The sequence below is a fragment of the Nicotiana attenuata genome, unplaced genomic scaffold (genome assembly GCF_001879085.1).
Source record: "Nicotiana attenuata strain UT unplaced genomic scaffold, NIATTr2, whole genome shotgun sequence".
Classification (NCBI taxonomy): Eukaryota; Viridiplantae; Streptophyta; class Magnoliopsida; order Solanales; family Solanaceae; genus Nicotiana; species Nicotiana attenuata.
The window spans coordinates 172,611-244,699 of NW_017671219.1; positions in this window are offsets into that span (position 1 = coordinate 172,611).

The window sequence follows — 72,089 nt, forward strand, 5'->3', positions numbered from 1 at the left end:
CGGACGATTGTTGTATTATATTATTTATTAGAAATTGCTCATGCACTCGTGACACCGGCTTCTGGGAGGATTTTTGGATTATTAGATGTTATGTTTTGTGAAAGACTTCGCGGTTATTTCTGTAAATTTTATTATTCGTTATTTAATTTATAAAGAAAAATGATTTTTGACAATACAAAAATTGGAAGTTAATTAAGTATTTTGGTTGGCTTGCCTGACAGCGGTGTCTGGTGCCACCGCGACCCTCGGTGGATTTTGGGTCGTGACAACATGGTATCAGAGCACTAGGTTCCTAGGGTCTCATGAGTCATGAGCAAGTCTAGTAGAGTCTCGCGGATCGGTACGGAGACGTCTGTACTTATCCTCGGGAGGCTGCAGGATTGTTAGGAGTACTTCCCTTCTTGATTCCTCATCGTGCGATTTGATTCTTTTGAGGCGTATGCCTTTGTTTCTTTCCTACTCAATCTTATGCGACGCAAAACGCTTGCTATTCATCGAGGATTGAAGAATTGCAATGATATTACGAATATGGTGCGGGATAGTTCTCCCCGTATAGTCGTCTGAGCTCTTATCATCACCTTGTGGAAGGATATTTTATTGTTTCAGCTCAGTAACGGTACTTCTGAGGGCTCTGAGGCTAGGCATAAGTTGCCATGATGCTTATGAACGATTGTTCCGCTGTAGTGATATGATGGTAGGATGTTGCCCACGTATCGGGGCAGTGAATGACTTGAAGGGAGGTTTACTCAGTGCATAATCTAGAGATTCAGTATTTTATTTCTGGCAGGGAAAGGCAATCGGGCTAAGAATGTGCAAATTTAGGATGCTAGAGTGATGAGACTTGGTACATGCGAAAGTGGTGGAGCTTTCTTCAATGAGGGGATGTCGTTGTCCTAATTGAATGCACTAAGTTTGCCGGTGTTGCAATCTTCTACAATTCGCCTTTGGAGCAAACTATTATGTAATAGTATCAGCAATGCGGCTGTCACAAATCACAGGGCGCGGTAGTTCAGGGTCGAATCAGCGTTTCTAATATCGAAGGTATGAGAAGGATGATTTTCCGAAAGGTGTAAAGTTAGCAGCAATTGTGGGTTCAAGTGCCACGAAGATAGATTTTAATTAAGGCAACAACTGAGTAGCAAAGGATGAGGAAAGATGTGTGGAAAGTGTCAGACGGTGGCTAAAATTCCTAAAAAGCCAAGTGTATGAAGCAAAGGTCAAGTAGTTGATTAAAGAAGTGAGTTTGCCCAAAGTGGGAGAGTGGTGGATGTTGCATATGGGCTTGGTGGTAGGATGATTACGCACCTTAAGGAGAGTTTGGAATGATTTGGGATTTTAGTAGCTGGCGATTGAAGTCTACATGTTTAATTGGAATTATGGGCTAATATGCAGCAAAGAGATCGGTCGTGCGAATGTGGTTGATGATTCAGAGTATAAATAAAAAAGGGGTTTTACAGAAAGAATCCGAGAATTTAGGCGGTTGATAGCGCAAGGTTATGTCAATAAGATATAAGGAATCCCGGTGAGTTCCAGAGTTGTGTAATAGTGGCTTCAAGCTAAGTGGGAGAGTCCCACCGCCTATGATTGGGTTGCATGGTTAACCACTTGCGAGGTTTTCTGGTTGTTAGCATATTTCTGGGTTATTTCGGCTCTGGGAAAAGAACATAAGTGGTTTGAGCAAAGGAATTGTTAAAGCGTGCTATGGTTGGACTTATTGGCTCATGTTCAGACTTGGGGAAGGATTCAGGATTGTGCTTTGTAAAGATGCGGGCTCCAAGGGAAGTGATTCTGCCAGGTGCTTCACCAATAGGGTATTCATGTGATAGAAGATTCATGGAGTTTATTATATTTGGGGCCAAGTCAGAGCGGGTGGCTCTCAACAACGGTCCTAGTGAATTCAAAGGATAAGGTGTGATGCCTAACGATTTCGAGCCTATATGTACGATTAAGAATCAAGCTTGATGGCAGCCTATGAGAAGGGGCACAAAATGTCTATGATGTTTTGACTTGCGATGTAGCAATTGGGAGGTACGAAATAGTTCTTGGGATTTGAGATAGCATGGTCTCGTGATTCAGGGTCACTCGGGATGAGTGCGGATGGAGTGTGTTAAGTGTTGAATGGAGTTATCATTGTTTCTATGGCAATTAAGGATAAATTGGAAAAGACGGATTGGTTAGACATAGTCGATATGGCATGTTGCTGGTAGTGAGTAGTTCTTTCAGCGTGATCGAGTTATACAAGTGAATTGTGGCGGTGCGTGAGATGGCTTGTCGCCCGCCGTAGTTGGTGGTATTTAGAAAGTATTCTACTGTTGTGACCTGATACGTGGAGGAGGGCCCCAGAAGGTCTATGGTGTCTTAGACCACTACTTAGAGATTTTCATGTTCTACGGTTACGAGAATTCACATGTGTGTTGCTATGGTTCTCCTGAAGTGAGTTAAGTGAAAAGCTTTTATATGATGAAGTGTTAGCCCGATAGTGGTTCCGAAGCTATGATGAAAAGCATGTTCTATCGCATATTAGTATGTTAGGTGCAGTGTGTGGTATAGAATTTGAAGTAAAGATCAAGGTAACAGCTCGGTGTGGACAAGGATGTCACAATCTCAGATGAGCAGGAAAGGAGTTTCGGTGTTTAAGGTAAGTTGGTATTGTCTTCAGCGTCACCTAAGATCGGTGTTTTGTGAAAAAGGCTTTGCATCCTGGTTAATGATTCTTGATCGCTTTTCAGTGTTAGTGCGGCCAGCGGTTTGGATGTGCGGACCCGTTATTCATTTCGGAAAGTTGTGGGAGCGTGTCCCACAGGAAGATTGTATAAGTGTGACATGTAGTCACTTGATTGATTAATGATTTAAACCAAGTATGAGGATTAGGTAATATCATTAATTTGAGAATTTATGCCTGGAGGGCACTCTGTTTATTGGGTTATCGACTATGGAGGTTCGCTCCGATTATGAGGGTTGTTCTTATGTGTTATGAGAAAAGGGGAGTTATTATGGACCTTTGAAAGGTTATTAGCCTAATTGGTGCAATTAGAACTCGGCTTGAGATCAGTGGATTGATTTAAATGCGAACAGGGGCTTATATCAGGCCAGATGTGTTCATCTCAGCAATACGCTCCTTATGGAAGGGAGTCGGGGTGTTATTTCATTGTCAGCTATTTCATGTAATGATGTATTGCGTCGTGCGAGTTGTAAGACGGCTCGGTGAATTTCTTATGTGTTGAGGTTTCGCATAGAGATGAGGTTATATGAGCAGGATGGCTCTTGAGATTCAGATCATACATCGCACTTCAATTGTGCTCGAGTTTGTGGATTATAGCGTTATATGTCTCCCCAGGGAATGGTATTATACACTTAGCGTGTTTATGATTGATATTCACTATTTTGTTGTAATGAGCAATTTAGCTCTATGTACATCTCCTTATGTGAGTTCCATGTGTGGATCGGGTGGCACGCCGCCATGGGTATGTTATTTGGATCGGGTGGCACGCCGCCATGGTTATGTTGTGTGGATCGGGTGGCACACCGCCATGGTTATGATTGCTTGGATCGGGTTGTGCGCCGCAACAGTGTGATGTTCAGTACAGTTCCCCATATCTATTTGTTGTGTTCTGTTTCCTATTTTCTGAAGGAAGCTCATCTTAGCTGTGCGCCCGCGTCGCATATATGATTCACGAGCGGGGTAATTGAAATTCCTTTTCAGAGTTCATTTTCCTTTTGTATCGCATTCTAATTGGTAGCCTATTGGCACATTGTGGCATCATATGAGACTTTTGGTCATGTCAGGATGGCTTATTGCCTGTGGAGTTCTTACTAGGTGAGACGAGATTGTTAGATTTAGGATCAGTGCAATCTGATTACGTGAAATATATTAAGGAGAAAAGATCATTATTTGGTTCAGAATGAGGTAATGTTTCTTGTCAGAAGTATAGACTAAATGATTGGTTGACTCGACAGTTGATTATGAATTTTTGCACATCTCTTCTATTGTGGTGGCATTGTAAGAGTTAGAGTAAGACCTGTGTATGTCATGGGGGTGCAATGGGAGCATCAAATTCGTGGAATTTTGACTAAGTTGATCAGAAAATGTTATTGTGGTCCGGTGAGTAAAGTGATGCTAGGTGTGAATACAGCAAAGTTATGCAGCCATGTTTGGGTACAGTGTGTAGTGATTGATATGGTGATCTTATGTTGGAAACAGGTCGGGCATAGAATTTCGGATGTTAGAATTGGACTCTAAGGCTTATTTGTCTGAATAAAAGGGAATATCTTCAGAATTGATCGAGCTGATGTGCTCAACTGAGTTGTGGTAGCACGGGAAGGTGCATGAGAAGTTAAACAGTGATTTAGACCACTTCAGTGTAGTTCTCAGGACGAACGTATGTTTAAGTGGGAGAGAATGTAATGACCCGACCGGTCGTTTTGAGCTCTAGCGCATTGTTCAGCAGTCAGAGGCCATGAACAACTTCATTTCAAGTATTATGACTTATACGCGTGGTCGAAATTAAGTTTCGGGAAGTTCAGAGTTGATTTGCAAAGAGAATTCTCATTTCGGAAGAATTAACTAGGATTAGAATTTTGAGTAAACGACCTCGAAATAGGGATCTGAAGGTTCCAGCATGTTCGTATGATGATTTCGAACTTGGGCGTATGCCGGATCGGGTTTTCGATGACCCGGGAGCGTTTTGGCACCTATTGTGGAAAGTAGCATTTTGAAAGAAATTTCATATGTTTGGGTTGAAGTGCATTTCAGTGATATCGATGTCCGTTTGGGATTCCGAGTCTGGGAGCAGCTCCGTATAGTGATTCTGAAGTTGGGAGCGCGATCGGAAGTGAATTCGGAGGTCCGTAGGTAATTTTGGAGCCATTTGGCTAAAGATAGAAATTTGAAGGTTTTTGAGAAGTTTGACCGGAAGTGGACTTTATGATATCGGGGTCGGAATCCGATTCCAAAAGTTGGAGTAGGTCTGTAATGTCGAATATGACTTGTGTGCAAAATTTGAGGTCAATCAGACGTGATTTGATAGGTTTAAGCATTGAAAGTAGAAGTTGGAAGTTCTAAAGTTCATAAAGCTTGGATTGGGGGTTGATTTTAGCGTTGTTTGGTGTGATTTGAGGCCTCGAGCAAGTCCGTATAGTGTGTTGGGACTGGTTGGTGTGATTGGTCGGGGTCCCGGGGGCCTCGGGTGTATTTTGGGTTGTATCGCGCTCTTATTTGATGTTTCAACGTCTTTTCTTTGGACATAAAGGGGTGCCATATCAAGCAAATGAGCTCCAAATTAAGTTTTTATTGAGCCATTAGATCTGTATCGTAATTTCGGAGCCATAGCAAAAAGAATCGTCGAATTTGGACATTGTATGAGGGAGTTATGCTCATTTCCGTGTCGAGAAAAGTGCTGGTTGCTGCCATAACCGCAGATGCGGATATTTTTCGCAGACGCGGGACCGTAGATGTGTAAACTGCTGGAGGCAGAGAGGTTTCTTTAAAAATCGAAGTTTGGCTCATTTTCACTTCATTCCTTCCATGGGAGCCGATTTTGGAGCAACTTTGGAGTGCCATTTTCATCATCAAGCATGAGGTAAGTGATTTCTACTATTTTTGAGTATATACAAGGTTTATATAGGGATTTAGACTTGGAAAATTGTAGAAAACTTGAGGTTTGAGGGAAAACCTAGAAAACTAGTATTCTTGGATTTTGACCACGATTTTTGGTATGGAATTTAGAGAAAATCATATATTTGAGTTCATGAGGCTATGGGTAAACTTTATTTTGGAAAAATTATAGACTCCGGGCACGTGGGCCGGAGGGAATTTTTGTCAACTTTTTGATCGGGGTTGGGAATTGCTATAAATTGGATTGTAATGAGTAATTGAGCATATATTAATGGATTTGTACAATCATTGGCTAGTTTTGGAGCGTTATGTGTCGATTTAAGTCTTCGGAGGAGCGTGGAATGCCGGTTATGGATCTTCGAAGCGAGGTGAGTCTCCTTTCTAACCTTGTAATAGGGAATTGTCCCCATAGGTGAATTAATTGGTTATGTGCTCCTATTTGTGGAGGGGCTACGTACGCACGAGGTGACGAGAGTCCGTGCGTAGTTACTATTATGCTACTGTGTGGGTAGTATAGGACCCAAAAACATGCTATACTTGGATTAATTATAAGCCTATTGACAGCTCGAATTGCTTAAATCACATCAAATTAATAAATAAAGTTCAAAAATGATTAATCTTCTTTTCTTAAATTGTTAAAAGAGAAAGTGTCTTTTACTTGAATAAATATTCCCTGATAAATTCTTAATTTGCTATCTGAGCATGTATTTCTATGTGTACCTGCGTCGCATGCATGATTCACAAGCAGGGTGATTGTTTAATCTATGTTGACCGCGTCGCATGGATAGTTCGCGAGTGGGGTAATAGATGCATCTATGGTCGCGCCATTCGACCTCGGCAGTGCACAGTTTATTTTCTGTTGGAGCGGGCCGTACGCCTCGGCATGATTTGCGCATGCTTGTATTACTTTCCTTGAAACCCATTAAAGTTGTTATAGCCTCCTTCCGGATTGAGAATAATTGTATAAATGATAAAAAGAAATTTGGAAATTCACTAGAAAGGAAAAATTGTTCATTTGCTTCAACCTACCGAATTATATCATGTTTATAAAAATCCGCAATTTAAGATATTACTGATATATCATTATTGGACCACTAGTAATGTAACGAACCGACCGATCGTTTTGAGACTTTGCGCCTTGATCGCTAGTTCTTGGGCATGACTTGCCCCGTGTTATGTATTATGGCTGGTATAGATCGTTGGTTTGGGTTTTTAGGAAAATCTGGAATGAATTTGAAAGAAACAATCTCAGTTGAAAGCTTGAATTTGAAGGTTTGACCAAGAGTTGACTTATTCGTATATGATCTCGGGTTGGAGTTTTTATGATTCAGTTAGCTTCGGGGGATGATTTGCGACTTAGGAGTGCGATCAGAATTGATTTTGGAGGTCCGGTGTAGAATTAGGCTTGAATTGGGGAAGTTAGTATTTTGGCGAATTCCGGTTGATAGGTGAGATTTTGATCCAAGGGTCAGAATGGGATTCCGAGAGTTGTTGTAGCTTCGATATGTGATTTGCGATGTATGTGCAAAATTTCAGGTCATTCGGAGGTGTTTTGGTCGGGTTTTTGATCAAATGCGTAATTCGGAAGTATTAGAAGAACTTAGGCTTGAATTTGATGAGAATCTATGATTTTAGTGTTGTTGGGTGTGTTTTTATGATTGGAACAAGTTTGAGTAACATTTTAGGATGTATTGGTGTTTTTGGTTGAGGTCTTGGGGGCCTCGGGGTGAGTTCGGGTGGCTAAACGGGAAGATTTGGACTTGTATTGTGTATTCACTGCTGCTTCTGGTATGTTTTCGCTTCTGTGGAATTCGGACCGCAGAAGCGGTTTGGACTTGAGTTTGGTTTCCGCAGAACCAGAAGTTTGGACCGCAGAAGCAGTTTCGCTAGTGCGAGATCTGGGCCGCAGAAGCAGTCGGGGCCTTTAAGTGGAAAACCGCAGGAGCGGTGTAATGTCCACATAAGCGGTCCCGCATAAGCGGAAACGGGACCGCAGAAGCGAGATGGCTGGGCAGATTAATTAATTGGTCTTCTTCTCGAATTTTCGAATGAGTAACATATTTCACTTCGGACTTGGAGAGTTTTTGGGCGATTTTGAAAGGGTTTCAAGGGCTTTGATCAGGTATGAACTCTTGGACTTAAAAACATGATTCTATGATGTAAATACATGGATTAGAGCCGAAAACTTAAGAAATTAAAGGTCAAAAATGGTGGTTTAGGTCTTGAACCTAAGAGAGCTTAAACTAGGGATTTGAGGGGTCAAATGGACTCCGATTCTTGTGATTTTAATATGTATAGACTCGTGGCGAGATAAGAAATCCGGTGATGTCAATTTTCTAATTTTTCGAGAAGTGGGCCCGGGCTCGAGTTTTGCCAATGTCGTGATTTTCGATATTTTTCGAGTCTTTTTGATTGGGTTTTGTTCCCTTGAAATATTGTGACGGATTCGTTGTGGTTTTGGATAGATTCGACGCGCATGGAGACCGAATTGAGGGGCAAAGGCGTCGCCAGCTAGAGATTTCGCCGGTTCGAGGTGAGTAGTGCTAGTAAATGATATCCTGAGGGTTTGAAACCCCGGATTGCACATCGTAGTGCTAGATATTGAGGTGACTTGCACGCCGGATAGCGAGCGTGGGGTAGAGCACCGTTGGGGATTGTGACTTGGTCCCTTCCGTTGATAATTTACCGCATATTTGACTGAACTGTTTTGTTTATCATCATAATTTGGGCTTATTGCCATGTTTTGGGCTTAATGCCGATTATTTGAATCCTTCGGGGATTGTTTTCACTGTTACCTCACTATTTTGATACATTATTTGAACTCAATCCTGATAATTATACTGTTTTGCAAACTTAGCCGTTTCAAAACAATTTTTTGAGATTTAAATGATACTTTTCACTGTTGTTCGGGTTGAGCACTATTACTTTATTGATGCCTGAGGGGCTTATGATGTTTCTAGATTGAGTGAGGCTTTCAGGCAATGAGCGTGAGGTGAGGAGGCTTTCAGGACTCGAGTGTATTGTGAGGAGGCTTTCAGGCCTCGAGTGTATTGTGAGGAGGCTTTCAGGCCTTGAGTGTATTGTGAGGAGGCTTTCAGGCCTCGAGTGTATTGTGAGGAGGCTTTCAGGCCTCGAGTGTGATGTGAGAAGGCTTTCAGGCCTTATGTTATGTGCCACGAGGTGGCTTGATATTCTGCTTGGGCTGTATGGGGCCCTTCCAGAGTCTGCACCCCCACAGTGAGCGCGGGTACCCATATGGATCGGACTGCACGCCGCAGCGAGATATGGATCGGGCTGCATGCCGCAGCGAGATATGGATCATGCTGCACGTCGCAGCAGTTACTATATGATACTGTTCTGAGAGTGATCTGAGAGAGGGAGCCCGAGGGGCTGAGTGTGTTTTGAGAGTGAGCCCGAGGGGCTGGTACAATTTTGAGATATGGCCCGAGGGGCGAACTTATATGTGCTCATCTTGCATCTTTACTTGCCTTTTTCCTGTCATACTGTGATATTATGCACGAGGGGCGGATTTTTCTGTGCTTATCGGCACTAACTGTTTTGAAATCGTTTTTGTAAATTCTTGGAAAGATTGTTTTCAAAAGGGATTTAAACTGAGCCTAAATATTCCTAAGGATTTCATAGTTTCACTGCTTTTGTTTCAAAAGATTGTACCCTGCTTCCATATAGGGTGATGATTTGCCTTAGGTGATTTCTTACTGCTCAATTGTCATTTGCTTTTATTGCTCACTAAGTTGGAGTACTCACTTTACTCCCTGCACCTCGCGTACAGTTGCAGGTATTTATTCACCCGGTAGCGGGTATTGGCTGCGGGAAGGCAGAGTTGTAGAGGTTTAGCGAGGTGACTGCGAACGTTCGCAGCACCACTGTCTTTCTATGTTATTCCTTATTCCTGTTCAGTGTATTCTAGACTTGTAAAGTGGAATTACATTCTTATGAATGCTCGTGACTTGTGACACCCCGATTAGGGTTGTGTTGGGTTGTAATTTCGTTAATTAATATTATTAAGTCATAGTGTTTATCTGTTTTTGAAAAGACGAGTTGGGTTATTGGGAGGCCTCGTCTTCACGAGAGGCGCTATCACGACCAGTGCGGGGTTTGGGTCGTGACAAGTTGGTATCAGAGCCTAGGTTACTAGGTCTCATGAGTCATGAGCAGGTTTAGTAGAGTCTCGCGGAGCGGTACTGGGATGCCTGTATTTCTCCTTCAGAGGATGCAGAACCTTTAGGAAAACTTCACATTCTTGAATTCTTATCGTGCGTCTTGATTCAGCTTGAAAAGAAACTCTTGAAATTCCTTCCACATGTTTGTATGCGCATGTGAGCGCTCAGTATCAGATGTGCCTCGATGGCTTGTGATTCCCCGATCAAGGGGTAAGATGTGATCTCTATGAGTAAATATTGGGCCAGTCTGGAGGACTTGACGTCGGATCTTTGCCTATGGCTTGAGCACCGAGGTGCTGATTGTGTGAGTAAGTGTTTTGAACTTATGTGTTCGGTATGGTCCCTATTAGCGGGAATGGTTGTCGGATAGCTTTGTGATGAGTATGTTAGTGCTGCAAGATGTATCTATATGACATGGAAGCGACGAGGAAGGTCTACTGGATGATAGAAGGACTATAAAGTGTATGATTTCCATTATGATTGGACGTGTAGCTCCGAGTTATGGGTGCGTAAAGAATCTTTTCATGTTCCAGCGGAGAGTGGAGTAGATTCCATGTTGTGGTATAAGTTCAGGCTCAGGAAGACCAATTAGCTGTGTAATGTGTATGACGATGGAAGGTAAACGGAAATGTTGTATAGAGGCGAAACAGGTGGGTTATTCCTGCGGAGCGTTCTGGAGTGGTGTGATCCTTATGCGTATGTTAGAAGATCTCATGTGTAATGGAAAGGTACATGTTGAAATTTGAAATTTCGGATTTGCTGGCATTAATAGAGTAAAAGTGTTATGAGTTATTGAGTGTTTCTTGATTTATGGCTTCGATCCAAGTGGGGGAGTCTGCTGTGAGCAATTGAATGCATGGTTAACTGTTATGTTAGTTCCAGATTGGAGAGTGCGAGTGAATTAGCTATGCCTAGAGTAAAGAAAAAGTTTGACAATGGTTATAGTATGCTTCATAGAGTATGAGAATCACGGAATGTCTAGAGTGTGGTTGGTAAAGGATGCTCAGCGCATAGAGTAGGAGGTTGCTTGGTTGTGTTGGGATGAGGATTTCATTTTGCGGTATCGGAGTGCCAATGAGGCATGGGTGGTTCTGTTCGTTAGGTCAGTAAGTTGCAGTTTGAATAAGAGTGAATGACTTGCGAGGATGGCTCTAATATGTTCAAGATCCTTCAGGGAACAATCGGGTATTTTAAAGTTGCATTTGTGGTTAGAAACCGTGTTTTCATCGGAACAGGTTCGTATTTGTGGTATTTCTATGTTAATAATTATGGGATTCTATGTATCAGTATCAGGAAAGTAAAGGTAACGGATTCGGATTCGCTAAAGTTCTTCAGATTAAAGTATTCGAGAGCGTGATGTTTTTAGGAATATTTAAGCGAGTATTCAGCGGCTTATGGGTCTTAGACAGCGTGGAGTATGCTTGGGTCTCGTGAGGTAAATCTGGGTTGAGGAATTGTGGTACTTCAGCAAGAGGGAATATTAAGTTAAGGAGGAAACAGAAGGAAATTCAGATAGATGGAGTAGCTTGATAGTAGACCGAATCGGTATGGTAAGGGTATGATCAATTCTGTGTATGTGTTCGAGGTAATGGGTTCTTACAGGTATTTTGCAGCAATGCTCACGGGTTTGATGGCTTGCTTAGCTTGGTCTAGTTAGAAGGATTCAGTCCTGACAGTTTAATTTATGCAAACGAAATTGAGAGAGTTCTGGTTGATTTCTACCGTGGTTGAAGAGGGGCATTTTCTACGAATATGAGCGGCACGGGAAGCGTAATGATTTTTCTTCTAGATGAGGTCAATGGAAGTTCTGGACTAGCTGAATGCGTAGATGTCTGTGGCTCGGAAGGGAGATAAAAGTTTGCCTGTTATCCTTGCATGGTATGGTATATGCGGTGTGTTGTGGAGGATCGAGATTTGCATGTATGAGGTTTCAGTTCTGGAAGGAAGTTCATAAACTCTTAGGCAACGGGTAACCTCGGATAATCAGGGAAATGGTACCTCTAATTGGAAGTGAATTGACGTGAGTATATGTCTTAGAAAAAGGGGTAATATGATTAGACTGATGATATTTGATAGTATTGCGGCACTTTCTTGTTCGACCAACTGTTGATATTCGAGTTTGCTCGATGGCATAGAAGAATTTTAGAATATCTTTCGTGGAATGAATGGATACCTGAGGTGTGATGTGTATTCGGACGGCGGAATTTGGGATCAGGAAGGATGACCTATGTGCTACACGGAATTGGAGACCGGAAGTTCTCATATTTAGACTATGTTGCGATTCTAGATCGTGTGTATCAGCATTCTTTAGTGACTGTCGAGATTTGGAGGCCCGAGTGGATCTTTCTTTGCTGGGTATGTTAGATTTTAGATATGATATTGGGGTGTTTCCGCGTTGTGTTATTCTGGGCTCTTATGATGAGCGTTCTATCTTGAGTCGGCTTGATTGGCTCCGAATGGCATTGTTGAGGGAGGTATTGATTCGATCGTTGTTGAGATTATCAGTGATCTAGGGAGATCTATGGGTACCTTTCTGTGTTGTGAGTTGTAATGATTTGTTGGTTATAGGCACATATGGTGTGGTTCAATTTGGGCCTCTTAGTGGAATTTGAGCGGGAGGAGTAAGTGAGCGATGCTTAGTGAACGGCGTATCGGTTATGTCCTACCGGGTTGCGTGGCGTATGTTATCTGTGTCACCATGGGTGTAATGATTTGCTTTGGTTCCAGACATCAAATTGTGCGTGGCTGTTGATTTTGAGCATAGTGACTTGAGGTGTTTCATGTGTAACAGTGTTTGGGTTGGATCGCGCATTGTAGTGAGGCTGCGTGGGATATGACCTTTTGGAGTAGACTCATGTGTTTTATTCCTATGATGCGATAGGGGGTCTCAGCTTTGTGTTGTGATGGTACTGATGAGCTTGAGGTGCAGCTCTTTCGTTAGAGTCATTTTTCATGATTTGAGTATGTTCAGACCGTTTCTTGTTGGTGCGCGTATTATGCAAGTTGTGGATTAGGCATGTATTGAGGTGTGATATCACCAGAGTGGTGTTTTGGATTTGAGGTGATCGTTGGGGTCACTAATGAATACGAACGGATTTGATTTCAGCTTGTTGGAAGGATAATATCGAGGTTCGGCTCGGAAATCTGCTGTGGTATTAGCCAAAAGGGAAGTGACTTCATGAATGGTTGACCTGAGAGATGGTTACAGATCAGTGCGTGTTTCATCTATCATTAGCAGTATATAGAAGTGTGGAATAAGACCTTAGTTGATAAGAGGTTTTCTAACGGTATTCGGGTGTTGTGTGCAGCTGCTGTGAATAGAAGTTATCGTTTTGAGTGTTTGAGTTATGTGGTATATCATATGATTGCAGCCGAGGTTGCAAATTGGGTTATTACAGCTGGTTCGGGCTTATTCTGAATTAGGATGTGAGGTTCTGATCTTGTGTATGATTTCGGAAAGTGCAATGTGGTTCTATGGTTTATGGACTAGATGGGTTGTGAAATTTCACCTATGTTGTGTTATTGGACCTATGCGAGATAGGGTGATGTGATATCACCCCCGGATATATGCTTGGTAAGGTTATTCGGCTATTGAATGGCTTCTAGAACAACTCTGGGTACGTTCGAGGACGAACGTGTGTTTAAGTGGGGAAGGATGTGACGACCCGACCGGTCGTTTTGAGCCTTTGCGCCTTGATCATCAATTCTCGGGCATGACTTGCCCCGTGTTATGTATTGTGACTGATATAGATCGTTGGTTTTGATTTTTAGGAAAATTTGGAATGAATTTGAAAGAAACAGTCTCAGTTGAAAGCTTGAATTTGAAGGTTTGACTAAGAGTTAACTTATTCGTATATGATCTCGGACTGGAGTTTATATGATTCGGTTAGCTTCGGGGGATGATTTGCGACTTAGGAGAGCGATCGGAATTGATTTTGGAGGTCCGATGTAGAATTAGGCTTGAATTGGCGAAGTTAGTCTTTTGGCGAATTCCGATTGATAGGTGAGATTTTGATCCGAGGGTCAGAATGGGATTCCGAGAGTTGTTGTAGCTTCGATAGGTGATTTGGATGGTCGGGTTTTTGATCAAATGCGTAATTCGGATGTTTTAGAAGAACTTAGGCTTGAATTCGATGAGAATCGATGATTTTAGTGTTGTTGGGTGTGTTTTTATGATTGGAACAAGTTTGAGTAACATTTTAGGATGTATTGGTGTTTTTGGTTGAGGTCCCGGGAGCCTCGGGGTGAGTTCGGGTGGCTAAACGGGAAGATTTGGACTTGTATTGTGTATTCACTGCTCCTTTTGGTATGTTTTCGCTTCTGCGGAATTTGGACCTCAGAAGCGGTTTGGACTTGAGTTGGGTTTTCCGCAGAAGCGGGAGTTTGGACGGCAAAAGCGGTTTCGCTGGTGCGAGATCTGGGCCGCAGAAGCAGCCGTGGCCTTTAAGTGGAAAACCGCAGGAGCGGTGTAATGTCCCCAGAAGCGGTCCCGCATAAGCGGAAACGGGACCGCAGAAGCGAGATGGCTTGGCAGATTAATTAATTGGTCTTCTTCGCGAATTTTTGAAAGAGTAACATATTTCACTTCGGACTTGGAGAGTTTTTGGGCGATTTTGAAGAGGGTTTCAAGGGCTTGTATCAGGTATGAACTCTTGGACTTAAAAACATGATTCTATGGTGTAAATACATGGATTAGAGCCGAAAACTTAAGAAATTAAAGGTCAAAAATGGTGGTTTAGGGCTTGAACCTAAGAGAGCTTAAACTAGGGATTTGAGGGGTCAAATGGACTCCGATTCTTGTGATTTTAATATGTATAGACTCGTGGCGAGATAAGGAATCCGGTGATGTCAATTTTTTGATTTTTCGAGAAGTGGGCTCGGGCTCGAGTTTTGCCAATTTCATGATTTTCGATATTATTCGAGTCTTTTTGATTGGGTTTTGTTCCCTTGGCATATTGTGACGGATTCGTTGTGGTTTTGGATAGATTTGACGCTTGTGGAGCCCGAATTGAGGGGCAAAGGCGTCGCCAGCTAGAGATTTCGCCGGTTCGAGGTGAGTAATGATAGTAAATGATATCCCGAGGGTTTGAAACCCCGGATTGCACATCATAGTGCTAGATATTGAGGTGACTTGCACGCCGGATAGCGAGCGTGGGGTAGAGCACCGTTGAGGATTGTGACTTGGTCTCTCCCGTTGATATTTTACCGCGTATTTGACTGAACTGTTTTATTTATCATCATGATTTGGGCTTATTGCCATGTTTTGGGCTTAATGCCGATTATTTGAATCCTTCGGGGATTTTTTTCACTGTTACCTCACTATTTTGATACATCATTTGAACTCAATCCTGATAATTATACTGTTTTGCAAACTCAGCCGTTTCAAAACAATTTTTTGAGATTTAAATGATACTTTTCACTGTTGTTCGGGCTGAGCACTATTACTTTATTGATGCCTGAGGGGCTTATGATGTTTCTGGATTGAGTGAGGCTTTGAGGCCTTGAGCGTGAGGTGAGGAGGCTTTCAGGCCTAGAGTGTATTGTGAGGAGGCTTTCAGGCCTCGAGTGTATTGCGAGGAGGCTTTCAGGGCTCGAGTGTATTGTGAGGAGGCTTTCAGGACTCGAGTGTATTGTGAGGAGGCTTTCAGGCCTCGAGTGTGATGTGAGAAGGCTTTCAGGCCTTATGTTATGTGCCATGAGGTGGCTTGATATTGTGCTTGGGTCGTATGGGCCCCCTCCGGAGTCTGCAGCCCCACAGTGAGCGCGGGTACCCATAAGGATCGGGCTACACGCCGTAGCGAGATATGGATCGGGCTGCACGCCGCAGTGAGATATGGATCGGGCTGCACGCCGCAGCGAGATATGGATCGGGCTACACGCCGTAGCGAGATATGGATCGGGCTGCACGCCGCAGCGAGATGTGGATCGGGCTGCACGCCGCAGCAGTTACTCTGTGATACTGTTCTGAGAGTGATCTGAGAGAGGGAGCCCGAGGGGCTAAGAGTGTTCTGGGAGTGAGCCCGAGGGGCTGGTACAGTTTTGAGATATGGCCCGAGGGGCGAACTTATATGTGCTCATCTTGCATCTTTAGTTGCCTTTTTTATGTCATACTATGATATTATGCCCGAGGGGCGGATTTTTCTGTGCTTATAGGCACTAACTGTTTTGAAATCGTTTTCGCAAATTCTTGGAAAGATTTTTTTCAAAAGGGATTTAAACTGAGCCAAAATATTCCTAAGGATTTCACAGTTTCACTGCTTTTTTTTTTCAAAAGATTGTACCCTGCTTCCATATAGTGTGATGATTTGCCTTACGTGATTTCTTACTGCTCAGTTGTTATTTACTTTTATTGCTCACTGAGTTGGAGTACTCACTTTACTCCCTGCACCTCGCGTGCAGTTGCAGGTATTTATTCACCTGGTAGCGGGTATTGGCTGCGTGGAGGCAGAGTTATAGAGGTTTAGCGAGGTGACTGCCAGCGTTCGCAGCACCACTGTCTTTCTATGTTATTCCTTATTCCTGTTCAGTGTATTCTAGACTTGTAAAGTGGAATTACATTCTTATAGATGCTCGTGAACTTGTGACACCCCAATTAGGGCTATGTTGGGTTGTGATTTCGTTAATTAATATTATTAAGTCATAGTTAAGCTGTTCATTTATGTTTATCTATTTTTGAAAAGACGAGTTGGGTTAGTTGGCTGGCCTCATCTTCACGAGAGGCGCCATCACGACCAGTGCGGGGTTTGGGTCGTGACAAGTAAGTGTCGAAGTTGACCATCTCATCTCTACTTCTTCGAGATTAGACGGGATACTCATTGAGTACACGTTGTTTTCCTACTCATACTACACTTCTATGCATTTTTTTTGCACAGGTATATGCATCTCTAGTGGCCTACTGGGCGTAGCAACACGGATGATACGGAGACTTAGGTGAGCTACACTTCTCGAGGCGATCCACAACCAGCAGAGTCTCTTTCAGTTTTCTGTATTTATTTTTGTCCAATATTTTATTCCGGACGACTGTTGTATTACATTATTTCTTAGACATTGCTCATGCACTCGTGACACCGGCTTCTGGGAAGATTTTTGGATTATTAAATGTTATGTTTTCTTAAAGACATCGCGGTTATTTCTGTAGATTTTATTATTCGTTATTTAATGTATAAAGAAAAATGATTTTAGACAATACAAAAATTGGGAGTTAATTTAGTATTTTGGTTGGCTTGCCTGACAGCGGTGTCTTGCGCCACCACGACCCTCGGTGGATTTTGGGTCGTGACAATTGGACTTTCCTTAATACTGGTGTTTCCTTATTAGATTTTACCTTTCTTACCTTATGTGTAATTATTAATTAGTGATGCTAGCCTGATTTTATGCTTTGATTTTCAGAACCAACTTCTAATTGATTTCGGAGTTAGTTCTTGCCTTTTTTAACCTTAGCCCTTAATTACTGATTCATTCCTTGTACAATTTTCCTTAAATTAAGTAATACTAGTCTGATTTTGTGGCTAATTTGTTCATGATTGGCTTCACTTGATTGATTGACTGATCATTTTTTACCTATTAAACATTGCTCTGATTTACTAAGGGATTCCGTGTGAGACTTCCTTAAATTAAGTACCATTTATGTTATTCTGGCACCTAACTGAGTCATGACTGATTGTTAATTGATTTCCATACCTTATGTGCATATGATTGGCCCATCACATTATGTGTCCTACTCTATTGCATACTATAACCCCCCCCCCCCCCCCCCCCCGCCCCATTGTTCTAGTTCTCGACAGACATCAGTTCACAATAGACACACACACACTCAAACTATTCTCCTTCTTTGCTACTTGTGTTACTTATGCTATTGTGGGTCTGGCTAAGGATAGATAGTGAGGCTACTTGCTCTATATTCTGCACTCTTTTCCCTCAACTAGTATGTCTCTAGTTACATTTGACACCCAAACTCTACATGTTTCATCCCTGCATTAGTTCATTGGTTATGAATTTGACCTACTCTCTTATTCACTTCTTTGGTCAATTCCTAAAATTCTGCATGCTCAATGTGCAACTAATATGTTTACACTTCACATGTTTTGCCTGAACAACCTGTTTGACTTATGCTTAGCTGTGTGATCATGTTGGTTACTTACGCCTATGGTTAATCCTGCTTGTGTGCCTGATTCTATCCTCTACATCTTTGCTCCATGTTTAGTGCGTGCTATCCTGGTTGATTTGTTAAGGCTATAAGTGTTCTATGTATATTACTACCTACCTGTCTCCCTGCACCCCATTCATGCACCCTCAATAATATCTCCATGTGTTCTCAATCCCTTTTCACCCATGTGTGCAAACATGTTTGCTAAAGTGTAAGTGGAATCGAACCTTCTGTGATCTATTGACTGTCTACTGAATTTGCTCTCTCTGAACTGTTTTCAAAATGTGTTTTTTCTAAAAACTTGTTTCATCCCTAGCATTTTCTTAAAACTGATCTATTCTAGAAAATCTTTTACTCCTAAGAAGGTATCTCCACATTGTTTTCACTAAGTCTTTTCAAGCACTCTCACTTACTCTTAGGTTATTAAGTTCTGCCCCTCTAGTATGTGTACTGCCTAGGGATCCTTGAGATCTCTTTGAACTCTGGCATATCAGGGATGGCTCTTCCACATTGCACATAATCAGTCTTTACTTGAGAAAGGTCTTGGTATGAGCACTACCTGGGATCCTTGAGGTCCTTAGGGAACTCTGACACACCTAGACACTTGTTGGTCAAGGAACTTCTGAGCATTTGAGACTACATTGAAGGCCTGACCTATCCAGGTGTATTTGGGCCTGCTGTAGGCTTCCTATAGTCCATATACACTGTAATTCATTAATTCGATTGTGGGCTATAATAATTATTTGTAATAACAATCGGGGTACTGATAAATGGGGAAATGGGCTTATTTTTGATATTTTGCATGAAACGCGTACATAACATGCCTATAGGTGTTTACTTTACACTTTTGTATGTTAGATAACTTGTCTATGGATTTACTTCATTCAAAAGCACTCTACTATTGCATGTTTGAAACTTGCCTAGATATTTACTCTAACCACTATTGCATGCTAGATAACATGCCTATAGGGTTTACTTTAGCTCAAATGTGCTTTGCTAGATAACCTGCTTATAGGGTTTGCCTTGGTTGAAATAAGTTTTAGCTATTTTGCTTTACATGATTAGACGTCATGCCTATAGGGAATAAAATAAATAAGGTTCAACTTCCATTACGACATATATTCAAATCCGTCTCTTTAGAAATCATGCATGTAGGTTTAATTGGTTTTCACACTTGCTCAGTCAGTATGCGTGTCTAATAAGAACTAATAGCAGTTTCACTTATCAGAAATAGAACTCATGTCCATAGGGTAATTACCATATGCATTAAGTGCTAAAATTGGAACTTCATGCAGTGTCTTGTTAAATGTCACTAGAAAGCATGCCTATAGGATAAAAGAATTTCAAACTGTTTCCCAGAATCGTGACAGCATATACACACTTAGGCAAGCCTTATTACGTTAAATAGTTGGAAACTAGTTATGTTTATGTGTGAAATTATCCAGGCTTAACAGGCTATAAAAAACCCGTAGGCAAACTGGTTAGGATCCAGTCACTTCCTTTAAAACAAACGCTGCATGTTCTGTTTTGTGATGTTCATCTAGATATCATGTTCCTAGGCTTTCTGAACTTATTTAAAATCAGTTGTTTGAGACGTGCTACCTATTCGCTTATGTATATATGGAGGTAAACATGGGCCTCAACTGCTTTTCCCTATTTGACTTTCCTATATGTTCTTTGCTTGTCGCCTAGATTTTCCCTTTTAAACACCTTAGGCTATCTAGAACTGCCTATATTTAGCGGTCCTAAAGTCCTCCAAGACCACAAGGAAGGGACGGGTAGCAGCATTCTTAGAGGTTGTTAATTAAACTCTCTTATATAACCACTAAGGGGAGGGTAATAGGTAGTAAAAGGATATGATGACATGTGCGCTAATGCAACGTGTAGCCCCTCTCATTGAGGAGTGATTACCGGATATTGCATGGGTATGATCCTGTAGGCTAATCAACTTAGGACTTCCCTTCCCATATGTATTTAAGTTCTCTAAACTTCCTTTTCTTTACATATACATGTGTAAGTTGTCCAAACCTTTCTTACTTTCATTATCTGAATTTCCTGGATCATATATGTATTTAGACTATGAAACTACCTTTATTTGCAAATGTGTATTAAAATAATTTACTTGTTAAAATGTCTAATTCACATAGTTTAAGTTCCGCGGGAACCCACCGTAGTGGACCGCGAGGAGTGCCTAACCCTTTCCCTCAAGGTTACTTCGAACCCTTACCCTAATCTCTGTGATGCAAACTAGTTACATGAGTTAATGGCTCTACCCTAACGCACCATAATCCGTTAGGTGGCGACTCTTCAAATATTCAATTCCAAAAAGGAAACGAGTTGTTCCCCCATGAATGTCAAAACTCGAACTCCGCGAAGGAAAAAGGGGGCGCGACACAACACATAACCATGACATCCACTCATCAATAGCGGATTCCCCCACTTGGCTCAAAGCCATAGGTAAAAACACACAGAACTCACAATGCCCATAATACCGTGGTGAGATTAAACTAAATCCTTCATAAGCTCATACAACACAAACCCTCTAGTGCTTCAAATCATCTTCAAATCTAGTATTCATCCTCGTAACAGACAAGCCCACTCTCAAGCGATCCAAATTCAAATTGCAACACATATATTTCACTAGTAATAGAGATCCCGCCACAAAACAACATAAGGATCACACAACTTCAGAACACTCCACAATAGATACCCCACCTGCTTCGCCTCAAGCTAACATCTCTTTATACCCTTCCACAATCACTTAATCTTCCTGAGTCTGAACTCATATCACGACATGAAATCTACTTCATTTCCCAACTAGACAACATAAAAAAAATCCTTCAACATACCCACATCTCAGGGCTATACATCAAAAACGATGGACATCAAGCACCAGATAGTTCTTTCTACCTTCAAGCGGCCCTTTCTCTTCATATTCAAATCATTTGAACACATCTTGCAATTGCATCATACTCATCACGTAGCTATCCAATCATCACTTTCCCTAATAGGGATACTATCAAGCATATAAACCCAAAAGCATGTGCTCACACAATCAACACCTCAGTGCTCAAGCTATAAGCAGAGCCCAGCTTCAAGTACTCTAGACTGGCCCAACATCAACACACAGAAATCACATCATGCCCCTCGATCACGGAATCACAAGATGTCGATACACAGTTGATACCGAGCACTCATGCGCCCATACGAACGCGTGGAAGGAATTTCAAGATTTACATTTCAAGCTGAATCAATGTCGCACATAAGAATTCAAGAATGTGAAGTTTTTCCTAAAGGTTATGCAGCCTCCCGAGGATAAGTACAGACGTCTCCGTACCAATCCGCAAGACTCTACTAAACCTGCTCATGACTCGTGAGACCTATGTAACCTAGGCTCTGATACCAACTTGTCACGGCCCCAAATACCCCGGTCATGATGGCGCCTATCACAGTACTAGGCAAGCCAACCCAACATTTAACCACAATGAATTATTTTTATAAAACCATTTTCTAAAATTGATTAAGTCTCAAATTCTCATATGAAATATACAAATCAACAAAAATATGCAGAAATCAGTACAATATATACCAACACAGCCCAACAATCCGGTGTCACTAGTCATAAGCCTCTAAATACAACCAATACATTGTTCGAATAATACAAAATAAGTCTAAAACAACAAAATACTAAAATAAGAAGGAGGGAGGTAGGGTTGCGAACGCCGTGTAGCTACCTTGCAATCTCCGGTAAAGCTCTGAGAGTGCTGGGAGCTCTCACTCTGATACTCGGGCACCTACATCTGCACACAAGGTGCAGGGAGTAACGTGAGTATGCCAACTCAGTAAGTAACTAAAGTAAATAAGGTTTGAGTGCAGTGACGAGCAGTTAAAATCGTATAACAAGTCTTAACAGAAATATCAAGTTAAATTCTGCAATTCAGAAGCCAGTCATTTAGTAAAAACTTCAGCTTCGACTAAAAATCCTTTGGACGAATTTATCCAACATTTTTCAACAGTGGCTTAGTATAAGAGAAGAGTGAAAGCAACAAAAGTCATAAAAAAGCCCCTCAAGCAAGGTATCACTCATAAATATAGCCTCTCGGGCAAGCCTCTCAGTCACTCGTGGCTCAGCTCTCGCCAAACAATACTCACACTCAGCAATCCGGCTCGATAATACCTCATAATAGTAATAATCATAATAACCATTACGGTGTGCAGCCCAGTCCATAGTTTATAATCGACTACGCTCACTGGGGGTATGCAGACTCCGGGTGGACTCCTACAGCCCAAGCATCCTATCGTTGTGGCGTGCAGCCCGATCCAATATATATCGTTGCAGCGTGCAGCCCGACCCATATGTATATCGCTGCGACGTGCAGCCTGATCCATATGTATATCGCTGCGGCATACAGCCCGATCCATAATAAAAGTATAATCCTCACCATTAGGTCCTAAACCTGTCTCAGTCATTAACCTCACGGCCACTCGGCATATCAGAGAAAAATCAGGGAATTCAGCCCAAACAGTTTTCATATATTAAGAAATAGAGTGATTAAGCCAATTTTAAACAAATTACAAGTAAAACATGACTGAGGATATGCTTTCAAATCAAACAGAATGAGGAGAGTAGTAAAAATACCCCTAAGGGTCTAAACAGGTCAGCACAAGGCCTCAAACACGGCGTACAACCCAACATAGAGTATCAATCTCAACAATACGGGATATAATAAGGTTTAAAATCAGATATGCGGCTTAATAGTCGCTACGGGACGGATCAAGTCACAAATCCCTATCGGTGCACGCCCACACGCTCGTCATCTAGCATGTGCGCCACCTCATTTATCAAAACAATGTGAAATACTCAAACCGGATGAAATACTACTTTGCGACGCCCTTACCTCTCGACTCGGCCTCAACTAGTGGCGAATCTATCAAAAATTAGAATTACAACATCAATATATGCTAAGGGAACGAAGCCCATGCAAAAATAATCAATTTACATCAAGAATCCCGAAATTGGCCAAACCCGACCCCCGAGACCACGTCTCGGAATCCGATAAATATCACGCCAATAAAATTCTTATCCATTAACGAGTTCATACATAACAAGAATACCAAAATCCGACCACAAATGACCCCTCAAATCCCAAAATTAAGGTCTCAAATTTCCAAGCCCTAAATCCCCATTTTGCTACTAATTTCCATATATTTCAAGTTTAAACAGTCAAAACCCATCATAGAAACAAGTTTAGGGTCCAAAAATCTTACCTCCACGATACCCTCTTGAATTCCCTCTTCAATCTCCCAAGCTCAAACCCGTATATGAAAATGGTGGAATAACCCAAAAATTTCCAAAGGACTTAATTTATATGTTCTGCCCCAACTAAACTGCTTCTGCGGTCAAAAATCTCATGCCTGCAGATCCGCACATGCGGTCCTAGGTGCGCATCAGCGGAATCCACTTAACCACTCAAGAATCGCACTTGCGATCAAAATCCCGCACCTGCACTGTCGCAGGTGCGCTTGAACCACCGCATCTGCGGTTCCAATCTTCTTCAACCTTGGTCGCATCTGCGACCCTCCTTGCGCTTCTGCGGGCCCCAAGCTGCAGGTGCGGTTATGACAGGAACATCAGCAGCTTCAGCTGCAAATTTCCAACTCCAAACTTCTCGTCAACCACCCAAAATCTTCACGAGGGCCCCGGGACCTCAACCAAAAGTACGGACAAGTCATTTACCACTATCCAAACTTATACCAATCTTCGAAACACCTAAAACAATGTCAAATCAACAAAATAACATTGGATTCGAGCCTAAGGTTTCCCAAAACTTCTGAATACCGCTTTTGATCAAAAAGTCAATCAAACCTCATCTAAATGACCTGAAATTTTGCACACACATCACATATGACACAACGGACCTACTCCAATTGTCGAAATTCCATTTCGACCCCTATATCAAAATCTCCGTTACCAACTGGAAAATGCCAAAATTTCCAATTTCGCTAATTCAAGACTAAATCTACTCGGGACCTCCAAATTACATTCCGAGATCATTTACTCACAAGCTAACTTCCGGTTGATTTTTTTTACAACTTATAATAACTTAAGAGACTATGTGTCTCATTTCTCTCTACAATCATTCCGAACCCGAGCCAATCAACTCAACACAACATAAAAGAGCTGAACCACACAAAATGAAGCAGAAATGGGGTAAACAGGGCTAAAACTCTCGGAACTACCGATAGGGTCGTTACAGTTTAGGGTTTTAAAAGTTGTAAAAATGAAGAAGAATCCTGTCAGAAATTCCACTTATCAGGTGCAGATGTCGCAATTACGACCAGGGGTTCGCAATTGCGAACCTTGTGAATTTCTGCTACCTTCACATTTGCGAAGGAATTGTCGCATTTGCGACAACTAGGGATTTACTGCAGACTTCACATTTGCGAAGAAGTGCTCGCAAATGCGAGCAAACTGGCCAGGGCATATTTTTGCAATTGTGATCATCCCCTTACAATTACCACGCTGACGGTCTTCGCAATTATGATCCCTGATCTCGCAATTGCTAGATCAGAGGCCAGTACCAGATCTACAACCTGCAACAATTTTTCCTAAGTCAAAATTCACTCCGTAGCCTATCCAAAACTCACCCGAGCCCTCGGGGCTCCAAACCAAACATGTAAACAAGTATAATAACATCATACAGACTTGCTCGTGTGATCAAATCATCAAAATAACATCAACAACTACGAATTTAACCTCAAATTCATGCTTAAGAACATCAAAATTTCCATTTTCTCAACTATAGGTCCGATTTATACCAATTCAACTCTGATTCTTACCAAATTTCACAGATTCAACTTAATTATTATTTTAACTTGTACCGGGCTCCGGAAACAAGATACGGGCTCGATACTATCAAGAAAATGCATCATTTCACTTCTAAAAGCCTTTATATTTTTTAGCAAATAATTTTCCTTAAAAATTTTTTTCTCGGGCTTGGGACCTCAAAATTCGATTCCAGGCATATGCCCAAGTCCCATATTTTACTACGGACCCTAAGGGACCATTCTTTCACGGGTCCGCATCTGTTTACCAACAATATTGACCAAAGTCAACCTTAACCAATTTTAAAGACCAAATTCATTGTTTTTTCTAAAATTTCACATAAAAGCTTCCCGAAAACACGCCCAGACGACGCACGTAAATTGAGGTGAGACAAAAAGAGGTTTTTAAGTCCTTGGAATATAGTTTTGACTTCTAAGACAAGAGATGATCTTTCGGGGTTATAACACAAGATGTATAGCAAGTGTAGTATGAGTACAAAAATAATGCGTATCCAGTAAGTATCCCGCCTAACCCCAAAGAGGTAGTGACGAGGGGTTGACTTGACACTTGCTAGGGTCAAATTAATATAATTAAATGTGACACTAGGCATGAATGTCATGATTAAATAACAGATAACAACAGGAAGTGACAGCTTCTTTAATAATTAAAATTTCAGTTTCCATCATTTCAGTTAACAACCTATATCTCAAGAGATTTAAGCAGTTCAAATCAAGAGAAAAACTACGACTAGTCAGGAATTGCGTAAGAGAAGAGACGTCGTAAGTAACAATAGCATAAAAGCAGGCGGCGGAGATCCGCAAAGGCAACTGGATGTGACCAAGCAAATAGCATGCGCAAATAATATCTAGGTCGTACGGCCCGATACAATAAAATAATAAAATTTGCATTGCCGAAGGGTCGAATGGCGCAAACCATAGATGCATCTATTAACCTGCCGAGGTGAACGATACACTCCCATGAGAGTAGTAGAAGGAAATACCCCGCTCGTGAATCATACACGCGACGCGGTTTCACATAGATTTCTCATGTTATTAGAGTATTCTTCCATTTCTTTTTATAATATGAAATTTCAATGAAAACTTTCAAGATTCCCATTTTTATAACAATTTTCGACTCCTTTCAAAAATATTTAATAAGCATTCTCAATCCAGCTCCTTCTCAAAGAAAACAATAAACACAAATCAAATATAGTATCAACAACGTATGATGTAAGCCTAAAACTACCCGGTCATAGGCATAACTAGTAGCTACGTACAGACTGTCGTCACCTCGTGCATACGTAGCTCCCACAAATAGAAGCACCTAATAATTTAGTTCACCTATGGGGTTAATTTCCCTCTTACAAGGTTAGAAAGGAGATTTGCCTCGCTCCGAAGTTCCATAACCGGCTTCCAAGCCCTTCAAACAACTCAAATCAATGCTCGACGCTCCAAAACTAGTGAAATATTGAGAAATCCATAAATATATACTCTAATATTCATCATAATCATATATACAACAATTTTTCAAATCTGTTCGAAAAGTCGATAAAATCACCCTCAGGCCCACGTGCTCGGATTCCAAAAAATTTCAAAGATAAACTTTACCCATAACCTCATGAACTCAAATATATAATTTATTCCAAATCCCATGTCCTATTTCGTGGCAGGATGATATGACTGAGACGCAGTATGAGATGACATTTTCTGATTTAGCCCGTCATGATGTTTGGTTGGTTCCTACAGACAGGGAGAGGATCAAGAGGTTCGTGGATGGCCTCACATATTAGCTACGGNTATATATATATATATATATATATATATAATCCAAGTATTTATTGCAATATGTGGGAATCACTTACCTTGACATGGATGATGAAGATGGAGCTCCAAAATCGCTCCTAGGTCGGCTCTCATGGAGGAAATGAGATGAAATAAGCCAAACCCATTTTTGCAAGCTTATGCACTACCCAAGTGATCCTTCATCGCGTTAGCCAGCCCCAACCGCGTTCGCGATGAACAAATTTCTCAAAAGTCATTTCCAAACTCTTCTCAGACAGCCTCTAGTATAATTATCATAACTTTTTTTACAAAACTCCAAGAGACAAATGATTCGATGTTATGAAAACTAGACTCTAATATCTACAACTTTCATGTTTTGGTCCTCTCCCAATTCCCTATAGATTTCAAAATATAAGCTGCCAATGTCAGCCCCGTGCAACATAAATTTCTTCTTGATCTTCCCGAACATCCTGTAGTGTACCAGTCATAACTCTTTGTACACAAACCCAAATGCTAAATCGTTTACCTTTCTGGAAACTAGACACAAAGGGCTACAATGTTTGTTTTTACATCATCTCCAAATTCCTTATAAATTGTGAGATATGAGCCTCCGAAGTCATACCTGCGCAAAAGAGATTTCCTTCTTCGAGAACACGAGAGCCTCCTCGCGAACCCGAAGAAGAAAGTCCCAGAAGTCAATTCGTTCTTCGCGAACGAGAGACGACTATCGCGAACGCGAAGAACAACACCAGATATAAGTAAATTAGCACCCAGAGTAGCCTAAAATGATCCGAAACACACCCGAAATACATCTGAGGCCCCTGGGACCCCGTCCAATCACACCAACCTGTTCCAAAACATGACACGAACTTGCTGGAGACCTCAAATCACATCAAACAATATCGAAATCACAAATCGCACCCCAATTCAAGCTTAATGAACTTTAGAACTTTAAACTTCTACATTCGATGATGAAGCCTATCAAATCACATTCGATTGACCTCAAATTTTGCACACAAGTCGTATTTGACATTACGGACCTACTCCAACTTCCGGAATCGGAATCCGACCCCGATATCGAAAAGTCCACTTCCGGTCAAACTTCTTAAAAACCTTCAAATTTCTAACTTTATCCAAATGACTCCAAAATGACCTACGGACCTCCGAATCCACTTTCGGACGCGCTCCCAATACCATAATTTCCATCAGAGCTATTCCCAGACTCGGAATCCCAAAGGACATTGATAACATTGAAATGCACTGCAAACCCCTATTTATGAAATTCTTCCCAAAATGCTAACTTCCACAATAGGCGCTGAAATGCTCCCGGGCCATCCAAAACCCAATCCGAACATACGCCCAAGTCCAAAATCATCATACGAACCTGTTAGAACCTTCAAATCCCGATTCCGAGGTCGTTTACTCAAAAATCACCACCTAACCAATTCTTCCAAGTTAAAGCTTCCAAATGAGAATTCTCTTTCCAAATCGATTCTGAACATCCCGAAATTCAATTCCGACCACGCGTGCTAGTCATGATACCTAAAGTGAAGCTACTCATGGCCTCAAACCGTTGAACGAAGCGCTAGAGTTCAAAATGACCGGTCGGATCGTTACAGTACCGCTGTGGTGTACTCATGCCCTTTCCTGCACATGTTTTCCGTGTGCAGATCCAGGTGCATCTTACCCGCCTCATCATCAGTGCAGTCGTTGCATCTTATCGGAGACTTCAAGGTGCATCTGTTCGCTCCCGCAGATCCTCGGAGTCCCCCTTTATCCCTTATGATGTTTCCTCCTTTATCTCTTTTAGACATTATGTATAAAAGATAGTTAGAAAATTTCTTAGAGCTTGTGTCGTGATTACCGAGTTTTGGGAATACTGTGCATATTCGAGTGTTGGGTTACTTGTACATGTCGAGCGGCATTTTTATCAATAAGTAAATATCTATTGAAGTTTAGTTGTTATTTATTGCTTTATTTTTGCTAATTCGAAATTATTAGGCTTACCTAATCGTAGCGACTAGTTGTCATCACGACGTCTTACGTAGGAGAAATGGGTCGTGACAAATAATATCAATTTTCTTAAAATATAACTTTGAATTAGTCTAAAACTAATACATATTTTCCTTTATAATTTTTCAAATCTATTGAATTTTCTTACAATTATTTTTTATATTTTGTGCGTTTAAATTTTCTTTCTCTTTTAGTATCAAGATACACATTTAGATTTTAATTTTCATTAGTAAAATTACTAATGAGATATTTATTTAGTATATTTAAATATATAATTCTGTATCAAATTTTTAATTTTTTTATCTAGCAAAACTTCAGTTTTGTGGTCATATCCATATTTTATGTGTTCTCATCATAACTTTAAAAAAAATTTAATCTCAAATTCGATTAGTCTTTTCCTTTTATTTGTATTTTTTAATTTAGTTATTTTTCTTACTTTTTCTATAATGTTATTTAATATGTAATATTATCACGTTTTTATGCAATTATTTTATTAACTTTATACTTTATTTAATACTTTTATCCACTACTAATTTTAAATATAATATAGACCGTAATTTGTTGATATTAAATAAAATATATACTTAAATTATTGCTTGAAAATATTAAATTATTTTAATTTATTAATAATATTTTTAAGTTTGTCTACTTACTTTATTTTATTTTTAAAAGTAATTCTTAGTATAAATATCCTCATATTTTCTCAAATTTATTTATATTATTTAATATTTTTAATATTTTTTTATCTATTAGACATTAGTTATATCACCCTATCCACATGTATGATATTTCTTATTATACTTACATAATACTTTATCATCTCAAATTTAACTAAGCTTTATACTTCTTCTTTTGTATGATGAAATTTTTTAAATTTTTTTCTCTTTTTGTTCCTCAGTTTTGCTATAATATTACTCAATACTTAATATTTTTATATTGTCATGTAGCTTTTCAATAGCTTGTCTGAATTAATATTTATTTTATACTATACTTATTCTAATACAATACAAATAACTACAAAAGTATTTCAATAGTAACTTCGAGATTACTTCTCATATTCTAAAGTGTGATTTTTCTTATTATTTTTTTATAAAACAAAATCTTATCTTATTTTCTCAAAACAATGGTTCTACTATCATTTTATAGATAACGTATAAATAATCATTTGCCCGATTTGTCAATATTAATGTGAATTTATTATTTTTGTTATTAAAATAATTTTACTCATTGTATAATTATTTCTTACCTTATGAATAATTTATATATTTTTTATAAGATCTTATTTTGCTGCTTGAATTTTTTTAATTTTTAAAGTCAATAAATCTTTAATATCTAAAATAAATTTTAATTTTATTTTATATTGTAACTTACTCCAATGTATAAATAGTCATAGGTTATCATAATTTATGTCTTTCTATATTTTTTATTTTCAATATTGCAATTTAATTGATTTTTTACCTCCATATTTCTAGCTAATATAGAAGAAAATATATGAGTGGATCAATGTATATATTTAAATATAAATATAGATATAAATACACGTATAAATATAAATATTGACATATAGATTAAATTTGTCTAAGATCTATTTAGATTATGTATAAGATTCATTCAACTACTTCCATTAATTATATTTCAATTTATAATTGAAATTATTAATGTTGTCTTAAAACTGTCAAGTGACTTCATTTTAGCTTACCACTTGGCGTAAGCACATGCTTCACTATCCAACTTTTAATATAATATAGATGTACAAATTAGTTTTAAAAGAGTATCCTTTACATTAAGAATTCAATAAGGAAATTAATTATTTTCCCATCCCTTCATGCATATCCTACCCCCTATCTCCCCCCCCCCCTCTCCGTCTCTTTATCCCTCCTTCTCTATTCTTTCCCCAATTTTTTTGTACGACCTGGCCGGTCGTTTTGAGAGTTATAGTGTGATGACCCAAACAGTTTGGGTCATCACTTGTTTATAATTAAATTCTATGACTCCGAGGCCTTGAAAATCTCAATTTGCGTATGCAGTCCGGGCGCATAGCCGGAAAGCTTAAATATGAAAATCTGTGAAAAATGGTAAAATTTGGTTATAATATGATTTAATTTGACTTCGGTCAACGTTTTGGGTAAAGGGACCCGGACCCTGATTTAACAGTCCTGGAGGGTCCCTAGGAAAATATGGGACTTGGGCGTATGCCCGGAACCAAATTCCGAGGTCCCAAGCCCGAGAAATGAATTTTTGAAAGAAATTGTTTTCTGAAATTGTTTAAGGAAATTGGAAATGAAATTTGATTAGAACATGTTAGTATCGGGCCTGTATTTTGGTTCCGGCACCAGGTAAAGGTCTTATATATGATTTAAGATGTTTCTGTGAAATTTGATGAAAAACAGATATCATTTGACGTGATTCGGACCTAAATTGGAAAATTTGATGTTCTAAGAAGTTTGAAAGAAGTCATGGATTTTGAGGTTTAATCTGATGTTTATGGTGTTATTTTGGCGATTTGATAACACGAATAAGTCCTTAGGATGTTTTTGAGGTTGTGTGTATATATTGTTTGGAGCCCCGAGGGCTCGGGTGAGTTTTGGATAGGCCACGGGTGCATTTTTGGACTTTGAAAAATTTCTGCTATTTCTGATCTGCAGGCTTCGCATTTGCGAAGCTAATCTCGCAAATGCGAGCCTTGCATCGCAAATGCGAGAAGGGGATTGTGCAGGCCTGATCGCAATTGCGACCAAGAGGTTCGCAAATGCGAAGAAGGGCCAGTCGCAAATGCGACCTTTTTTATCGCAATTGCGAAAGTCTGGGATTTTCAAAGTGTTCGCAAATGCGAACAATATTTCACAATTCCCACATCAGCAGGTCGGGGTTTGTAATTGCGAACCCCTGTTCGCATTTCCCATAGCTTAGACCTGCATTTTTTATACTTAGCCGATTTTAAACCATTTTTCACATTTTTTCAAAACACAAACTCCTTTGGGCAATTTTCCAAGAACAAATCTTCTTCCAAATCGATTTTAAGGTAGTTTTTACTCATTTCCTTCAATCATTAACATCTTTGAACATGAGTTCAAACTAAAATTAAAAATTTTCATGGGCGAAATTGGGTGTTTTGGGTAGAACCTAGGTTTTTCGAAAATTGGGGATTTGGACCTCAATTTGAGCTTCGATTTCAAAAAAAATTATATATTTGAGTTCGTGGGGGAATGGGTAATCGGTTTTTTGTTCAAACCTCGGGTTTTAACCACGTTGGTCCGGGGGCGATTTTTGACTTTTTGGGTAAAACTTTGGAAAACTCATTTTCATGTATTGGGGTTGATTCATTTAGCGTTTATTGATGTAATTAAGTAATTTATGATTAGATACGAGCGAATTGGCGGTGGAATCAAGGGGTAAAGCTATAATTGAGACTTGAGTTGTGTTCAAGGCATCGAGGTAAGTGTTGGTATAACCTTAGCTTGAGGATTAGGAGTCGAGTCATATTTGTTATGTGATAATTGTTGAGTACGACGTATAGGCATGGTGACAAGTATCTATACCTCGGAGTCAAGCATGCCCGTGGGTCTTATATTATGATTTTCCTGACTTCGTTGTATTATCTATGCTTAGAGGTGATTTTTATTTGTTGTGACAAGTTTATGGAGGTAATTGTGACCTTTGAATATTTAGGAGCATTGGCTCAAACTATCTTACGAATTGTGAAATTATATGAGTTGATTGAACCCTTTGGAGCATTGGCTCAAGTGGTAAGCGAGATGTGAAGTAAAAGAGCAAAAGAGAAAAAATTATTGTGTTAATACCCTTACCGGGTTATTGTTGATTTATTGGTTGTTCTCTTGCCGGGATTTAAGTGTTTAATTGTTGTTCCCTTGCCGGGAGTTCTGTTATATTCTTGTTTATTCCCTTGTCCATTGTTTGTGATTGTTGTTTGGGTGAGGAAAAGTGTTAAAGCACGAAGGGTGATGCCGTGTATGATTGTGAGGAAAGAGTGTAAAGCACGAAGGGTGATGTCGTGTCGTACGATGTACCATCTGTGCCAATTCTATTTATTATATGTGGAGGAAGAGGGCAAAAGCACGAAGGGTGATGCCGCGCACATTTTATCATATAATTGCTTTTGTGAGGACGAGAGTAAAAGCACGAAGGGTGATGCCGTGCACTTATTGATTTTTGATTCTTTATTGATGTCAGGGTTATGTTGGTTCGTGCGTTACTTGATGACTTTTACTCAGAGTTGTTATCTTCCCCACAGAATTCTCCCCCTCTCATATTGATTCTCTGTATTTCTTTTCCGCTGTATATATTTGAACTGCACAGGTTTATGTGGTAGTCTGGTCTAGCCTCGTCACTACCTCGCCGAGGTTAGGCTAGGTACTTACCAGCACATGGGGTCGGTTGTGCTGATACTACACTCTGCACTGTGTGCAGATCCCGGAGCAGCGTTTGATCATCAGCAGTAGATTGGGAGCCATTCTTCAGTTTGCCGAGTCTCTTCTATTTATTTTTATGTTCTGTTGTCATTTGTACTCGATACAGTCTATGTTCTTGTTGGCCCAAGTTCAGATGAAATTTTGAAGATTGACAAAATGAACTCAGTCATGAACCAGGTCCATCATGTGAGACACAGTGTTGATATGCTTACACATGTGACATACGTGTGAAGAAGATAAGTCTCAAGGATCAGCAACAATATCTTCTGAGTTGATCGAAAAGGTTGCATAGGATAAGGAGTTGAAGTTTCCTTATGTGAAGAGAACTACATCCGGATCAAGAATGAGGATTGGAGTTAGAGTTATTCTAGGACTCGAATCTGATGAAGGATTAGCAATTCGAGTTTTAATCAAACTTTGGTTACTCTATAAATAATAATAATTGCTCTCTTTTATAGGTGATTGCACATACGCAGAAGTTAAACTAAATTGAGTGCAAAAGAGCTAGGCGATTTTGCAAGCAATTTGTGTGTGATACAAGTGTGCAAATCTGAAGCTACATGAATCAAGAGTGAAGAACCAATTCCATTGTGTCTTTCTTTATTTCTAGTTCAATTGTAGTAGGTGTTTTTATATTGTACCTTTCATCTTTATCTAGAAGCAATTGTATTAGGTACTTTGAGTATTCAAGTTAGAGTTAACTTGAAGGTGTCGCAACAGTTGAGGCTGTGTGCTACACTGGGATTAGAGTATAATCCTTAGGTTTACAAGAGTTTGTAAATGCTATTTTTGGCTCAGTGATTTTAGTGGAAGTTTGGGAAAATCCTACTGAGTAGTAGGTCGTGGTTTTTTCACCTTTTGAGCCAGGTGTTTTCCACGTAAAAATCTCTGTGTTCTTTACTTTATGCACTCTTAATTCCGCAAACAGTCATAGAAAGTACATCTAGAAGAACCAGGTTCTTCTAGTGTGAAAATTAGGTACCACAAAAATTACCCTCCCCCCTCTTGTGTAGTATTGACGTCTAGAACATCAATTGGTATCAGAGCGGGTTATCCTTGAAGAGGCTAAAACCTTAGGAGAAGATCAACAATGAGTGCACTACCTGCGAACTGGGAAGGGCAATCCACTGTCAGGCCTCCACTTTTCAATGGTCTGTACTATTCTTGGTGGAAAAACAGAATGAGATATCACATTATAGGGGAAGACTATGAACTTTGGGACATAGCCACTGATGGTCCCCTAACAACCACTAGGAAGAATGCAGAAGGAATTGATGTGCCAAAAACAAGGGCTGATTGTACTACTGAGGATCTGAGGAAGTGGGAGAAAAATGCTAAGGCCGAGAAGTGGCTTGTATGTGGTCTAGGACAAGATGAGTACAGCAGGATCCAAAGCTGTACAACCACTAAGGAAATATGGGACACTCTACAAGTGGCTCATGAAGGAACACCTCAAGTGAAAATATCAAGAGGAACACTTCTGTATTCTCAATATGAGAATTTCACTATGATGGAAGGAGAAACTATCCAGGAGATGTATACTAGATTCACCACTTTGACAAATGAACTTGAATCTCTTGGAAGGACTATCCTTGAAGAAGACAAGGTTGAGAAGATTCTGATAAGATTTCTGCCAGTCACATGGGAAAGCAAAATCACTGCCATTCAGGAATCCAAGAACATTGCTACCCTCAGACTGGATGAACTAATTGGAAATTTAACTGCATATGAAATAAGGAGACAAACCATGAAGATGGATACCCCCAAAAAGGAGAGAATTTTAGCTCTCAGAATTGTTGAAGGTGCAGATTTGGAAGATGATGAAGTAGCTATGATCACTAGGGATTTCAAGAAGTACCTGATGAGAGGAAAGGGTTCTTCAAGAGGTACAAACTTCAACAAAACAAGAGCTCCGGAGAAACAGACCAATGAAGGTTGCTACAAGTGTGGTAAGACTGACCACATGATCAAAAACTGCCCTCAATGGGAAATTGAATGGAAGAAAGAAAGAGCTGAACGAAGGAACAGGAAGAAGGAACAGGTTCAACCAAAGAGAAACAAAGGTTCAACCAAGGCTATGGTTGCTGCTTGGGGAGAAACATCAGATGAGGACTCAGAAGATGAAGCTGAGGAAGAGCAAGCACTAATGGCCATCGGAGAATCAGATGATGAACAAGAGTAAGTATTTTTTATCTCAAAGACAAGATTAAATTCTTGTCTAAAGAAAGGCTGGCTGAGCTATTAACAGACTTCATTGATGAGTCTGAGATAATTAATAATGAGAAGGAAATTCTGTCTATGGAATGTGTGATTCTAAAAGCTAAATGTAAAAGTCTAGAGTCTAGGGCCAATGAGAGTGATAACAAAAATTGCTGAGTTGAAGAACCAGGTTCTTGAACTTGACAACAGTGTCCTAGAACTTAGGTCTGAAAATCTGAAACTGAAATTAGGAACAAGAAAGAAGATAGCTGATCACACATATCTTACTCTAGAAAAAAATTTGGGAAAAATGAAGGATGAATTATACAGGAAAGATTAATTCATCAAAGTCTTAAAAGAAGATCTAAGAAAAGTAAAACATGAACTAGACAGAACTTGCAAGTGGAACAAAGCCTCTGATGCTCTCTCTTGGTTGCAAGAGCATCATAGAAGTAACAAAAGAGGACTTGGCTATGGAACTCAAGCTCCTAAATTGGATCCAAAAAGCAAGTACCTCACTCTTCCTGAAATAAAATCTGCACACACTGTGGTAAGACTGTCCATTACAAATATGAATGTAATGCAAAAGAAAAGGCCAGTCAAAGGAACAAAGCTTTTGTTAAAGAAAAGAATAAATTGCCTGGATGGGCAAGAAGGAATTTAATTCATCTTTTTGCTTATAGAAAGGGACCCAAACTAGTTTGGGTTCCTAAGACTAACCCCTGATTTCCTTTTGTAGGTCCAAGTGAAAGGGAGGAGCCAAATATGGTATATGGATAGTGGCTGCTCAAAACATATGACTGGGGACAAGGACCAGTTCCTTTCACTTGAGGACTTAAAAGGAGGAAATGTCTCCTTTGGTAATGGAAAGAAAGGTGAGATCATTGGGGTTGGAAAGGTAGGCAAGACTGATTCTCATTCCATAGAGAATGTCTACCTGATAGATGGTTTGAAATATAGCTTAATAAGTGTGTCACAATTGGGTGACAGAGGTAACCTTGTGGCTTTTACCTCCACCAAATGCTTTGTGATTAACCTTATCACTGACAAGATTGTTTTGCAGGGAAAAAGAGTTAATAATATTTACATTGTAGATTTGTCAACTCTTTCAGAAAATGAACTCACTTGCTTAAGTGTGTTAGTTAATGATCCCCTCCTATGGCACAAAAGACTTGGTCATGCTAGTCTAAATCAGCTAAACAAATTAGTCTCCAAGGACTTGGTTGTAGGTTTACCTAATATCAAGTTCAAGGAAGACAAAGTTTGTGAGGCATGTGCAAGGGGGAAGCAGGTAAGGTCATCCTTCAAATCCAAGAAAATGGTAAGTACGTCCAAGACGTTGGAACTGGTTCATATGGATCTATGTGGTCCAATGAGAACCATGAGCAGAGGTGGAAAGAAGTATGTAATGGTGCTAGTTGATGACTATTCCAGATTCACTTGGGTTTTATTTCTAACTTCCAAAGATGAAGCATTTGACATGTTTTCTGCATTTGTTAGGAAAACTCAGAAACAATTAGGAAATCAACTTGCATCCATTAGGTCTGATCATGGAACTGAGTTTGAAAACTCTATGTTTGCTGAATTTTGTGATGAAAATGGCATAGATCACAATTTCTCTGCCCCAGGACTCCACAACAAAATGGAGTAGTTGAAAGGAAAAATAGAACTCTTGAGGATATGGCTAAAACAATGTTACTATCTAGCAAATTGCCTCACAACTTCTGGGGAGAGGCTGTAAACACTGCATGTTACATCATAAATAGATGCATGACCAGACCTCTAGTACAGAAGACTCCCTATGAGTTACTTAAAGGGATAAAACCAAACATATCCCATCTTAGGGCTTTTGGTTTCAAGTGCTATGTGCACAATAATGGAAAAGACTCCCTAGAAAAGTTTGATCGTAGAAGTGATGATGGAGTATTCTTGGGATATTCTTCACATAGTAAAGCTTATAAAGTTTTTAATAAAAGAACTCTGCGTGTAGAAGAGAGTGTGCATGTAGTATTTGATGAAACTAACATTCTTTCTGAGAGACAGGAACAAGAAGATGAAGCCATTGGACTGGTCAAAGACTTGGCTGAAGCCTCAGCTCAAGTCAAAGTGGCACCTGCAGATGGAATAGGTGATGGAACAGGTTCTTCCTTGCAGGGCAACATGACAGGGGGAAGGAATCAAAGAGGAACTGAAATAAACTCCTTAAAGGAACCTGTTCATGAACCTGTTCCTCATCAAATTGCTGAAACATCCAGCAGAAGCCAGATGGTTGTAAAACCTCACAAGTATCAAAGTTCTCATCCCATTGAGAACATTCTCACTGATCCAACATCTGGAGTCAAAACCAGATCACAATTAAAGAATTTGTGTGCTTTTGATGCTTTCTTATCTATTATTGAACCTAAAAATATTGCTGAGGCTTTGCAGGATGCAGATTGGGTGAATGCAATGCAGGATGAGCTAAACCAGTTTGAAAGAAGTCAAGTTTGGCACCTAGCTCCTAGACCCAAGGATAGATCAGTCATTGGCACCAAATGGGTCTTTAGGAACAAACTTGATGAAGATGGAATTGTCACAAGGAACAAGTCAAGGTTGGTAGTCTAAGGTTACAGCCAAGAGGAAGGAATAGACTACGATGAGACATTTGCTCCAGTTGCAAGACTAGAAGCAATCAGGCTTCTCATAGCCTTTGCAGCACATATGGAATTCACTCTTCATCAAATGGATGTCAAAAGTGCCTTCTTGAATGGCTACTTGAAAGAAGAAGTGTTTGTGAAACAGCCACCAGGATTTGAAATCAAAGAATGTCCTGAACATGTGTACAAGCTGGACAAGGGTCTCTATGGACTCAAACAGGCACCAAGAGCATGGTATGAGAGACTGTCAAAATTCCTACTAGAACATGGGTACAAGAGAGGTAAAATAGATAGTACCTTATTCTTAAGGGAAAAGGGTAAGGACCTTCTTGTTGTGCAAATTTATGTTGATGACATAATATTTAGGGCCACCACTGACAAGCTAAGCAAAGATTATGCAAAACTAATGGGAAGTGAATTTGAAATGAGCATGATGGGTGAGCTTAACTTATTCTTAGGATTGCAGATCAAACAAAGTCAAAATGGAACCATGATTCATCAGCAGAAGTATACAAAAGGTCTAATCAAGAAGTTTATAATGGAGGATTCTAAAGAAATAGATACACCTATTGCGACTGCCACTAAATTAGATATTGATGAACCTGGTTCATCAGTTGATCAGAAGTTGTATAGGGGTATGATTGGTTCACTTTTGTATCTTACTGCCAGTAGACCTGACATTATTTTCAGTGTAGGGCTATGTGCTCGTTTTCAGGCAAATCCAAAAGAGTCTCACTTGACTGCTGTCAAGAGGATATTGAGATATTTGAAGGGCACTACTGAATTGTGTCTTTGGTACCCTAAAGGTAGTTATTTCAATCTAGTAGGATATGTTGATGCTGACTATGCAGGTTTCCTAGTGGATAGAAAAAGCACCCCAGGTATGGCGCACTTCCTTGGCTCATGTCTTGTATCATGGGCTACCAAGAAGCATAATTCAATAGCCCTATTTACTGCTGAAGCTAAGTATGTGGTTATAGCTTCTTGTTGTGCTCAACTACTGTGGATTAAACAACAATTAGTAGATTTTGGTATAGAAGTGGGATGCATACCAATATTTTGTGATAACACTAGTGCTATAAGTATGACGAAGAACCCTGTTCATCATAAAAGGACCAAGCACATAGATGTTAGACACCACTTCTTGAAAGATAATCATGAGAAAGGATTAATCTCAATAGAATTCTGTGCTACTGATAAATAAATAGCTGACATCTTCACCAAAGCACTGAATAGGGAAAACTTTGAAAGGAACAGGTTGGAATTAGGGATGATTAAGATCACCTAAAAGGAATCAGTTCAGAATACAAAAAAAAAATGAAAAAAAACATTTTTGGTTAGAAGTTCTGATTTTATGTAAATATCTATACTAATTCTTACTCAGTCTCATACTCTAATCAGTATACTCTTGTGATGTGTGTTTATATTTATTCATTGATCTCTTACAAAGTCTTTTTCTATTATGATATATGAGGCATAATCAAGAGGAGTTCTACTTGAAGAACCTGGTTCATCAGTATATGCTCATGAGGAAAGGTCAGGTATGTTTCTATACTTACCACAATTAGAAAAATAAATATTCCAATTATGAGCAGAAGTCCTATCCTAAACCAAACTCCTAAAAATATAACCGTTGAGCATTGAACCAGCTTCATTCTCTTAGAATTCTAAATATAACGAGATTATTTCCTAAAAACTAGCGTTGATTAATTACCACTTAAAGACCGGAGTCCTAATGAGATTAGACTCCTGATTGACCACTGCAAAAGACTGCCATTACTGCACCTAATCATACTCTACTTTAAATACACTCTACATATTCCTACTTCATTCCATAACCGTTATTAAGTGTTAAACCCCTGATCATCCTCCATCTCTCTAAAATTCTCCAAAATTCCCAAAATCCACCAAAATTCTCCGCCATGACTAACCCTCAAGAAAATCCTTTAACTCCCCCACCAGCATCTCCTAACACATCTTCATCTGTACCTCCTAGCGACAACCCTAAACTAAGATTCCGCCGGCAGAAAATGTTGGCAAGAAAGACTGTTGCTACTGGTTTTTTGAGAACAGATCTCAACGAAAAATTGAAAGTGAGTCAAAGAGGGGGAAGCTCTAAAAAGGCATCATCTAACTCAAGTTCTGAATCTGAAGATTTTGTCTCTGCAAGCAATGGAGAAGAACGTGGGTCTTCTGAATCAGACAAGAATCAAGAAACCCCTAAAGAGGTAAATACATGCTATGTTTTTTCTGATGTAGTGGAGAAAGTAGATGATAAGTTTGTGTTGGTAGGATCTGTAAGAGATGTAAGTGAGGGAGAATTGAAGAGGAAGGGAAAGAAAAAGAAAGGTGAAATTCTTGCAATTTGTGGAGGAGTTGAGGAAAGTGGCAACAAGGCAGGGGGAAGTGAAACTGGGGAGGCTGCTGAAGGGCTTGTACACCTGAGTGAACAACTAGATGAACCTGGTTCATCTATGGAAGAAACTTTCGCTGATATTCTAAAGAAGGTGGGATCAAGCTATGATCCCAAGAAGTGCAAAGCTTCTTCTCAAAAGGCTCCAACCGCCTCTAAGCCAAAAAAGAAGAGCAAGGTGTCATCTCCAAAGTCTACTGTCCCTTCAGTACCAAAGGTAAAAGTTACTAGAAGCAGGGTAAAATAAAGTGAAGCTGGGTTGCAGAAAGCCTTAGAGGCAAGCAAGAAAAAGAAGAAGGAAAAGGGAAAAGCTAAAGTGGTGGAAACTTCTGTTGCTGCAGAAGAAGAGGAGGAAGAGATGGAACTGGTCCATCAGGAAAGAGGTACAACTGAGGAGGTTCCCACTCCTAAATCAAAGAAATCCAAGACTTCTACCAAGAAGTCTTCAGAATCTATCTCTGCTGAACCCTCCCTGGCAAAAAGAACCAGGTCTGCAGTCAAAGGAAAACAAGTGAAAGTTCCTGAAGAAGAAGAAGCTTGGAGTGCCGAGGAAGAAGAAAAGGAATCTGAAAAGGAGCAGGACAGGTTTGTCCTTTTTGGCAGGAGAAAGATATTGAAAGGGAGAATTCTGAAAGACCTGGAGGAGCCAGGCATGAAAATATTGGTTGATGCACTAGATGCACAGGGATGGAAGGACATGGTTCTTCAACTGGATGGAAGGCTGGCAAGAAAAGAGCTGATAGAGTTTATGGCAAATGCCACAGTGGTGAATGGGGTTGTTAAAAGCTTGGTGAGAGGGGTAGAGGTGCAGTTTGATGCACCTAAGTTGGGAAGAATTCTAGACATACCCTGTGAGGGATATGATGATTATACTAGGCAAAGGTGGCCTTGTCTAGATTCTCTCCCTTTTGCTCTCCAAATCACCCGAAATTTCTGTGATACCAAGTCTGCTGAAGAAGTGCCTGAGGCTAGATTTGTGCAAAAGAGTGAAATGAAGCCTGAGCACAAGGTGCTTTTTGAGTTTGTGAACAAGTGTTTGCTGCCCAGACAGGAGAGAAGACACACTGCAAATTATATGGACCTGGTCCTTCTGGAGTGTCTTGTAAGAGGAAAGCAGATTAACTGGCCTTCTTTCATTGTCAAGTTGCTGGATAGAGTCATCAATGGCTCTAAGGCCCATGCCACACCTTATGGGTTTATACTGACAACTGTCTTGGCCAAGTTAGATGTGCCATTGAAAAAGTGGGAGATGGCCTCCAGCAAAGAGCACTTTGGAATCAAAACTCTGCAGGCTTGTGACTATCTGCTAAGTGTAACCCCAGTTGAACCCGGTTCATCCTTGAAGACTCCTGTGAACAACAAAGTTAGGGCATTGGTTCTAGAGTATGGCACTAAAGATGCAGAAATTACTAGGCTCCAGGCTCGCATTGCTGAACTTGAAAGTGAAAGAAATGGCCTAAAAGCTGAGTTGGCAAAAGAAAAGGAAAAGAGTGAAGGGATGCTCCAAACAATGCTCAATCTCCTTCAATCCCAACCCTCTAGTTCCTCCAAGCCCTAAAACCAGTTTAGAAACCCCCTCAGTGACCCAGATTCGGGACTTTTCTGTTTTTTTGCTCATGGTTAGAAGTTTGTTTTTTCTTTTTGTGGTCTGTTATGTGGAAACACCCCCTAATCAATGAAACTATGCTTTGTTTTCTTTTGTTATATGATACTTCTGATCTTAATAGCTAAATTCTTGTTAAGTTGATTATTGATTAACTAAATCGTGTTTTCACTTGAAGTTGCCCCAGTGGCCATGAGTAATAATCAACATCTGGAATTTATATAATATGAAACTTTTCGATGATGCCAAAAGGGGGAAGAGATATTGTGCTTTACTTTGTATTTTGAAAAATGTGATGGTTATAACCTGATGAACCTGGTCCTTAATGATAAGTTAACTTAAGGTGTGAAAATTAAGCTGAGTTCCACAGGGTCTCTGATCAATAAAAGCACAGAGTTTGTCATCATCAAAAAGGGGGAATTTGTTGGCCCAAGTTCAGATGAAGTTTTGAAGATTGACAAAATGAACTCAGTCATGAACCAGGTCCATCATGTGAGACACAGTGTTGATATTCTTACACATGTGACATACGTGTGAAGAAGATAAGTCTCAAGGATCATCAACAATATCTTCTGAGTTGATCGAAAAGGTTGCATAGGATAAAGAGTTGAAGTTTCCTTATGTGAAGAGAACTACATCCGGATCAAGAATGAGGATTGGAGTTAGAGTTGTTCTAGGACTCGAATTTGATGAAGGATCAGCAATTCGAGTTTTAATCAAACTCTGATTACTAACTCTATGAATAATAATGATTATTCTCTTTTACAGGTGATTGCACATGTGCAGAAGTTAAGCTAAATTCAGAGCAAAAGAGCTAGGAGATTTTGCAAGCAATTTGTGTGTGATACAAGTGTGCAAATCTGAAGCTACATGAACCAAGAGTGAAGAACCAATTTCATTGTGTCTTTCTTTATTTCTAGTTCTATTGTAGTAGGTGTTTTTATATTGTACCTTTCAGCTTTACCTAGAAGCAATTGTTTTAGGTATTTTGAGTATAGTTAGAGTTAACACAAAGGTGTCGCAACAGTTGAGGCTCTGTGCTACACTGGGATTAGAGTTTAATCCTTAGGTTTACAAGAGTTTGTAAATGATGTTTTTGGCTCAGTGATTTTAGTGGAATAATCCTACTGAGTAGTAGGTCGTGGTTTTTTCATCTTTTGAGCCAGGTGTTTTCCACTTTAAAATATCTGTGTTCTTTACTTTATGCACTCTTAATTCCGCAAACAGTCATAGAAAGTACATCTAGAAGAACCAGGTTCTTTTAGTGCGAAAATTAGGTACCACACAAATCACCCCCCCTATGTGTGATATTGACGTCTAGAACATCAGTTCTTTTCTTTCAAATACTTATTTGTAGTAATCCTAGACAGTTTGTGGATGTGTTGGTCTTCAAGATATTGGTTTTATATTTTATTTAAGACCTCCGCTAAATTTCATATTCGGCTATTATTTAATTGTTTATTCCCTGTTAATTTAATTGGTTAAAACGGAATTAAACACAAAAAGAGTTAAAGATTTTAAGTTCGTTGCTTGCCTAGCTTCTAAGAGTAGGCGCCATCACGACTCCCAAGGTTGTGAAATCCGGGTCATGACAAGTTGGTATTAGAGCTCTAGGTTACATAGATCTCACAATTCACGGACAAGCTTAGTAGAGTCTAAGGGATCGGTACAGAGACGTCTGTATTTATCCCCAGAGGCTACAGAGCTAGGAAAAGTTTCACATTTGTTCTTTCTTGTCGTGCGGTTTGGTTTCTCAATGCTATTTGAATTTCTACTCTATTCTTTTGCAGATGGCGAGAACACGCGCTTCCTCATCTACCGATCAGCAGTCCGAGCCCCCAGCAGCTCCTACGAGGGGCAGAGGGCAAGGCCAAGGCTGTGCTAGAGGCCGAGGTAGCGGCAGAGCTCAGCCCAGGGTAGCAGCACCAGTAGTGGAGCCTCAGGTCGATTTTGATGATGAAGTTCCAGCCCCAACAGTTTCGGTGGGCTCAGCTCAGGTCCCAAAGGGGTTTATTGCCACCCTAGTTATTCAGGATGCTCTGGTCCGTCTAGTGGGCCTTATGGAGAGTGTCACCAGAGAAGGTTTACTTCCTGTAGCCCAGCCGTCTCTCAGGCTGGAGGAGGAGCCCAGACTTCTGCTACTCACACCCCGGAGTAGGTAGCTCCCCAGATTCAGACTCCAGCAGGTCAGCCAGTTGGAGCAGCTTAGTCGGGCGTGGTAGCCCAGGTCGGTGATGTAGCAGCTATGTTTGCCGATGCTTTGTGGAGATTGGACAGGTTCACCAAGATCTTCACTACTACCTTCAGCAGTGTATCTACCGAGGATCCCCGGGATTATCTGGATAGCTTCCACGAAGTTCTTCGGAACATGGGTATTGTTGAGACCAATGGGGTTGATTTTTTCTACATTTCGCTTGTCTGGATCCGCCAAGACTTACTGGAGGGATTATAGCTTAGCTAGACCATCAGGATCGCCAGCCTTGACCTGGGAGCAGTTCACGCAGCTATTTTTGGAGAAGTTTCTCCCTACTACTCAGCGAGAGGCCTATCGGAGGCAGTTCAAGCGCCTTCAGCAGGGATCTGTGACAGTCACCTAGTACGAGACCAGGTTCATTGATTTGGCTCGCCATGCTCTTATTATACTTCCCATTGAGAGGGAGAGAGTGAGATGGTTTATTGATGGACTCATCTAGCCGATTCGTCTTCAGATCGCCAGAAAGGCTAGGAGTGAGATATCCTTCCAGGAGGCAGCCAATGTGGCCCGAAGAGTTGAGATGGTATTATCACATGGGGGTGGTCATAGGGCAGACAAGAGACCCTGCCAGTCAGGCAGATTCAATGGTGCCTCGTCTGGAGGTAGGGATTCGTATGAGAGAGGTCATCCTCCTAGGCCCTTTCAGTCAGCACTCCAGGTTTCTCATGGTGCTTCAGGTGGCCGTGGTTCTCACACGCACTATTCTGATCAGCAGCCCTACAGTGCACCGCCAGCTCCTATCAGTGCACCGCCGCTTCAGAGTTTCCGGGGTGGTCATTCAGGTCTACCGGGTCAGCAGTCTCAACAGCCGAGGGCTTGTTACACTTGTGGTGATACGGGTCACATTGCTGGGTTTTTCCCTCGAGCACCGAGTAGGTCTCAACATCAGGGTTCCCGTGCCATGGTTCAGGCACCACGTGTTCCACATCCCGCCCAAACAGCTAGAGGTGGGGGTAGAGGTGCTAGAGGTTGAGGTAGAGGTACTAAAGGTAGAGCTCAAGCCGCTAGAGGTGGAGGCCAGCTAGCAGCAGACCGACTAGAGATGTGGTTCAAGGTGGTGGGGCCCAGCCCCGATGTTATGCTCTTCAGGCCAGGCCTGAGGCTGAGGCTTCAGATGCAGTCATTACAGGTATGGTTCTGGTTTGTGATAGAGATGATTCAGTGTTATTTGATCCAGGGTCTACGTATTCGTATGTGTCATCTTATTTTGCCCCGTACCTGGTCATGCCTAGTGATGCATTGAGTGTTCCTGTTTATGTGTCTACACCGGTGGGTGATTCTATTATGGTCGATCGAGTCCATCGTTCTTGTATTATGGTTATTGGGGGTCTTGAGACTCGTGTAAATTTGTTGCTTACAGACATGGTTGACTTCGATGTTATATTGGGGATAAATTGGTTATCACCTTACCATGCTATCTTAGACTGTCATGCCAAGACAGTGACCCTAGCATTACCGGGTATGCCTCATTTAGAGTAGAGAGGGACTCCTGGACATTCTACCCGCAAAGTTATCTCGTATGTGAAGGCTCGATGTATGGTTGAGAAGGGGTGTTTGGCCTATTTAGCCTATGTTCGTGATTCTAGTGCTGAAGTTCCCTATATTGATTTTGTGCCCGTTGTTTGTGAGTTTCCTGAGGTTTTCCCTTCAGACCTGTTGGTTATGCCACCCAACAGGGACATTGACTTTTGCATTGATTTGGCTCCGGGCACTCAGCCCATTTCTAGTCCACCGTATCGTATGGCCCCGCTTGAGTTGAAAGAGTTAAAAAATAGTTGCAAGATTTGCTTGAGAAGGGTTTCATTATACCCAGTGTTTCACCTAGGGGTGCGCCGGTGTTGTTTGTTAAGAAGAAGGATGGGTCCATGAGAATGTGTATTGATTACCGGCAATTGAACAACTTAATATTTAAGAATAACTATCCGCTGGCGTGGATTGATGATTTGTTCGACCAGCTTCAGGGGGCCAAGGTATTTTCCAAGATTGACTTGCGATCTGGTTACCATCAGTTGAGGATTAGGGCATCAGATGTCCCTAAGATAGCTTTCCGCACTCGGTACGGGCATTATGAGTTCTTGGTTATGTCATTCGGGTTGACAAATGCCCCAGCAGCTTTTGTGGACTTGATGAACCGAGTGTTCAGGCCTTATTTGGACTTGTTCGTGATAGTCTTCATTGATGATATATTGATATATTCCTGCAACCAGGAGGAGCACGAGCAGCACCTTAGAGTGGTTCTTCAGACTCTGAGGGATAGTCGGTTATATGCTAAGTTCTCGAAGTGTAAATTCTAGTTGAGTTGAGTTTCTTTTCTGGGTCATGTTGTATCAGCAAAGGGTATTTAGGTGGACCCAAAGAAGATTGAGGCAGTCAAGAACTGGCCTAGACTAGCATCAGCTACAGAGATTCGGAGTTTCTTGGGATTGGCAGGCTACTATCGTCGGTTCGTGTAGGGGTTTTCATCTATTACATCCCCGACGACCACATTGACCCAGAAGGGTGCCCAGTTCAGGTGGTTAAATGAGTGTGAGGCGAGCTTTCAGAAGCTCATGACAACTCTGACTACAGCACCGGTATTGGTTTTGCCCACAGGTTCAGGGTCTTATACAGTTTATTGTGATGCTTCTCATGTTGGGCTTGGAGCAGTGTTGATGCAGGATGGCAAAGTCATTGCCTATGCTTCGAGGCAGTTGAAGATTCATGAGAAGAACTATCCGGTTCATGATTTGGAGTTGGCAGCCATAGTTCACGCATTGAAGATTTGGAGGCATTATCTGTATGGTGTGGCATGTGAGGTTTTCACGGATCACAAGAGTCTTCAGTATTTGTTCAAGCAAAAGGAGTTGAATTTGAGGCAGAGGGGGTGGTTGGAGTTGTTGAAAGATTATGATATCACCATTTTATATCATCCGGGAAAGGCCAATATGGTGGCCGATGCTTTGAGTAGGAAGTCTGCCGGTATGGGCAGTCTTGTTTATATTTCGATCGGTGAGAGGCCGCTTGCTTTGGATGTTCAGGCTTTGGCCAATCAGTTCGTGAGGCTGGATATTTCTTAGCCCAATCGTGTGTTAGCGTGCACAGTCGCTCGTTCTTCATTATTAGAGCATATCCGTGATAGGCAGTATAATGATCCCCATTTGTGTGTCCTAAGAGACACGGTGCAGCGCAGAGGTGTCAGGCAGGTTACCTTGGGTGATGATGGAGTTTTGAGATTGCAGGGTCGAGTATGTGTGCCTAATATGGATGGGCTCCGAGAGTTGATTTTGGAGGAGGCCCATAGCTCTTGGTACTCTATTCATCCGGGCGCCGCGAAGATGTATCAGGATTTGCAGCAACATTATTGGTGGCGTAGAATGAAGAAGCATATCGTAGCATATGTGGCTCGTTGTTTGAATTATCAGCAGGTTAAGTACGAGCATCAGAGGCCTGGTTGTTTATTTCAGAGGATTGAGCTTCCCGAGTGGAAGTGGGAGCAGATCACTATGGACTTTGTTACTGGACTCCCGCAGGCTCGGAAGAAGTTCGACGCAGTATGGGTCATTGTTGATAGGCTGACCAAGTCAGCAAATATCATTCCTGTGGTAGTCTCCTATTCTTCTGAGAGGTTAGCTGAGATCTATATTCGGGAGATTGTTCGCCTTCATGGTGTGCCCATATCTATCATTTCGGACCAGGGTACACAGTTTACCTCGCCTTTCTGGAAAGCAATTCAGCGAGAGTTGGGCACACGGGTTAAGTTGAGCACAACATTCCATCCCCAGACGGGCGGGCAGTCTGAGCGGACTATTTAGATTTTGGAGGATATGCTCCGAGCTTGTGTCATTCACTTTGGAGGCTCGTGGGATCAGTTTTTGCCTTTAGCGGAGTTTGCCTACAACAACAGCTACCAGTCGAGTATCCAGATGGCTCCTTATGAGGCTTTATATGGTAGGCGGTGTCGATCTCCGGTTGGATGGTTTGAGCCGGGAGAGGCTCGGTTGTTGGGTACGGATCTGGTTCGAGAGGCCTTGGACAAGGTCAGGATTATTCAGGATAGGCTTCGTACAACTCAGTCCAGGTAGAAGAGTTATGCAGACCGCGATGTTCGAGATGTGGCTTTGATGGTCGGTGAGCGGGTATTGCTCTGAGTGTTGCCTATGAAGGGCGTGATGAGATTTGGGAAGAAGGGCAAGGTTAGCCCTAGATTCATTGGACCGTTTGATATTCTTGATAGAGTGGGAGAGCTGGTTTATAGACTTGCATTTCCGCCGAGCTTATCAGATGTGCATCAAGTGTTTCATGTGTCAATGCTTCGGAGGTATCACGGCGATCCATCCCACGTGTTAGATTTCACCACTATCCAGTTGGACAAGGACTTCTCTTATGAGGAGGAGCCGGTAGCTATTCTAGACCGGCAGATTCGTCAGTTGAGATCGAAGAGTTTTCCTTCTATTCGAGTTCAGTGGAGAGGTCAGCCTCCTGAGGCATCGACCTGGGAGTCCGAGTTTGATATGCGGAGCCGTTATCCCCATCTTTTCCCCGACTCAGGTACTTCCTTCTTTTGTCCGTTCGAGGACGAACGGTTGTTTTAGAGGTGGAGAATGTGATGACCCAAATGGTCATCACTTGTTTTAAATTAAATTCTATGACTCCCAGGCCTTGAAAACCTCATTTAGAGTCACCTCGATTTACTGTGCAGTCCGAGCGCGTAGCCGGAAAGCTTAAATATGAAAATCTATGAAAAATGGTAAAATTTGGTTATAATATGAGTTAATTTGACTTGGTCAACGTTTTGGGTAAACGGACCCGGACCCATGATTTGACGGTCCTGGAGGGTCTGTAGGAAAATATGGGACTTGGGCGTATGCCCGGAACCGAATTACGAGGTCCCAAGCCCGAGAAATGAATTTTTGAAAGAAATTGTTTTCTGAAATTGTTTAAGGAAATTGGAAATGAAATTTGATTAGAACATGTTAGTATCGGGCCCGTATTCTGGTTCCGGCGCCTGGTAAAGGTGTTATATATGATTTAAGATGTTTCTGTGAAATTTGATGAAAAACAGATATCATTTGACGTGATTCGGACCTAAATTGGAAAATTTGATGTTCTAAGAAGTTTGAAAGAATTCATGGATTTTGAGGTTTAATCCGATGTTTATGATGTTATCTTGGCGATTTGATCGCACGAATAAGTCCATAGGATGTTTTTGAGGTTGTGTGTATATTTGGTTTGGAGCCCCGAGGGCTCGGGTGAGTTTTGGATAGGCCACAGGTGCATTCCTGGACTTTGAAAAATTTCTGGTATTTCTGATCTGCATGCTTCACATTTGTGAAGCTAGTCTCACACATGCGAGCCTTGCATCGCAAATGCGAGAAGGGGACTGTGCAGGCCTGATCGCAAATGCGACCAAGAGGTTCGCAAATGCGAAGAAAGGCCAGTCGCAAATGCGGCATTTTTTATCGTAATTGTGAAAGTCCGGGATTTTCAAAGTGTTCGCAAATGCGAACAATATTTCGCAATTACCACATCAGCAGGTCGGGGTTCGTAATTGCGACCCTGTTCGCATTTCCCATAACTGAGACTTGCATTTTTTATACTTAGCCGATTTTAAACCATTTTTCACATCTTTTCAAAACACAAACTCCTTTGGGCGATTTTGCAAGAACAACCCTTCTTCCAAATCGATTGTAAGTTAGTTTTTACTTATTTCCTTCAATCATTAACAATTTTTAACATGATTTCAACCTAAAATCAAAGATATTCATGGGGAAAATTGGGTGTTTTCGGTTGAACCTAGGTTTTTCGAAAATTGGGGATTTGGACCTCAATTTGAGGTCTGATTTCAAAACAAATTATATATTTGAGTTAGTGCGGGAATGGGTAATCGGGTTTTGGTTCGAACCTCGGGTTTTGACCACGTGGGCTCGGGGGCAATTTTTGACATTTTGGGTAAAACTTTGGAAAACTCATTTTCATGCATTGGGGTTGATTCATTTAGCGTTTATTGATGTAATTAAGTAATTTGTGATTAGATACGAGCAAATTGGCGGTGAAATCAAGGGGTGAAGCTATAATTGAGACTTGAGTTGTGTTCAAGGCATTGAGGTAAGTGTTTGGTCTAACCTTAGCTTGAGAGATTAGGAGTCGAGTCATATTTGTTATATGATTGTTGATACCCAATTTTTCCCTGTATATTTTGCACATTCACAAAATACTTTCAAAATAACATATATATGCATATATAAGCATGCCCAAGGGTTTTAGTATTTTTTATAGTTTTTATAAGATTTTTAAGATCAATTTATTGTCCATTTTAGCAGTACAAAATCAATAATTATTCTCAAAATCATCCATTTTGGTGAACAATTTATTTTATTCCCATATTTATACCAAAATTTAGTTAAGGTAATTTTTGTACATTTTTACAAATTTATTTGGTATTTTTAAAGTCAAATTGCTTATAATTGCAATTTTAGCCTACTTTGAGGATTAATAGCATTTTATAATTATAAAATTAGTTTCAGTATTTTTAAATTAATATTTATATATTATTTGTTGATTCAGTACTTTTAATTTAATTTCAAAATCATTTTTACTATTTTTATAAAATAAAAGAAAAAAACCGGCTATTTAATATTAGCCCAAATTTGTTTCAATTGCAGCCCCATTTACATTTCAATTATAGCCAAAATTGACCCTCTAATTGACCCAACCTTATCCCCCAATTGGACCAGCCCAATTCCATTTTAACCGACCCCCGACCCAACCGGTTAACCCGCATGGCCCCTTCTTTTAATCCAGGCCGTTGATCGTTTTGATCAATGGCCATGATCGCTCCTTGCCTTTTTTAATTCCCCTACCCTAACCTAATCCCCTCATTTCATTTGGTCCGCCGCCTTTGGATACTCTCCTCTCTCAAAACACTCTGAAAGGTTCTTCGGAACCCTAGACATCTTTTACCCCTTCCGACCATAACCTCATCGGAATCCATGGCTTCTCAGGTGATGGACGGCATGTACTCACCACCCCCACCTTTAAAACCTAGGTGTTCGAAGTTTTGAGGCTGCCCTCGATGGTGTTCTTTCAACGCTTCTCAGATTCATGGCTTTGAGGCCTCTCCGGCCTCGCTCCGGCGTATCAAAGCATTTCGAGCCTATTTCTGACCTCATCCGACTCAAGATCGGACTTTCTTCCAAGCCTTTCTCATTTCTAGGGTTTCTCCGAAACCCTAAGCTATTCGAGGTTTCTCTATTTGTTTTCTTAGATCTATGCTATATCTGTGTTCTACTGGATTTTTAAAGTGTTTTCCTCAATCCTTCTTTCAAAAATTGCTTCTCTTCGATTTAGGGTTTCTGAAAGGGTTTCAAAATGACTTTCTGATCTTCCTTTTCTCTTCTTTATGTGTGTTTGCCTATAGTATGTTTTACCACGCATGTGTTGTTTTTCTGCATTCTTTCTACTATACACGACTCTTATGTACTTTGTATTCTACTGTGCCTCTAGACTAGGCTCGCATGTCAATCTTTGTCATGTTTTCCTATATGTTCTTTGCTATACTTTGCAGTATTCTTCTACTGTATGTGCTTCCTGCTAAGTTCTTAAATTTCGTTTTCTTTACTGGACTTTGTTCGAGTTCTTTCTAAATATGTTTCATCTACTGTTTCGTAGGTTTATATCACCCTTTTTTCTTCTGAACTTGCTTAAGTTTCGAGCTTTTCTTAAAACATGTTCTTTATGGTTTATATCAGCTTTTTCACTTTGCTGCAAAACCTGCCATTATATCTGTTTGTTTCTCATGAGTCTCTGAAAGAGACCTCTGAGCCTGATTCATTTGTTGGCCTTCTCGTCTCTGCATCTGATTCGAGCTGAAACCCTAGGATTTAGGGTTTTTGAGATTGATTTTGGACTAGGGTTCTACTTTAGAACCCTGGACTCTCAGACTCATTCTGAGTCTATAAAGTGAACTTGAACCTCTTTGTTATGACTCTGAACTTTTCTATACTAGTCCTTTTTAATTAGCATGATAATTCTTCCTTGTTGACATGTCTGTATGCTTTATATGTGAGGAATTCTTCTTTCAAAAAGGTTTTTTCCAACTCATGATTGGATTCAGAATCTATTTAGGTTTGATTGATTGTTACTGATTTTCCTTAAGTAAAACCCTTTCCTCACTTTTCCTGACTTGGTTCATTCGAACAAAGCCTGCAATTTTGATTTTACTGGCTGTTTGATTGATTCCCTTTCCTTATTCTCACAAACCGTGTACCACTGGACTCTTTCCTTAAATAGTTTATGTGTATTTGCCCTTCTTGTACTACTTTGGAAATTGTTTTTGATCAAACTCTTTCCTTATTTGTTTTTGCCCGTTTGAAATCAGAATCCCTTAATTAAAGGGAGACCTTATGTAATTGGTTTCAAAACTATTCTCTTACCTTTTTCTTACTTGCTTTCTGTGCTATAAAAGGGGACGACCCTTCTACACTTTGACTCTTCCAATCCAATATTCTTTAAGACAACTTGGAGTTAAATACTCTAGCATACATTACTTTTAATTTCAATACTCTTAAACTTCACCCAACACTCTACTCTCTTCTGAGATATTCTGACTATTTTCTTGCAATTTGGCTTTACAAGACTACTGCTTTTACCTTCTTATTTCCCTGAAACCGGTATGTTCTAATTTAAGTTTTAGCCTCATCCCAATGTGTTTACTTTACAGTTTCTTCATCCTTGTCTGTTTTATTACTTTTATTTAATGTTAATTAGCAAGTCAATTCCCCTTGCATATGTTTCTACTGTGAATCCCTACACCCCTGGCTGCATTACTGCCTGTGTTTAATGTTAATCAGCAATGTGAATTTCTTTGAACATGTTTATATTTGTGGATCCCCATACCCCCTATTCCCCTCTATGTGTTTGAGTTAAGGTTTAGGCATGGCAGCACCCAAATTGTTCTTCATGTTTGTGCTTGATCCTTCAAAGGATCCTAACTCCCAAACAATGTGTTACACCCCGTGTTATCGTATGTAAGAGTACGTCATAAGTCAATTAATGTAAGCTCAGAAATGGAATCATCTTTGAAAATATTACAAAGTTAGTTCATCATGTTAACGTGGAGGTTACAAATATTTAAGATCATTAATACCAAGTAGCAAGAGGGTTTGAAGGCTTAGAAGCTAAATGAATTGAAGAAAATAAGTTTCGTCGAAAGTCGACAAGTTGGAATATTTTACCATGTACTTTTGGGGTGATACTAGGGTTATTAACATTATAACGAGATTATATTATGAGTTATTTTAGTCGTATGATAGTTGGTGTTATGTTTTGAAGTCAAGCGAGTTGTGGAACAAAAGTTGGAAAAGGTCATCACAAGTTCCATTTATAATTTGCTGACATTTAGGTCAAATGTAGATGCACTTTTCTCCCAATATACTTGGAATCAATGGATGATCTACATATCAAATTGAAGATCTACGAGTCTAGTTACCAATGCATTAAACCGTTCTTCGATACGACATCGGGGTAGAGAGATATTTGCAGTTTTGCAAGACTGCACAGACTGTATAGTTGGCAAGTAGGTGTGTCACTAAAGCTTTTTGAGCAATACATTTCGTGTGTTATATGAGGTCTTTTTGGGACATATTATATATCAAATTGAAGGTCTTGGAATCTAGTTTCCAACACTCTTAACCGTTCGTTCATACGATATCCGGATAAAAAGATATAGGTATTTGAAAAAGGGCCAATGAGATGGTGCCAAGTAGCACCTTTTGACTTTTCAACCAAAATGGATATTTATCTTCCTATGTCGTCTCTTTCTTCATAATTCCAGAGAGCTCGACCAAATAAGACCCCTAACCTCACCCTTAAGCTGTCCACAAGGTTATCCAACAAGATTATCATCCGAGGCACAAAATCACGAAGCAATAACACTAGAACGATCCCCACGACGTGAGTATCGCTATATTGCCTCTCTTTTTCTTTGTAGTTGGAGTTTTGGAAGGTATTTAAAAGTTAAGAAAATTCCTTATTTCTGTATTTAAGCTTTTAAATATGAAGGAATGTTGATAAATTCATTTCCTAATAGCTAGAACTCACGGGACGGTGATTGGAAGCCGTGAGTTCGAATTATTCGACTTGTTGTGTGCTGTTTTTGGGCTGTTTCGTGTTGGTATTGGGTTGTATCTTTTACTACTGTTTTGTGGAGTTTTGGAGGAGGAAGGATGTGGAAAAACACCATATAGATGTAGGGTTGTGGGCTGGTAGTTCTTCGTAACATTTCCGGATCGTTTGACACGACTACGGTGGCCGTCGTATGTATGAAGTGATTAGGTTGTGCGTGGACTATTTTGGGAGGCTCAATATGATTATTATTGATGTTGTTTGGGCTGTTTGGTGATTGTTTGGAATTGTGTGAAGTCATATATATAGGGGAGGTGCTGTCCGTTTCATCGTAAAATAGGTTATGGTATACATAATAGTTAATGACGCCTTGATAGATAACTACAGTATCGTTTCTCTTATTGTAGACTAAGGAGTCGTGAAAATTTCATAGCTTTGAGATTGGGGCAGTATATACAAGGTATGTTAAGGCTCTTCCTTCATTCTTTTGGCATGATCTAAAGTGAAACGAACATAAACGATACGCTATTTCATAATGAATCTACTCCTAGCAACTAAGGTTGTCCATGTTATTCTTTCCTTACAAAGTTATTCCAAGAAAGCATATATGATCCTTGAGTCCTAGTGAAGTTCATATTGATGGTATGATGTCCATGATGTTAATCGATGGTGCAATGACCTTATGTCACTCCAAAAGGTTTAGAACGTGACTCCATGAGTCCAGCATGCATTATATACGTATCTACTTTACTCTACCGAGCCGCGCTATAGTCGGCCGGGTATGGCACCTATTGTGCAACCACTGATCAGTTGGGTTTACCGAGCTCCACGTGGCCGGGTATGTTTTTACCGAGTCCTCTTTGAGGCCGGGTATGATATGATGATGATGATGCCCACAGAGGCGTATGTTTTTAAAAGTTTATGTATATATATGTATTATGCATTTCATGTCAGTAGCCCCCAGAGGCACTCAGATGTTACAGGTTGTATCTCCTCTATCTCTCTTTACATTACTGTTCTTATTTATGCTTTCCTGCCTTACATACTCGGTACTTTATTCGTACTGACGCCCTTTTGCCTGGGGACGCTGCGTTTCATGCCCGCAGGTCCCGATAGACAGGTTGACATTCCTCCTAGTAGGCTATCAGCTCAGCGAAGGTGTTGGTGTACTCCACTTGCTCCGGAGTTGCCTATTTGGTCAGTATGCTTTGGATATGTATTGATTGGTATGGCGGGGCCCTGTCCCGACCTTTATGATTTTATGTACTCTTAGAGGCTTGTAGACAGATGTCAGGTGTATGGATACTTGTATGGCCTTGTCGGCCTATGTTTTGAGTTTACAAATGGTCATGTCGGCCTTATAAGCCCGTATGTCATATGTATAAGTTTGTATATCATGCTGAGTCATCATACGTTAAGTATTCCCTTATGTTTTATTCTTGTTATCTCATGAAGGATTTTCTAGCTCATTTACCCATGATAGTATGATAAGAAAGATATGTTACGTTGGTACTCGGTTGAGTAAGGCACCGGGTGCCCGTCGCGGCCCTTCGGTTTGGGTCGTGACAAAAGTGGTATCAGAGCAGTTCTGTCCTAGGGAGTCTACAAGCCGTGTCTAGTAGAGTCTTGTTTATGGGTGTGTCGTGCACCACACTTATATGCAGGAGGCTACAGGGCATTTAGGACTGTCACTCTTTCTTCTTACTCTAGATCGTGTTGTAGAGCTCAATTGTAAGAATTCAAACTTCTAATTTCTATTGTATTCGTAATACAACGGTACCTCATCCAAACAGGCAGTTGGTATGAGATTGAATGTGGCTCTGGAAGAGCTGAGTTAGAGGAACTCGATTTTGCATCATGCTTATGATGAGTAAATGTAAGTTCTTCAGCAGATTATGTGTGTACTAAGACGCGTAAGTTTCTTGATAAGGAGGCCTAAGGCATGGATATCTATCCACCCATATGGTAAAAAGCAACAAGAGAATCAGAAGGTAGATACAAGTTTCAACAAATAAAAGAAGCAAGGTGGCGAAGGTTACGAGGTATCAGTTAATGAAGGTTCAGTATTTACAATTCAGGCAGAGAAATACATGCATTCTGAGTTACCTTGAACAGTAACAGAGTTATATACAATTGACCACACCAATCTCAATATGCCCTATGGGAGCTGACAAATATAATTTAAGAGAATGATGTAATATGAGGATTAAGCTGGGATTAGTGCAACAAAAAAATTATGGATGGATTGTTATCATTAGCTAACATTTCCGAGGGTTATTGCAAATGTTGTAATAGTTCTCCTTGTGAGACACCCCGATGGTGCAATCTAGAATAGTACACTTAGATATGAATACTAGAATGTCTGTAAAAAAAAAAATTTAGAAGGTTGGCACTGGAATCCTAGAAGGGATAAATATTTACCTTTGTATGGCTCCCGTCCCTAGTAAAGAGAGAATATTAGGCGACCCGAAGAGCCAGTGGATGGAGTAAGGGGAGTTAAAAGCGAAAGAATATTTTATTGAAGTTTTCAGAATAAGGTGATAAACAGAAATATTCGCCAGAGAATAAGAAGAGAGTAATTGAAGTATTATGAGTAAGATATGATAAATGATGATAACGGTAAATCAAAATATGATACGATGGTAGAGTCTACAGTCAAGTGAAGGAATAGACAAGAGGTGACAGGCCTTGAGACAATAAAAGAGTATAGGCAAAAGGCTATATCCTCATACGAGAATTGAGTTGGTGACTCGAACATGATTACCAGAAGGAAAAAAAAAAAATTAGACCCCCGTAGTAATAGAAATTAGTATGGTCTAGTAAACAAGATAGAACCGAACATGAATTAGGGACCGGAGGATTTGATAATGGTCGACATCGTGAAAATTTTCAGAGATCGTGCTCCAACAAAAATATAATAGACAACAGATGAGTAACCTTTAAAGGTCATTTAGGAAGTCGCTTACCTAAAGCTAGCACTCTGAGCAAAGTTAATCTTAAGGGACTAAGTGTGCTAGTTACACTAGATGTCACCTTTGTGCGTAAGAAATTTAGTTATCCCTGGTACAGAAGGTTACCATAAGGAGATTAAGGTTCATTGATAATGTGAAAAGGTTACAAAGATGAAGAGGTAAAACATCTATAGGTAGATCGTCGTAGTACTAAATCTTAGTACTCCCCTAAAGGGGGGAATATGGTGTGATATGGTATTAAGTCAGAGTTAAGCGGTTCAGGTAACTATGGAATGGTAAAGGAAGAATGTGGTAAAAAGGAGAAAGGAATGATGTTGCGTTTATTCAGTTCATACAGATATGTTGCGACTTCAGAACATTATACAAACATTACACCAGGGAGAGGCAGTAAAAGTTTCCGGCCAGGATGTTATTGATAAATAAGTGTGAATGGACACTTGATACATCAGGAGCTAGTGGCGAGAGAATAGGTTAAGACAAAGGATATATCCCAAGAGAGATTATGCAGAATATATATATGAGAATAGACCAACGTGTAATTAGTAATTGATTCAGGAAGAGCCCGGTTATGGCTAGACAAGAGGTCACAGATAAATCAACAGATCATGCAAGATAAATCTATTGAACCGCAGCATAGTGAATTCAGTCTCGCAGATACGAGATCACAATCATTTGAAGAAAAAAATTCAGATAGGAGTTGAGGCAGTTAAATGTATCGTTTTTAAGGTTTATGAAAATAAGAGAGAGTGACACTAAGGAGACAAAAAAAAAATTGAGCTTAGAAGTAACCCTACGAGCACAAAGGCACGAATTTATGTAACTAAGGATTATTATAGGCGAGTAAGAACAACAAAAATTTCCTTCGGGTGTACGATATAACAAGCTCGCAACTTTACAAAAGCCAGAAGGTCTCCCTAAGTACTACAACGAAAGATTAGTTGAGGAAATAAGGAAGAAGGTTTCCACCTAAGCATAGCGAGCTAAAGAGTAAATGATCTTATAACAACAACCTTGCTACAATATTGTATACACTCCATAAGAAAGTGGCACCTATCGTGGCTAATGAATAAAAAAAAAAAAAAAAACTCATCAAAGGTGAGGTTTGAGATCATACGGGGTATAGGAAATTATAGTATTCGTGGGCAATAAGACAAGCCAAGTATTCATGCAACAAGTGATAGAACGACCAGGAAAAGTTAATGCTTACATTTAAGGACAACTGAGAAGGCACGAAAGGAAATTTACGGTTCTAGCAAGTTAAAGGAAGGTTGCGAGTAGTATAAATAGATCGGTGTAGGTCCTAAGGTGAAGCATTGTAGAGCAACAAGGTTTTAGGTAGATAGGAGTAAGGATATGAAAAGGTGAGTGAGAAGGTGACGAGAATATGTATGTCCTCAGGATTAAACCCATCAAAACAAGGGAATGATGATTTTCATATATAATAAAAAGCTCGGTACAGCCTGAATGAACACAGAGGAGTCTAAGACTAGGAGCAATTAGAAGAGAGGAAATGCTGCCCCATTAGTAGAATAAGGGTGTAATTGTGATAGATAAGAGGATGACATTTAGGCCTTTGATTGAGGAATAATTTAAAGAAAAGGGATTTTATGAATTGCACGGGATTGGAATACCCATAAGATGAATCATGATAGGATGCTATGAAATATGGTTATGGAAGTATAGTATCTTCCCTAGGTGGATCGGACAAATCACTTCAGATATTTCCCGATGAGATGTGAGCCCTAGTGACAATGTATTACGTAAGAGGTTTCAAGTTATCAATGGTGGATTATAGATCACCATTAAGGTGAATCAATAATAGATAGATAAGAGTTCCAACATATGAGAGGAGATTATGATGCCATTATTTAGATGAACAGTAATAAGGAAGCATTAAATGACTTAGATTTATACATATAAGATGAGCAGTGAGAGAGTAACCTGAAGTTGGGTAGCAAACCTCGGTAATAATAAACCGAAGTAAGTTTTATGGTATAGTATAACCTACCTAGATGTAGTAAATCCATAAGGATAGATATACAAGGCTATGAAACAAGAGATAGCAATAGTCTTAAGTTCGATAAAGTACCAAGCGAAAGACATCAGTACACCTATAGATGCCTAGAGGGACAACTTGTCATAATTCTGTATATGTTCATAAAGTGAGGCTTAGAGATTGGCTAAAAGATGGAGGAAAAAGGGAAGACGAGTCGCTAGGCACTCATACAATGACAGAGTCGTACATACTGCATGCCATAAGGTAGCAAATGTTACGATGTTGGAAAAAAAATTCCGACCACAGGTCGTGGTATGAGAAAGAAGCCTAGGGGGGGAATACCCTGGCCTTTGGATTTATTTATAAAACAGTTTCCTAGATGTCAAGGACAATATTAAAGTATTCTTAAGAGCTACAGGTTATGAGACTGATAAGCGCATTAGTCAACATTCGAGGACGAATGTTCCAAAGGGGGGAATGATGTTGCACCCCGTGTTATCGTATGTAAGAGTACGTCATAAGTCAATTAATGTGAGCTCAGAAAGGGAATCATCTTTTAAAAGTTTACAAAGTTAGTTCATCATGTTAACGTGGAGGTTACAAATATTTAAGATCATTAGTACCAAGTAGCAAGAGGGTTTGAAGGCTTAGAAGCTAAACGAATTGAAGAAAATAAGTTTCGTCGAAAGTCGACAAGTTGGAATGTTTTACCATGTACTTTTTGGGTGATACTAGGGTTATTAACATTATAAGGAGATTATATTATGAGTTGTTTTAGTCGTACAATAGTTGGTGTTATGTTTTGAAGTCAAGCGAGTTGTGGAACAAAAGTTGGAAAAAGGTCATCACAAGTTCCATTCATAAATATGCTGAAAATTAGGTCAAATGTAACTGAGTTTTTCTCCCAATATACTTGGAATTAGGGGATGATCTACCTATCAAATTAAAGATATATGACTCTAGTTTCTAACGCATTAAACCGTTCATCGATACGACATTGGAGTAGAGAGATAGAGGCATTTTTGCGAGACTGCACAAGCTGCTAGGTGACAAGTAGGTGTGTCACCTACTTGGTTAAATGATAGCCCAAAAATAGGAAATTTCGGGTCGGCCAAAGAGCCCATTTAAAGGGTTATCTCCTGCAATATAACCCTCATTATATATCACAAATAATCAGACCTAAACCCCTACAAACATCCTCCCAAAAATTATCCACAAACCCTAATCGATTTTCCCTCTCTTTCAAGTTCTAATTGGGGGTAAAACCTAGAGTTTGAAGAACCAAGGGAAGGCTGAGTTATCCAACAAGTAAGGTGAGTCTACTGCTCTGTTTCACACATTTATTCTGCTGTGAATNTTAATCGATGGTGCAATGACCTTACGTCACTCCAAAAGGTTTAGAACGCGATTCCATGAGTCCAGCATGCATTATATATGTATCTACTTTACTCTACCGGCGCTATAGTCGGCCGGGTATGGCACCTATTGTGCAACCACTGATCAGTTGGGATTAGCGAGCTCCACGTGGATGGGTACGATTCTACCGAGCCTTATGATGGCCGGGTATGTTTTTTTACCGAGTCCTCATTGAGGCCGGGTATGATATGATGATGATGATGCCCACAGAGGCGTATGCTTTATAAAAGTTTATGTATATATATGTATTATGCATTTCATGTCACTAGCCCCCAGAGGCACTCAGATGTTACAGGTTGTATCTCCTCTATCTCTCTTTACATTACTGTTCTTATTTATGTTTTCCTACCTTACATACTCGGTACTTTATTCGTACTGACGTCCCTTTTGCCTTGGGATGTTGCGTTTCATGCCCGCAGGTCCCGATAGACAGGTTGACGTTCCTCTTAGTAGGCTATCAACTCAGCGAAGGTGTTGATGCACTCCACTTGCTCCGGAGTTGCCTATTTGATCAGTATGCTTTGGATATGTATAGATTGGTATGGCGGGGCCCTATCCCGACCTTTATGATATTAGGTACTCTTAGAGGCTTGTAGACAGATGTCAGGTGTATGGATACTTGTATGGCCTTTAAGGCTTATGTTTTGAGTTTACAAATGGTCATGTCGGCCTTATAGGCCCGTATGTCACATGTATAAGTTTGCATATCATGGTGGGTCGTCATATGTTGAGTATTCCCCTATGTTTCATTCTTGTTATCTCATGACGAGTTTTCTAGCTCATTTACCATGATAGTATGATAAGAAAGATATGTTATGTTGGTACTCGGTTGAGTAAGGCACCGGGTGCCCGTCGCGGCCCATGCGATTTGGGTCGTGACAAAAGTGGTATCAGAGCAGTTCTGTCCTAGGGAGTCTACAAGCCGTGTCTAGTAGAGTCTTGTTTATGGGTGTGTAGTGCACCACACTTATAAGCAGGAGGCTACAGGGCATTTAGGACTGTCACTCTTTCTTCTTACTCTAGATCGTGTGGTAGAGCTCAGTTGTAAGAATTCAAACTTCTAAATTCTATTTTATCCGTAATACAATGATACCTACATCGAGAAAGATAGTTGGTTAGAGATTGAATGTGGCTTTGGAAGAGCTGAGTTAGAGGAACTCGATTTTGCATCACACTGATGATGAGTAAATGTAAGTTCTTCAGCAGATCATGTGTCTACTAAGATGTGTGAGCTTCTTGAGAAGGAGCCCCAAGGCATGGATATCTATCCACCCATATGGTAAAAAGCAACAAGAGAATCAGAAGGTAGATACAAGTTTCAACAAATAAAAGAAGCAAGGTGGCGAAGGTTACGAGGTACCAGTTAATGAAGGTTCAGTATTTACAATTCAGGCAGAGAAATACATGCATTCTGAGTTACCTTGAACAGTAACAGAGTTATATACAATTGACCACACCCATCTCAATTATGCCCTATGAGAGCTGACAAATTTAATTTAAGAGAATGATGTAATATGAGGATCAAGTTGGGATTAGTGTAATAAAAAATTATGGATGGATTGTTACCATTAGCTAACATTTCCGAAGGGTAGTGCAGATGTGGTAATAGATCTCCTTGTGAGACACCCAGATGATGAACTCTAGAATAGTGCAATCAGATATGAATACTAGAATACTCAGAAATTTCAGAAGATAGGCAGTGGAATCCAAAAAGAGATAAATATTTACCTTAGTATGACTCCCGCCCCTAGAGAGAGAGAGAGGGAGAGAGAGAGAGAGAATTTTAGGCATCCCGAAGAGCCAGTGAGATGAAGCAAGGGGAGCTAAAAGTGAAAGGACGTTTTGTTGAAGTTTTCAGAATAAAGTGATAGATAGAAATATTAGTCGGAGGATAAGAAGAGAGTAAATGAAATATTATGAGTAAGATGTGATAAATCGGTGATAATAGTAAATCAAAATAAGACAGGAGGACAGAGTCTACAGCTAAGTGAAGGGAAAGACAAGAGGTCACAGGCCTTGACGCAATAAAAGAGTATAAGCCATAAAGTCATATCCTCATTTCGAGAAATAAGTTAATGACCAGAATGTGATTACCAAAAGGCTAAATTAGACCCCCGGAGTAATAAAAATCAGTATGGGTTGGAGAACAAGATAAAATCAAACATGAATTAGGGACTGGAGGATTTGGTAATAGTCGACATCGTGAGAATTTCAGAGATTGCGTTCCAACAGTAATAGAATAGACAATAGACGAATAACCTTTAAAGGTCATTTAGGAAGTCGCTTACCTAAAGCAAGCAGTCTGAGCAGAGCTAATCTTAAGGGACTAAGTGTGCCAGTAACACTAGGTGTCACCTTCGTGCGTAAGAAATTTAGTTATCCCTGGTACAGAAGGTTACCATAAGGCGATTAAGATTCATTGATAATGTGAAAAGACGCCAAAGATGAAGAGGTGAAACATCTATAGGTAGATCGTCGTAGTACTAAATCTTAGTACTCCCCTAAAGGGGGAATATGGTGTGATATGGTATTAAGTCGGAGTTAAGCGGTTCAGGTAACTATGGAATGGTAAAGGAAGAATGTGGTAAAAAGGAGAAAGGGATGATGTTGCATTTGTTCAGTTCCTACAGATATGTTGAGACTCCAGAACATTACACAAGCACATCATCAGAGAGAGGCAGTAAGGGTTCCCACACCAGATGTTATTGATAAATAAGTGTGAATGAACACTTGATACATAAGGAGCCAGTACGAGTGGTAAGTTAAGACAAAGAAAATAACCCAAGAGAGATTATGCAGAATATATATGAGAATGGACCAACGAGTAATTAGTAGTTGATTCAGGAAGAGCCCGGTTATGGCTAGACAAGAAGTCACAGATAAATGAATAGATCATCCAAGATAAATGTAGTGAACCGCAGTATAGTGAATTTAGTCTCGTAGATATGACGTCATAAACCTTGAGAAATGCTCAGATAGGAGTTGGGGTATTTAAAGGTATTGTATAAGTATTACGAGAATAATGGAGAGTGCCACTAAGAAGACAATCAAAATCTAATTTTAGAAGTAATCCTACGAGCACAATGGAACGGAGTTATGTAAGTAAGGATGTTTGTAGGCGAGTAAGAATATAAAAGAAATTCCTTCGTGTATACTGTATATCAAGATCACAACTTTACAAGATCCAGAAGGTCTCCTAAGTACTACCACAAAAGACTAGCTGAGGAAATAAGGAAAAAGGTTTCCACCTAAGCATAGTGACCTAAAAAGTAAATGATCTTGTAACAACAGTCTCGCTACAATATTGTATATACTCCATAAGAACGTGGCACCTATCGTGGCTAATGAATGGAAAAAATAAAATAAAAGAGGATGTTTGAGATCATATGAGGTACAAGAAATTACAGTATTCGTGGGCAAAAAGATAGGCCAAGTATCCATGCAGCAAGTGGCAGAACGACCAGAAAAAAGTAATTGCTTACATATAAAGACAGCAGTGAATGCGCAAAAGGGAATCTAAGGTGCTACCAAATTAAAGGAAGGTTGAGAGTAGAATAAACAAATATGTGTAAGTCGCAAGCAAAAGTATGGTAGAGTGAAAAGGTTTTGGGTAGATGTAAGTAAGGGTAAGAAAAGGTGAGTTAGAAGCTGATAAGAATAGGTAAGACCTCGGTATTAAGCCCATCAAACAAGAGAGCTGATGGTTTATGTATGTTATAAAAGGCTTAGTATAACTTTAATTAATATGGATGAGTCTAAGACTAGGAGCATTTAGAAGAGATGGATTGCTCCTCTGGTCGTAATGTAAGGGTGTAATTGTGGTATATTATAAAAGGATGACATTTAGGCCTTTGATTGAGGAATGATTTAAAGAAAAGGGATTTTATGAATTGCACGGGATTGGAATACCCCCATAAGATGAATCATATTAGGATGCAATGAAATACGGTTATTGAAGTATAGTATCGTCCCTAGGTGGATCGGGCAAATCACTTCAGATATTCCCGGATGAGACATGAGCCCTAGTGACATTGTACTACGTAAGGGGTTTCAGGTTATCAACGGTAGATTGTGGATCAACATTAAGGTGAATCACCAATGGATGGATAAAATTTGCAAAGTATGAGATGAGATTAGACCGTCATTATTAAGATGAACAGTAATAAGGAAGCATTAAATGACTTAGATTTATACATGTAAGATAAGTAGTGAGAGAATAATCTGGAGTTGGGTGGCAGACCTCGGTAATAATAAACCGAAGTAAGAGTTAGGATATAGTATAACCTACCTAGATGTAGTAAAACCATACGCATAGTAACCGAGGCTATGAAGCAAGGTATAACAATAGTTGTACGTTCGACAAAGTACCAAGCGAAGAACTTTAGTACAGCTATAGATGCCTAGAGTGACATCTTGTCATAGTTNTGATAGATAGAAATATTAGTCGGAGGATAAGAAGAGAGTAAATGAAATATTATGAGTAAGATGTGATAAATCGGTGATAATAGTAAATCAAAATATGACAGGATGACAGAGTCTACAGCCAAGTGAAGGGAAAGACAAGAGGTCATAGGCCTTGACGCAACAAAAGAGTATAAGCCATAAAGTCATATCCCCATTTCAAGAAATGAGTTGGTGACTCCGACGTGATTACCAGAAGGAAAAAGTTAGACCCCGGAGTAATAGAAATAAGTATGGGATGGTGAACAAGATAAATTGAACATGAATTGGGGATCGAATGATTTAATAATAGTCGGCATCATGAGAATTTTAGAGATTGCATTCCGGCATTAATAGAATGGACAACAGAAGAATAACCTTCAAAGGTAATTCAGTAAGATGCTTCCCTAGAGCAAGCACTGTAAGCAGAGTTAAGCTTAAGGGAATAACTATGCCAATTATTCTAGGTGTCACCCTTGTGCATAAGGAATTCAGTTATCACTAGTACCGAAGGGTTACCATAAGGCGAGTAAGGGTCATTGATGATGTGAAAACACGCCAAAGACGAAGAGGTAACTATGGAATGGTAAAGGAAGAATGCGGTAAAAAAAAGGAGAAAGGGATGAGGTTGCCTTTATTCAGATCCTACAAATATGTCGCGACTCCAGAAAATTATGCAAGCACGACATCGGAGAAGGGCAGTAAGAGCTCTTGGCCAGGATGTTATTGATATAAGAGCGAATGAACACTTGATACATAAGGAGCCAGTGTGATAGGTAACATAAGACAAAGTAAATAACCAAAGAGAGATTACACGGAATATATATATGAGAATGGACCAACGAGTAATTAGTAGTTGATTCAGGAAGAGCCCAGTTATGGCTAGACAAGAGGTCACAGATAATCAATAGATCATGCAAGATAAATGTAGTGAACCGCAACATAGTGAATTCAGTCTCGCAGATACGAGATTACAATCATTTGAAAAAAAAATTCAGATAGGAGTTGAAGAAGTTAAAGGTACCGTTTTTAAGGTTTATGAAAATAATAGAGAGTGCCACTAAGGAGACAATAAAAATTTGAGCTTAGAAGTAACCCTACGAGCACAAAGGCACAAAGTTATGTAACTAAGGATTATTATAGGCGAGTAAGAACAACGAAAATTTCCTTCGGGTGTACGATATATCAAGCTTGCAACTTTACAAGAGCCAGAAGGTCTCCCTAAGTACTACAATAAAAGACTAGCTGAGGAAATAAGGAAGAAGGTTTCCACCTAAGCATAGTGAGCTTAACAGTAAATGATCTTGTAACAACAGTCTCACTACAATATTGTATACACTCCATAAGAAAGTGGCACCTATCGTGGCTAATGAATGGAAAAAAAAATCAAAAGGGGATGTTTGAGATCATATGAGGTACAAGAAATTACAGTATTCGTGGGCAAAAAGACAGGCCAAGTATTCATGCAACAAGTGATAGAACGACCAACAAAAGTAATTGCTTACATTTAAGGACAACTAAGAAGGCACGAAAGGAAATTTCTGGTGCTAGCAAGTTTAAGGAAGGTTGCGAGTAGTATAAATAGATCAGTGTAGGTTCTAAAGTAAAGTATTGTAGAGCAACAAGGTTTTAGGTAGGTAGGAGTAAGGATGTGAAAAGGTAAGTGAGAAGGCGACGAGAATATGTATGTCCTTGGCATTAAACCCATCAAAACAAGGGAGCTGATGATTTCCATATGTAATAAAAAGCTCGGTACAGCCTGAATGAACACAGAGGAGTCTAAGACTAGGTGCATTAAGAGAGATGGAATGCTGCCCTGGTAGTACAATAAGGGTGTAACTGTGATAGATAAGAGGATGACGCTTAGGCCTTTGATTGAGTAACGATTTAACGAGAAAGGGATTTCATTAATTGCACGGGATTAGAATACCCCCATAAGATGAATCGCGTTGGGATGCAATGAAATACGGTTATTGAAGTATAGTATTATCCCTAGGTGGATTAGGAAAATCACTTCAGATGTTCCCCGATAAGATGTGAGCCCTAGTGACAGTGTATTACGTAAGAGGTTGCAATTTATCAGTGATCGATTATAGATCAACATTAAGGTGAATAAACAATAGATGGGTACAAGTTCCAAAGTACGAGATGAGATTTGTTAGTTATTCTTAAGATGAATAATAATGAGGAAGCACTAAAGGACTTAGATTTATACACATAGGATAAGCAGCGAGAGAGTAACCTGGAGTTGGGTAGCAAACCTCGGTAATAATAAACCGAAGTAAGTTTTATGGTATAGTATAACCTACCTAGATGTAGTAAATCCATAAGGATAGATATACAAGGCTATGAAACAAGAGATAGCAATAGTCTTAAGTTCGATAAAGTACCAAGCGAAAGACATCAGTACACCTATAGAAGCCTAGAGGGACAGCTTGTCATAATTCTGTATATGTTCATAAAGTGAGGCTTAGAGATTGGCCAAAAGATGGAGGAAAAAGGGAATAAGAGTCTCTAGGCGCTCAAAGAACACAGTCGTACATACTGCATGACATAAGGTATAAAATGTTACGATGTTGGAAGAATTCCGACCACATGTCATGGCGTGAGAAAGAAGCCTAAAGGTGGGAATACCCTAGCCTTTGGATTTATTTACAGAACAGTTTCCTAGATGTCAAGGAAAATATTAAAGAATTCTTAAGAGCTACAGGTTATGAGATAGATAAGCGCATTAATCAACATTCGAGGACGAATGTTCCAAAGGGGGGAATGATGTTACACCCCGTGTTTTCGTACGTAAGAGTACATCATAAGTCAATTAATGTAAGCTCAGAAAGGGAATCATCTTTTAAAAGTTTACAAAGTTAGTTCATCATGTTAACGTGGAGGTTACAAATATTTAAGATCATTAGTACCAAGTAGCAAGAGGTTTTGAAGGCTTAGAAACTAAACGAATTGAAGAAAATAAGTTTCGTCGAAAGTCGACAAGTTGGAATGTTTTACCATGTACTTTTGGGGTGATACTAGGGTTATTAACATTATAAGGAGATTATATTATGAGTCATTTTAGTCGTACGATAGTTGGTGTATTGTTTTGAAGTCAAGCGAGTTGTGGAACAAAAGTTGGAAAAAGGTCATCACAAGTTCCATTCATAAATGTGCTGAAAATTAGGTCAAATGTAACTGAGTTTTTCTCCCAATATACTTGGAACTAGGGGATTACATACCTACCAAATTAAAAATCTATGAGTCTAGTTTCTAATTCAATAAACCGTTTGTTGATACGATATTGGAGTAGAGAGATATTTGCATTTTCGCGAGATAGCGCAGACTGGTAGGTGACAAGTAGGTGCATCACCTACTTGCCAAAAGGAGAGGTCTCAATTAAACCTCCTAAAGTCGGCCAAGAGGGGACATTTAAAGGATTATAAACTCAATTATTTCACCCATCTTCCAGACTCTGAAAACCTCATTGAACCCCTGCAACTCCTCCCCAAAAATCCCACACAAACCCTAGGGTATTCCGGGTGTTACGACGCGATTCTAATGCTGAAAAGTCCGGACACCATGCTAGTTTCTCTTTCTCCTTCTTGTATCCGTGTTGAGGAACTTATTTTTGATGAAAAAGGACCAGTTTTCGTGGGTGATACTCAATACAAGGTAAGTTTATGCTTCTCCTTCCATTATCTATGCGTTTGCGAGTTGTAACTCGATCGTAAAGAATAGACCTAGCTAGTTTCGGAAGAATGGTATGTTGTTTGATCTTGTGCAATGGTTGGCTGGTTGTGGCCTTATTTTTAAGTTAAATTCATGGCTAGTTTATTGGATAAGAGGTGTAATGATATACTTTTGGTTGTATTTCTCAATTTGAAAGAAAAGACAAGTCAAAACGTGTTTTAGTAAACCGAAAAATTATTTTTGAGTTGATGAACTTGTGGGACTGTTTTTGGGCTGTTTCGTGTTGGTATTGGGTTGTCTCTTTTACTACTGTTTTTATGGAGTTTAGAGGAGGAAGGGTGTGAAGAAACACCACATAATGGCAAGGTTGTTTGTTGGTCGTTCATCGTAACATTTTCGGATTGTTTGACACTATTATGGTTGTCATGTTGTGTATAAAGTGATAGGGGTATGTTGGGCTGTTTGTGATTGTTTTGACTAGTGTAAAGTCCTATATATAGGGGAGGTGCTGTCCATTTCATTGTAAAATAGATTGTGGTCGATACATAATAGTTACGACGCTTAAACGATAACGAGAGTGTCATTTCTCTTATTGTAGACTAAGGAGCCGTGAAATTGCATAGCTTGAGGTTGGGAAGAATATACAAGGTATGTCAAGGCACTTTCTTCTTTATTTTGGCATGATCTGAAGTGAAATGAATACGCTATTTCACAACGGATCTACTCCTAGCAACTAAGGTTGTCCATGTTGTTCTTTCCTTATAAAAGTATTCTAAGCAAGTGTGTATGATCCTTGAATCCTACTGAGGTTCATATTGAGGGTATGGATGTCCATAATGTTCTTAAGTCACTCCAAAAGGTTTACACCATGATTCCATGAGTCTAGCATGCATTATATATAGTATCTATTTTACTCTACCGAGCCGCGCTATAGTCAGCCGGGTATGGCACCTGTTGTGCAACCACTGATCAGTTGGGTTTACCGAGCTCCACGTGGCCGGGTATGATTTTACCGAGCCTTATGATGGCCGGGTACGTTTTTACCGAGTCCTCTTTGAGGCCGGGTACGATATGACGATGATGATGCCCACAGAGGCGTATGTTTTTAAAAGTTTACGTATATATATGTATTATGCACTTCATGTCAGTAGCCCCCAGAGGCAATCAGATGTTACAGATTGTATCTCTTCTATCTCTCTTTACATTACTGTTCTGGTTTATGCTTTCCTGCCTTACATACTCGGTACTTTATTCATACTGACGTCCCTTTTTCCTGGGCTGGTGGCACAAATGCTGAACTGCGTCAAAGGGTTGAGCAGTTGGAAGCACTGGTTGGGCAGGCTCTTGAAGTAGATGGCAATTCTTTTGTTCTTGCGAGAATGGCACGCTTGGAGGCAGATTATGCAGCGAGGCATGAAACTACGCTGGCACAAATGGCCTTGGTACGCAAAGAGAAGGAAGAACTACGCGAGAAAGTGGTTCAACTTCGAAGGGCATTGCAAAATTCTGGCCCTAGAAGTGATGAATGCACTAAGTTGAGGATTCTGGAGCCAAAGGCTTATGGTGGTGCTAGAAATTCCAAAGAATTGGAAAATTTCTTGTGGGATATGGAGCAGTATTTCCAAGCTGCTCGTGTGCCGGATGATGAAAAGGTGGTGATCACACCTATGTATTTGACTGATGATGCAAAGGTGTGGTAGCGTACACGAGTTGCGGATAGGGAAAGTGCTGGACTGCCCAAGATTGAAACTTGGGAAATGCTGAAGAAGGAATTAAAATCCCAATTCCTTCCAACTAATTCGTCATGGGTTGCACGAGATGGACTGCGTCGCTTGAAACAAAGTGGCACGGTGAGGGATTATGTCAAGGAATTTTCATCCTTGATGTTGAAAGTATGTAATATGGCAGAGGAAGACAAGCTGCATTACTTCATCAGTGGTTTGAAGGGCTGGGCGCAATTGGAATTGAGAAGGCAGAATGTTCAAAGCCACTCTACTGCCATTGCAGCGGCAGATGCGTTGGCGGACCTGAACATAGGTGATGACCCTGCTGAAACTTTGCATTCAAAGTCCGACGGAAGGAAAGACAAAGCAAAGGAATGGAAGAAAAGCGGGAAAGGCCAAGCTGCTGAAAATGAAGGACTTGTCAAGAATGTGAGACAGGAAATTCACAATGGAAAAGAAAGGAGCGGCAAATTCAAAGGTTGCTTTACTTGTGGTGGACCGCACTTGAAGAAAGACTATCTGGTGCAAGCTAGAGTGAATGCAATGCTAGCTGCGGAACAACAGGAACAAGTGACGGAGGCAAATGCTATAGTGGCAGATGTGAATGGAGCACCCGGGGCATTGTTTGTCAACAACCCCTTGGGGCTAATTAACTGAGTTAGCTCGACGAGGACGTCGATTTCAAAAGGTGTGGGTGGTTTGTTAGACCCAAACTCTTTGTCATCGGGCATGGCACGGCTGTGGCAAAGATTTGGGCGTGTTGGCGTTGTCATTGGCCTATGTGCGAGCGAAATGATCATGCGGACGACGGACAAGACATTGTCATTGAGGTCTGTTGTGGGAAAGTATTGGCCAAGGCCTTGGGACAGGCAAGGTGCGCTTGGCCATGGCTTGACAAGGCAGCATGGGCTAAGTTTGGGCGGCATGGCATGGCATGCGCACCAAAATCAGTGGCACGGCACTTTGGGTTGTGGTAGCTAAGTGCAGGCTAAGCTAAGGCAAAGCGGGAATGCGGGATGATGGAAAAGGCTTTCAATAGATAAGGAATGGCTATGTGAAGGAAAATACAAGCAATGGCACGAGGGAAATGAAGGTTGACATGGACAAGGCAGAAACTAGGCCAAGGCAGTGCGCGGGCGGCAGCGGCGTCGAGCGTGTGCGGAAAAATCATGGCGATGGGTTGCGGGCAAGACATTGGCACGGAGCAATTTCAAAGTGAGCTAAGGCTTGGCACAAAGCAAGCCTTGGGCGAAATTCAGCTGGCCAAGTGAAGATGGCACATGCAATGCACATGGAAAGCAGCTTTGGCGGTTACCTTGTCATAACCTCTTTGTCCCATGACCTATTATGCTTGTACCCATTATCCATTTCGTGTATATCATGTCCTAAGTAGTTGGGGATGTCAACTACATGTTAGGATCAGATTTTAGCCTTAGCCCGACAAGTGGCAAAAGCTGTAGATGACAAGTGTCATGTGCTGTCAAGTTCTAAGGGCTGCCTATGTTTTATAAATAGGGCCTTTGGGACTTAGTCAGATTGTATGTGGGTGATTTCGTGTGAAATTATAATTGGGAGACAAGAGTGAAACGTGAGGGTTTCAAAGTGTTTCAAAGGGGACTAACGCTAGGCTTGGGCAGGTCTTAGTGTTGGCCAAGAATGACTTGTG